General features: G+C 32.6%; 8 protein-coding genes and 1 long non-coding RNA gene across 9 annotated transcripts; 5 read left to right on the top strand and 4 right to left on the bottom strand.

The window, feature by feature from the left end:
- Positions 1-2,309: 2,309 nt before the first annotated feature.
- Positions 2,310-6,862, bottom strand: LOC112419276 (uncharacterized). Its single transcript, XM_039830657.1, has 6 exons — positions 5,269-6,862; positions 4,723-4,965; positions 3,880-4,602; positions 2,838-3,656; positions 2,665-2,737; positions 2,310-2,515 (listed from the first exon to the last, which is right to left on the bottom strand). Exons 1-5 carry the CDS (start codon positions 6,622-6,624, stop codon positions 2,720-2,722), a joined length of 3,159 nt encoding a protein of 1,052 aa, XP_039686591.1. The 5' UTR covers positions 6,625-6,862; the 3' UTR covers positions 2,310-2,515; positions 2,665-2,719.
- LOC120578392 (disease resistance protein At4g27190-like) lies at positions 6,702-8,031 on the bottom strand. Its single transcript, XM_039831081.1, has 2 exons — positions 6,778-8,031; positions 6,702-6,728 (listed from the first exon to the last, which is right to left on the bottom strand). Exons 1-2 carry the CDS (start codon positions 8,029-8,031, stop codon positions 6,702-6,704), a joined length of 1,281 nt encoding a protein of 426 aa, XP_039687015.1.
- A 4,687-nt stretch (positions 8,032-12,718) lies between these two features.
- Positions 12,719-14,352, top strand: LOC112419527 (uncharacterized). The gene is made up of 4 exons (XR_003009650.2): positions 12,719-13,025; positions 13,126-13,170; positions 13,282-13,332; positions 13,767-14,352. It is a non-coding gene; the product is annotated as an uncharacterized lncRNA (long non-coding RNA).
- A 1,300-nt stretch (positions 14,353-15,652) lies between these two features.
- On the bottom strand, positions 15,653-21,877 carry LOC25487091 (disease resistance protein At4g27190). Its single transcript, XM_039830656.1, has 2 exons — positions 21,741-21,877; positions 15,653-18,936 (listed from the first exon to the last, which is right to left on the bottom strand). The coding sequence occupies exon 2, from the start codon at positions 18,917-18,919 to the stop codon at positions 17,396-17,398; it is 1,524 nt and encodes a 507-aa protein (XP_039686590.1). The 5' UTR covers positions 18,920-18,936; positions 21,741-21,877; the 3' UTR covers positions 15,653-17,395.
- Positions 21,789-25,796, bottom strand: LOC11406819 (pentatricopeptide repeat-containing protein At1g53600, mitochondrial). The gene is made up of 3 exons (XM_024775854.2): positions 23,583-25,796; positions 22,883-23,083; positions 21,789-21,925 (listed from the first exon to the last, which is right to left on the bottom strand). Exon 1 carries the CDS (start codon positions 25,749-25,751, stop codon positions 23,637-23,639), a length of 2,115 nt encoding a protein of 704 aa, XP_024631622.1. The 5' UTR covers positions 25,752-25,796; the 3' UTR covers positions 21,789-21,925; positions 22,883-23,083; positions 23,583-23,636.
- Positions 25,797-29,162: 3,366 nt separating this feature from the next.
- Positions 29,163-29,697, top strand: LOC11408379 (uncharacterized). Its single transcript, XM_024777085.1, has 2 exons — positions 29,163-29,320; positions 29,514-29,697. Exons 1-2 carry the CDS (start codon positions 29,163-29,165, stop codon positions 29,695-29,697), a joined length of 342 nt encoding a protein of 113 aa, XP_024632853.1.
- A 4,835-nt stretch (positions 29,698-34,532) lies between these two features.
- On the top strand, positions 34,533-35,342 carry LOC11416422 (uncharacterized). The gene has a single exon (XM_003596177.4). The coding sequence runs from the start codon at positions 34,749-34,751 to the stop codon at positions 35,214-35,216; it is 468 nt and encodes a 155-aa protein (XP_003596225.2). The 5' UTR covers positions 34,533-34,748; the 3' UTR covers positions 35,217-35,342.
- A 9,035-nt stretch (positions 35,343-44,377) lies between these two features.
- LOC11416421 (uncharacterized) lies at positions 44,378-45,071 on the top strand. Its single transcript, XM_003596175.4, has one exon. It carries the CDS (start codon positions 44,487-44,489, stop codon positions 44,952-44,954), a length of 468 nt encoding a protein of 155 aa, XP_003596223.2. The 5' UTR covers positions 44,378-44,486; the 3' UTR covers positions 44,955-45,071.
- A 3,477-nt stretch (positions 45,072-48,548) lies between these two features.
- LOC11415404 (uncharacterized) lies at positions 48,549-49,387 on the top strand. Its single transcript, XM_003596174.4, has one exon. It carries the CDS (start codon positions 48,798-48,800, stop codon positions 49,263-49,265), a length of 468 nt encoding a protein of 155 aa, XP_003596222.1. The 5' UTR covers positions 48,549-48,797; the 3' UTR covers positions 49,266-49,387.
- The last annotated feature ends 1,662 nt before the right edge of the window (positions 49,388-51,049 follow it).

Here is a 51,049-nt window from a genome sequence, read left to right as displayed (position 1 = left end):
TGTGATAACAAGTTGTTTTCTAGAAAACAAAATATGTACTGTTTTATCCCTAACCACGTTATAGATTTTAGATAAGAACCTCAATCCATTAATAGATGATCAATGTGTAATGAAACCTATACATTTTAGCCACGGGATCACGTACCAGGCAGTGCAAAGGGAAGATTGTTCGACGCACTATAGCAGGTATGCATGACTAAAAATGAAGATAATGAGGGGAGTGGAGGAGGTCTGTTATGGTTGTCATCATCCGGCAGTGCATCTTCACCGGTGCCCCCAAGGACAACCTTTACCGTTTTCTAATTCAAATTTCAAATTAGCACATCGCATCAAAATTTTTAACTTTAGCATGAAAACTTTCTTTTATTTCATGAACAAATATTTCTTTTGTACTTACAAGATATTTCTAGGTGGTAAATTCTCTTAAGTGAGCCGAATCTAAATGAGAAAAATACATTTCTTCTATGTTTTCAGCTCTATGATTCATCTTTTGTAAGACACGTGACTTTAACAACATCATTTATAGTCTTTATATGTTTTATCTTGATCTGTTCCATAAGAATACAAATTGTATATTTCCTGTGTTGTCAAAACACATAACAGTTACACATAGAATATAAAATAGATGGTTAATTTCTAGTGAAGTGTATACGATTATCTAATCTGATCTTATAAGGAAGGAGTAAAGAGAAGTAAGGAACTTACCTTGACTGCAACTGGATCTTATACATCACATGGAATTCATTACAACTCTTGGGTAAACTGATCTAATTTTCGTATGGCACTGGCATCGGGGGCCTAAAACCTGAGGATTTATATATTATCTACTACTCAGCTTCTTTTAAATAAAGTCTGTTACGGTATGTTAGCAGTATCTTCATGGACCATCTTTACAGAGGGAACCTGCGTGTAATCATGACATGATACTATCTATCAGCCGCCAAAAATAGCAGCTACAAAAAGATCATAACATAAATGAAGCTTGATTTTAAAACAGTAGCAGTTTATGTAGGTTTGAGTAAAAGTTAAATGTGTGAAATTTCGATGCAATATGAATACTTTGGAAAATGAAATGAATATTATAGAAGTCAATTCTAGTTACCATATTTGTTCGGGAATTGCAAACCAGTGCTAATAGAGAGCAAAAAAACCATTTTCAATAAATAACAATAACAGCAATCATAATAAATAAATAAAAATTATGAAATAAACCATTTTCAATAAATAACAATATTTGTTCGGGAATTGCAAACCAGTGCTAATAGAGAGCAAAAAAACCATTTTCAATAAATAACAATAACAGCAATCATAATAAATAAATAAAAATTATGAAATAAACATTACTTTTTAGCAGGGGTTTAAACCGAAGTCATCATAGCAGCTGCATCAGGTCGTAATTGAGGTTCACGCCTATCCACTAGTATGATGATAACATTAACAGGTAACTAGAAAGTCCAAATAAATTACATTCGAATTAGAGAGATTCTTGGATAAAAAAGAATCTAATCTTAGTCCATTTTTTCAGTATCTGCCGTATCAGGTACTACGTAGAACTGTAGAAGAGACAGATTTTATGCCTGAAATCTCCTAGATAGTAATACTACTTACAAGGTTAGTACTAATAAATACAGTAGTTAAGAAAGAACACAAAGAGACTTCAATTCAGTGTTCACAATAATACAACCACTGCATCCCTTTATCTATAGTCAATATTATGGTTTTTATCTCTTCAATATTCATGTGTGATTGATCCGCTGCAAGAAACAGATGAACCTTCTCTTTGATAGTAATCCAACTACAACCAGGACTTTTTTTTATTCCTTTTAAATTCTTGGTCTTTCTTACTAGGTCACCCTCAATCTTTTGTCCAGAAGCAGAATACATGTTGGATAATACCACATAAGGAGTCGCATTTGCAGGCTCCAGCTCCATAATATGTTGAGCTGCAAGCTTGGAAAGGTCAGGACGTAGGTGAGCACTGCTTGCAGCAAGAAGAGCCCCCCAAACCCCAGAATGAGGCTTTCAACAATTAAATAAAATTTATTTTTGCGTCTGTGCGTGTCTAGATATATATAGTGTGCTCAAATGCTTGTAACAAAACAAGAATTCCTCTTGATCTTAAGTTTATTTTCTTTGCAACACTTTCTAATTGTTATATTACAATTTTCATATTGGATTCAATTTTTTAAGAGTAGAATTGGATGAAGAGTTTAGCCATCATTTTAATTTCTTTTTTCAGAAGTCTCTTACAAATCAATCCTGGTTCCCCTAAAAGAAACACTTGAATGCAGTGCAACGATCAAGATGCCTTTAAATGAAAACAAGGAATATTAATTGATTAACTGAGAGAGGAAAGTTTAGTAGAGATTAGTTTTGTAAACAACAGAGAACAAGCGACAGAAGTCGTTATCATAGAAAAGTCATTAAATTAACTGATACATCATGATGGTGGTAAATGCTTAGTGCCATTCGAGATTAGCCGACTAGCTTTGATTGGGAAACATGAAGATACAACCTAGGAAATGAAGATAAGAAACAATCATCAAAACAAGAAAGAAAAAGATTAATGTATGTCAATGAAACTAAAACAAAATTTTGAAGAACATGAAATATAATGAAAAAATAATAAGGGAAAAAGTTCACAATGTGGTGATTCTGAATTACCAGGTGATTGCAACGAATTATCTAGTTGACCCTCCATTAAACTTTGAGGACAAACCTAATCATCCATAGAGTTCTGTATATTCATAAAGAAAATAAAAAGGCAACATCAATGTGAGAATGGAAGCCATAAAAGATGAGACATAATTGGATATAATCAATTTTGTCTGCATTACCCTTTTCACTGCAATTTTTTTTATAGTAGTGTTAAGGTCACCATTCCAACGATCATCTTGCGGTGTTACACGTACTTCTAAGAGCCTTGGTGCGTTCAACATACCATTTGAGAAAGTTTCCATCATGGGACAGTTTATTACAAATAACGTCCTCAATAGTGGAAATTTGAAGTCATGTCTTCCTTTACAAAAACTTCTTAGCCTTGGTAAGTTATTCAATCGCAGATACCCCAATTTCATAAATGATAACTCAGAAGCATCATTCTCATCATCACTTGCAACGATTACTTCTATCTTTTCACAAAAATCTATGCATAATTTTCGAAGTTTTGGTAAATTGGTAATTGTTGATGATTTCATAATATATTCCAGTCCACCACATTTTACCACATCCAACTGCTCTAAATTCTCAAACAAAGCCGAGGATGGAACGATGTTCTTCAGCCTAGAACATCTAGTTACACTCAAAGTTTCAATATTTTGAATAACTGATTGCACCTCAGATTTCTCTTCACATATAAACTCGAGGTTATCTAACTGAACAAGTACTAAATTTCTCAACTTCATAGTTGTTTCAGAATGTCCAGCGCATTCGCTTCCACTCGAGAAAATGTATGTGAAAGAACTACATGTCACCTTAAGCTTTATGAGATTGATAAACTTTTGGAGGAAACCAGATGGAAATTTGTCAGCCTCTTCATGGAAACATCGCAGGCGAAGATCTGTTACTCTGTAGATAAGCTCATCATTAAGTTGACCATTGCATAACATGGTGACATCCTTTCTGTTCAGAATAAGCTCCCTTGTGTTGGGGACAAACTATGAAATACAAGTAATCAGATTCAAGTTAATAGCTATCTGAAGAGAATAATAATCATATAAACTTTAAGAAAACATGGAATAAAACTAACACTCTCATTTTGCTCCCTTTTTCAATGAGAAAATAACAAGTAGCACGCCACTTATCTATTAAAAATGAATTTTTTGGTGTGTATAAGTATTTCTGCCATTTATTGGCAGAGTATTGAGATGTAGAATGCACCTTTTCGATTGAGAGAAGGGGTACTGTATCAACTGGAACAATTTCTTGGTAATTTAGAGACTTTGGCTTGAATAGAACAAGCTTGTCACAATGAAGCACATCCACATGTCTTAAAACCGGACAATCCAAGGTATGTAATCCATGAGAGAAGCTTCGAAGTTGTGACAAATCTCGTAAACTCAAAGATGTTAATTCTGGGAAAATAAGTATTGGGAATGTGTCAGCCAATTCATCATGTGCTGCAATAAACTCTATGCCACATTCTTCAATATAAATTTCTTGGAGATGCTGAAGCTCTTTAGCCATAGAGAGGGGAAGGACATGATTAAGGGTTTTACATTCAATAACTTGCAATAGGCAGATGTTTTGAAACTTGAAGCTTTCATTAGGATTCCCACTCCATATGTGTTTCAACATCGGTAAATTCTTCAAAGTGAGAGTTTTCAATTGCATATCCAGCCTTATCTGTCTACCACCATCTGCTTTTAGACCTTGTGTTTCGAATACAACTTCTAGATTAGGACAATCTGTTACAGTCATTGTCTCCAGCTTCTGTAATTTATCAAGAACATTAGATGGAACTATATTTGATAATTTATTGCAGAATTGAATTTTCAGTTGCTTCAATTTGCAGAAGGAATTTGGGGCTAGTTGATTGTGCCATACTGACTTCAAGTGTTCCATGTGGGAGATTTCAAATGTCTCTAACACTGGAAGTAGATCCTACAATTAGAGTAACATGCTTAGATCTTTTAACAGTTAATTGCACAAGCAGCAGAACTAAAAGCAAATAAAACAATAGTTAATGGTTGCAGAGTTGGAGACAATGAAATTAATGCCTACCTCGTCATTAGAGTTGGAGACAAATATGTCCTCCAACATTTTGCAATTACTAATCTTAAGAGATTTCAGGTTTACAAGTTCTCTAGCAACTGAGGATGAGAATGCGTATCTCATGCTACCACATTTGTCTATTGTCAAACTCTTCAAGTTTTGCATGCGAGAATGACTCAGAAGTTTGTCATCCCACAATTTCTCACAGTTGATCTTAGACAGCTTCAATAGTTCAAGGTGGGGCATCACAACCTATTAACAAAAATATCCTCATGAAGATCTTATTTTTCCTATTAATTTATGTTGAGAAAAATACAAACAATCATTGAGATGAAAAGATAGTTCACTGTGAATATCTAATGAGGTACATAATGGAACTTGAAGGTATAAGAGAGAAAAAAAAATACCATATTGTTGATTGAACAATAATACATAGAATGATAAGAGTATCATATTTTTTTATTAGAGGGACTCCATCCCCCTCCCCGGGAAAATAAAGGTATTGGAAGAATCCTATGATTAATTAAAAAGTTTAAGCGCTAAACATGTTTTTACCTTTTGATCAATTAGTGGCACATGTATGCACTGCGTCAATGGCGCACATAAACTAACGAGACGAGGCAAACTTTCAAGTTCAAGAGAACACAACTCAGGGAATATAATCTTGTCAATTTCTTTATCCACCTCAGATATGATTTCTGTAATCATTTGGCAATCAGCAATTTTTATTTCACGAAGTTGAGGAAGGTCTCTAACAAGGGAATACCGCAACAGATTCTTCAATTTGTCACAACCTTTGACTTCAAAAGATTTTAGTTTGACAAAAGATTGAATTGGAATTGGCCCATGGCATATTTTTTCCAGATTAAACAGATTTTGAAGAGCCAAAGTCTCTAAGTTGAGTAAAGCAGGATAGGGATTAACCCACCCCGTTGAATTAATGATGTACTGAAGTTCAGTGCTGTCTTGAAGGCGCAAATGTTTTAATTGCGGAAAGCCTCCCCTATTCAGCTCATAAAGAACATTTCTAACACAATGTATTTTGGCAAGACACATGTCCTCGGCTGAATTCAACAAGGAGTTAAATCCACGATCCAAAAGAATGCTTGAACCCCTACTGTCGTTGAGCTTAAGTATCCTGGCAGGTTCAGATGCATTTCCCGACCAGTCCAAAGACCATTTCCACATATCACCAATAAATATGTTGTATCTTTCAAGCTTTTCAAAGACTAGCAAGTCCCTAGGCCAAACTGAAGCATCTTGAGTCATTATGTCCAAAGCGGTTAGATGAGACAAACTCCTTAGCTCTTCTAGACTTGCATTTTTGCTTTGATCGTTGCTTCCCTTGACATCCCACTCGATAAAACAATTCCCCAAGTACAACTCTTCCAAGCAAGTTAGACTTGAAATAAGATTTGCAGGAATGAATCTCAGTCTAGAGCAATTGGCTAAGTTCAGCATTCGAAGATTAGTTAGTTGTCTTATTTCATTAGGGAGTTCTGTAATATCTGATCTTTCAAGGCTGAGAATCTCTAAACTCTTCAGCTCTGCCACTATTGATATGTCTTCTAACACACATCCAGCCAAATTCAATGTTCGGATTTTTGTCAAGAGAAGGAGAGATGATGGTAGAGAAGGGGCAAACATCATTCCATATAAACTAACGACCTTTAGCTCTATCATCCCAGAGAAGAAGTCATCGGGGACTTCCAAATTATCACCTATATTTTCAAGTTGAAGTAGCTCCAACTTTGGACACACCAGCTTCTCAGGAAGCTTGTAAATATAAGACCAAGTAAGGATGATCTGATGGCATTTTCGAAGCTCATCCATCCCAGGCCATTCATTTACTTTAGTGTACCTTTTCACCCCATAGGTTGGTCGAGTCCTACATGCAATTGATTTAGCCATATCTCTTACATAATCATGAATTCTAACCCGATCAAATTCAGACTCAAGTAACAATGAAGATGCCTTAAGGTCATTTATTAATCTGTTGAATCTGATTCTTGCATCTGCCAATTTGTGAGAATGTCTAAATAAGCCCAACCCCCAATAACATACAAAAATTGGTCCAGTGTAGCGGTAATCCAGTCCAAAGGAACCAATTAATAAGAATAGCAACTTCAGTTCTTCACTCTCTAAACAATTAAAACTCAATTCCAGAGTAGAGTAAACTTTCTTATGCAACCCTTCTTGATCAAATCTCTGTAATTCATTTAAGGAATCCTTCCAATTAGAGACTTGTTTTTTCCTCAAAGCCTTTGCCGTAGTGACTATCAAAAGGGGCAAACCAGCACAACATTTGGCAACCTGGATCGCAATTGGTTTTATATTGAATTCGTGAACAACATCACCTGCCATCTTCTCAAACAATTTCCAGCTATCCTCCTCAAGTAAAACTTCAAGTCTAAATTCTTTTTGAGTGCGCATCTCACAAATCAACACATTAAGATCTCTGGATGTCACCACCAATTTGCATCCTTCATGATCATTACCAAAAGGAACCCCTAGTTCTGTCAAATCAAGTCTCCCCCAAATGTCATCCAAAATAACAAGAATACGCTTCTCCTTGGTTATCCTATCACGTAATTCTCTTGCCATTCCGTCTTCTGTCTTCTTAGTAAACTTGAAATCCAAGGCTTCAGCAATTTGGCATCGAATTGTTTGAAGATTTGGTAAACTTGTTATAGTAGCCATAACAATAGTACCAAATGACCCATCATTCTTCGCTTTCCAAGATAACTCTTTCATCAGTGTTGTCTTCCCCACACCACCCATTCCATACACCCCAACAATGAAGATGCTAGGATCCTTCAATGCCAGTATAATCTCATTCAACATTGATGTTCTGGATTCAAGGGCCTCATAACCTCTACCGAACGGCGTAACTGTGATTTGAGAAGCAGCGCGGTAAGAAATTTTATCAAAACTTCCTTCTGCTACGATTTCAGAAATCGTTTGCATCATCTTTATCATCTTCCTACTTAGCTGGTGCCTTGTGCACAAATTGGGAAAATGTCTCATAGAACATTGAGCTTTTGCATGGCCTTCACTGTCAATAAGTTCATTTGCCTCCGCAACAGTGTTGTCCACTGTGTTCAACCAATTCTGGACAATATTTTCAATCTCTTCTCCGTTCCTTCTGGCCTCATCAACATTGTGTTGCAAAATGTCTTTTATTCCCTCCAAATGTTGGACATCAGTTGTCATCTTGGTAAGGTTGCCCTTGTAATCAAATTGACGACCAATAGCTTTAACCGTAAATTCAGCAGTCTTAGTAGCAAAGTTAATAATAACTCCCATGACAACATCCATGGTCACCCCTTTGCTAGCTACCAATTTGAGTTTATAGAATTTTTTCTATTGAAATAGAGAGTTAGATTCTAATTTACGAGAAATATTTTACCACTTTATAACAGCACATGAATAAACAGAGAAAAATGAAAGCATAGAAATGAAGACAATATTAAATGATTGGTGGAAGAAGAAAAAGAGAAGAGAAACACCATCGTGTGGCATAAAAATGTGTCTGTGTTCAATTTAGAAAAACTCAAATAAACATTACCAATTTTCATACTTCAAAAAATCATTAAAAATTTAGAAAATTCAGCAGCTTTAGAAAAAAAAATTAAAATAAAAAATTCTATTGCCATCTCTTATTTGTTAGCTGTTAGTTGATTTAAAACAATGAATACAATTAGGTCAAATTTGCTAATGAGTGTTTTATATCACTGAAATGAAAACTAAAATAATATTCATATTTATGGATTAGTTTATTAAGTGTAAGTCTTCTATAATCACAACATAAATTAAACAATTTTTAGACATACTCACATTAAATTAGAAAAATTAAAACAAAGATAATTTGATCACATCAATCAACATCATTTAAGTTTTTTCTCAATATTGCAAGAGAAAGAATTTAGGTTCTTGTTCTAAGTCTGTAGTTGGGATTCTTCTCGTATAAAAAGAGCAACCACTCTTTCTCTAAGATGGTGCCTTAATTGGTTAATCTCCTCCAACCACCCTGGACTTGTTGTCATTGAAACAGACTCGAAATCTAATGTTAAATGCTTGCAAGCGAAGATGAAAGTTGCAGATTTGGACTTGATTATATCTGATTGTATTCATTTTCTTTACATACTTCCTAATGTTAGTGTTGCTTTTGTTGGTAGAACCAAGAACAAAGAGCTGCCCATGGCTTAGTTAAAGTTGTTGTTAGTTTGGGTTCTAAATCATGGGTGGGTTATAAACAATACTTTTTACGAAATTTTAGTTAAAAGTATAAATATAGATGTTTGTGACTTTTAAATTATAACCAAATTAACAAACCTTTTTGTCAAAAAAAAAAAGCCAACTTAACAAACCATATTTATATTTTTCAATGGCACTAACAATATAGCAAATATAACATAAATTTTTAATTTCTTAATGAAACCAATAATAAACATTAGTATAAAAAAATTTGTTTAAGGGTATGACTGGGATAATAAAAAAGCCAGTAAAAAAACTCTTATCCCCATTACATATATCTATAGCGTCAAGAACGGCACTATCGTGCCCCTCTTTCCGCTTTTATTGACAAAGAATGCTAAAATTGTAAAAATTATTAAATGAAGGGTAAAGTTGAAATAAAAATTGCTAGATCAAAACACAAATTTTTTTTTTGTTTATATAAGGTCAAAATAAGGTTTCTCATCGTGCTTCTCCTTTTGTAGATTATTAGTATTTTAATGGGATTTAAATAATTTTTTAATTAATAATTTAAATAAAAATGATAAAGAGTTTTTCTATTCACACCCCATCTATTTCTGGTTACACCAAACATTACTTAAAAGTTTATTATCATATCAAACTAAGTTTACTTGACTACTTAAACTAAGTTTACATGACCTAGTTAAACTGAGTTTAAGTATGTACACTAAAAAAACTCAGTTTACATGACTTACTTAAATTGTGTTTTGGAAGAGGAAAGAAGGAAGAGACGTAAGTTTTTTGGGTGAATGGGTAAATTTGAAAATTAAATTTTATTTAAGGGTAATTTTGTCATTGTAGGGTGTAACCAGGAATATTTGTGGTGTAATTAGCAAAATTCAATGATATAATGGTTTAAATGAAGGGATAAATATGGAAAGAAAAAATCAGCCGAAATGGCTTTTCCCATTCTTGTTTTAATGAGATTTAGTTTTTTTAATTAATAATTTAAATAATATTATATAACATAAATAAAATTGTTTAAATAAAGTATGAAAGGAAACAGACTGATAAAACACATGCATTCTCCTTATATATGGTATAGATTTACTAAAGTGTTTATTTTTTTAGGAAAACTTACCAAAGTGTTGAAATGAGAAAAAATTGCCTAACCCTAATTTGCTGATTTGTCTAGGGCTACAGGATTGAAGAAAACATCTATTGATTAACGAGAAAAATATCCTAATTTTTGTGGTTGTGGTATTAATGTATGAAGTGTGGGACCCTAAAAAATATCAGTCTTTAGTGAAGATATTAAGAGTGGGTGTGTGCCCTAAATTGTCATGACTTAAATAATTTTTGCAAAAATCGTTGTTATGCAAGCAACCTAGTTGCTTTAATTCAAAAAATTAAAAAAGAAATGTTAGATGTGTTTGTGATTTACGTGAAGTACAGAAAATAATGTAAACACAAAGGAAACTAAGGAAAAAATTTCTTAGAAACGTTGAAAAATTATAAGTGTCAAAGTTTTGGTTTTGAAGAAACATTTTGGTCAAGATTGAGGAAAAACCTAAATTTTTGTTTGTGTTGTTGATTTCTTTATGTTTGATAAAAATTAAGATGCGAGATAAAACAGGAGATTCGTTATTTTAGAACGTTGATTTTTATGGAATTTTTATGTGTAGTTGATTTATGATCAAAGTCACGTTATATTTTAGAACGTTGGAGGATATTCATATTAATTTAGTTAGCAAAGATTTACATGATGGATATTTGTCTTACATATGATTGGATAAATATGTTCTAATTATATAACTCAAAGAAACGCAACGAAATGAAGAAATTAAATTACCTTTAAATATGCTTGAGATTCAGATTTCAAATACTCAGTTCTTCGTTTTCTTCTTCGGTATCAGATGTAAATGCAGGTTGTATTTGTGTGTACTTAGGGGTTTAGGGATACATTATTTGTATCTTGCAAGAAATTTGCCTAATTAGCTTTGGTATCATTGTAATTAATAAACTTAAAAGTGTCTCTTTGGTATAACTTCTTCTTTTTAGGAATCATTGGTATAACTTGTCTCAACCAATTTTCCTAGTTTTATAATAGATAATACTTTTTTCAAGAGATGCATTATCTTTAACCGCATTTGGAATTGGATTGGCTGTTTAATTAGTATAATTTCCACCTTTTTATCATCAAAAGTAAAAAATTAAAATTAAAATTGGGCCGTTCTTTTTTAAACTTAAAGTGGTCTTAATTATTAAAAAAATAAAAAATATCACTAATTGCGCATGAAACTTTTTACTCAATTGGTCTTGGTATCATTGCATTGTAAACTTTTTTTTTAAATAAGGTATCATTGAAAACTTAAAGTACATGCATTTGAGCAAATTAACAACTTAACTAATCCGCTAATCATGCTCTCAATTGGTTTTGGTATCATTGTAAACTTAAAACTGTCGGTTTAGTATAACTTGTGTTCAATGGATTTTCCTAAATTTTGCAATTAATTTTGTTCTCAATTTGAAATGAAATATAAACAAAAAAATAGTAGTTTAAAAGTTGATGTTGACGTGAAAATAGGCTTACTAGATAAAACCAATAAACTCGAAAGATCAATTTAGGATTTAAGTTTGATCCTCATAGGGTTTCTAGTTGATAGATTTAAGGTCAAAAGTCTTAATGTCCTTGACGTAAAATAATTTTGACTTGCATACATCATTCAATTCAAACAACAAGTAAGATGTGTTAGGGATAGAGCTGTCAAAACGGGTCGGCCCGTTTAGTCTGAATAAATATAGGGCTTGGGCCTAAAATATTAAGCCCGAATTTTAATAGGGCTTTTTAGCCCAGCCCTTAAAAGCCCGGTACCCATTAGGGTTAGCCCGAATGGGCCGCGGGTAGCCCGCATAACAAAAAAAAAATCTATAAATTATATATATTTTTCAAATAATTATTTACTTAGTTGATTATCAAAGTAAAAAACAAAAGTGAAAATTCAATGAATTAACCCAAATATAAATGTAATATAAAATTATATTTATTCATTTCGTTATTTATAGTTTTAATGATCGAATATATAAATATCTATAACCATAACATATCTAATTTATTTAAAATCATTTTCCTCGTCGTTTTAGTTTATGACGTTTGTACGAAAATGATTACAATTTACTTTTGTGCTAGACATTATTTAAACATATTAAAAATATTATTTATAAAAAAATTATAGCAGTGTTTTATAGTACTTTTTTAAAATAAAAAATATATATAATTTTTAATACGAGCCGGCCCGTTTAGCCCGCGGCCCGTGTAGGGCCGGGCTCGGGTAGTATATTTCAAGCCCGTTTTGTCAACCGGGTTTTTTGGCCCGGCCCGCTAAAGCCCGAAGCCCGCGAGGGCCGGCCCATTTTGACAGCTCTAGTTAGGGACAATATATTTATCTAATATGCCTATTTTACCCAATAGGAATGAAGTGGTGTTGATACAATCCCCATTGTCATCCATTAATAATATCTTCAAACCATCTCTTGATGTAACACGTGATATTGCAACATATAGCTAACCATGCGAGAACACCGATTGTGGAAAATAGATGCCAACTTACTCAAGCGATTGCCCTTGACTTTTGTTTATAGACATTGCAAAACCACTGCCAAAAAAACGGCTATTGGCCACACTAAAATTGCCACGATTTTTCCTTAGGCGTGGATAACAACAAAAAAATGATAGAAGGGTCCACTTGCCACACTATAACTCTCACGGTATTGTTTTGACCGTGGATAACTTTGACATGCTGAAAAAAAGAAATAGAAGGCGCGTAATACACATTTCATTCCCACACTTTTTTTTCTCCAAAAATTTCACTCCACTTTCACAAGCCGTGCCAGAACACCCCACTCCTTCTTTCAATCTTTCATCCCATCAAAAAACCCCAAAATCAGTTTCATCTTTCTTCCCCAAAGTCATGGCTTTCTTCAGAAAACTTAATCGCATCTTTCTTCCCTAAACCCTAATCCCCAAATTAGTTTGTTACCATCCTCTGTTGTAAGCTTTCTCAATCAGTTCGAATTCGCCGCACCAATTTGATTCGCCATACACACAATCTATTGTAAGCTTTCTCTCTATAATAAGATGTTAATTTAATTTCCCTGCTTATCAGCTTGGTCTTCGCTCAATCTGGGAGTCACACGCTGTTGTATTTGTTATAGGTGCTTTTTGTCCCTCACGATTTGAAGATGTGAAGTCTACACTTGGTTAGTGAGACATGATTTTAGTATTTATAAATAACTATTTTTCTATAATTTTTTTAATAACCATGATTATTACTCTTACTTATGACTTAATCGGTTGGATTTTGATATTAGGGGTTCGATTAACAGCTTTCTCGCTTTTTCCTTTGTCGATTTTTGGTTTTGGTAAAGCTTTCTCCTTTCTCATGTAATTTGTTTTCTTTTGATTATTAGTTTTTTAGAGTACAAGGTTGGTGAATTTTGATATTTCATGCTATTTGTTTATTATAGTAAAATGATTTGTATCGTGGATTGAAATGTTGGAATATGTACTTGGCATGAATGAAGAGAAACTTGAGCCATTTTAGATTTACTTATTTAAGTTTTTTTATTGACATAAACTTTGTGAGATTGTAAGGGAGAACTTATGACATTTTTCATAAAAAAATTTCAAAAGTGGTCCAAGCTTAGCTCACATAAACAGCTTATAACATATACAAAAACAAGTTTATTTTTACACATACAAGCTTTTGTGCTATAAGCTGGAAATAAGTTGTTTATCGTATACCGGCATGCTTGTACTATGAGTGGCGGTGGAATCCAATTAGCTGTCTTTGTAGATGAGGAAAGAAGAGCCAGAGATGGGGAATTTGATTTTTCTAGTGGTTTTTGTTATCTCTATCGTGGACTGTGTTGTTTGTGCGGTTTGTCCTAGTAGCTGTGCGGTTTATCTCTGTCGTGAATTTGATTTTTCTTCACCTGTGGTGTCCCCTTCTTTCGCTGATACAAGGAGGGGCTGTTTCCTTGTGTGGCTTGCTAGCTTATCTCCTATAGCTGCTGTTTGTGGTATTTTTGCTGTTACAGCGTGCTGATTTGTTCTTTTTGTAACTAGTTCTTTTGTTTATTCTGATAGATAGCTGCATCTAGTGAGGACATAATTTGTTGCTTAAGATTCTCATCAGTAACTAAGGCATGTGAAAAGTTGTTTTGAGCTGTTTTTTCATGTTTTTGCTCTAAACTAGAAGCAAACTTTCCGTATTTCATAAGTACTGTTTCATTGCAGGTTTCAATGTTCTGATTTTTGAGAACACAACAATATTTTTCACAAATAACTTTTATTTCTACTTCTTACAAAGCTAATTGAAATCCCAATTTTACAATGTTATTGTTGCCTTTGAATTGAAGGCATGCCCGGTGACCGACATGTGTTAGACCTAGGGGTGTGAAAAGTTAAAACCAAAACTAAATATTGGTTTTGGTTTTGTTCCTGAAACCACTTCACTAAAAACTGGTTTTTAATTACAACCAGTTTGGATATGGTTCGGAACCGGTTTGAAAGAAAAACCAGGTTTTTTTATTCAAACCGGTTTTAAACCAGTTTTTTTATTCAAAATCCGGTTTTAATCCAGTTTCCAAAAAAAACTAGTTTTCCATTTTTTTTTTGCAAATTCTAAATTTCATTCAATAACATATATCTACTTCAAAAAGAATCAAACTGGTTTTAAAACTAGTTTTCCATAAGTTTTGTAAGTCACGGCAAAATCAATCTAATCATTGTACACCAATAATAGTAACAATCATCCAAAAAAACACAGCTAACTCAATCATTATACACCAATAATAGTTACAATCATCCAAAAAACTAAATAAATCTTGTGAATTGTGATGCAATCATCCACCAAGAAAGCTAACAACAAATAGAAATGCAATCATCCATCCTAAACCAAGATTCTTAACATCATTGGCAGTGTCAAATTCTGGAATTTGTTTTGCAATAGTTGGACTCATTCCATGTCACAAGCAAATCCTATAATTTATACAGGAGTAAAACAACATATATAGCAAGCAAAGACAAGGATAACCCAATTTCTGCTTCTTGTTCCTATCTTCCTATTGGTGTTTCAACCAATGACTTCTCATTGAACTCGTTCCACCGTTAAACTTTATCTCCTTAGAACAGTAAATACATTTTGCTCTCTTTTCCTCCTCTAAAACAACTATAAAATGATCCCATGCTTCTGAGCTTTTCTTGCGTGCCCGAGAGGGAGTGATCCCATGCTCTGATGTTTCAGAGGTTGGAAAGTCACGAATATCCATCACTGCAACATTTTACAAAATCAGTGAGTTCACCCTCAGGTCTTAGAATCAACATTCAGCAAATTTCACTACAATTGACATCACTGCCAAACGTAAATAGCAGACGGTAGACCATGGCAGAAAGATTGTATTTATATGCTAAATCACTTGATTCTGTAAATGTGTTTAGTGATTAATCTTGTGTATTTCTATGCTAAATCACTTGATTAAAAAGGACCTTCTTACATAACCAGTATTGAAGCAGATCGCTTAAATCTTTGTTACACTTGGATATTTCAAATTCAATAGTAGTTAAGACACAAATTTAGAACCGACCAGTTAGTTAAGTAGTATTGAAGCATCCTTCAACAAACAAAATAATAGTATTGAAACCGAGATTTAAATAAATAAACAAAGACGAAAGGAACAATAATTCAGAAACAATTATATATTGCCAAGAGTTAGAAAAGTGATACAATACTAAAAGATTCATGAAGTTATTACGACTAATTACTAATTCACTTTTCTTACTACTAATTAATTACTAATTTTACTACTAATTCACTTTTCTTACTACTAATTAACATGACAATACCCTAACCTAACACCCAAAACCATAAAGGGTCCTTCCTTGCCTCTTGAGCGCATAAACCACATCCATAGCAGTCACTGTCTTGCGACGAGCGTGTTCAGTGTAAGTAACAGCATCATAATGCCATTTTCTCAAATTATCATTGTTGTCAACATGTTTGTCAGTATCGTGTCCGGTTTCCGTGATTCATAGCTATTAGATTGAAACTTTATATTAAAAATTCACATTACTTCTATGACTTTCTTCTAGAATCATCTTTTTCATATTCTATCCCGAAACTGCAACACTCCTTGATCATCAACTTTAAAATCACCATCTTCAGTCTGATTATTCCCAAACATTAAATCTACCAACTTCACATCCACCTTCTGAGCCTCTTTGATACTATCCAAAAATTCGTTGTTGATCTTCAACATCCCCAATTTCACACTCTGTGGCGACACTTCACAAACCAAACTCAAGTCTCTGAACTGTTCAAGCAACTCCAACTCTCTAACCATCATAGCAGACATGTAATGTTTTCCTACTTAAAACATCTGCAACAACATTAGCCTTACTCGGATGGTAATTTAACCCGAAATCATAATCCTTTAGCAATTCAAGCCACCTTCGCTGCCTCATATTTAATTCTTTCTGGTCAAATAAATACTTCAAAATTTTATGATCGTTGAACACTTCAAATCTAGAACCATACAAATAATGTCTCCAAATTTTAAGTACAAAAACCACTGCAGCTAACTCAAGATCATGAGTAGGATAATCACGTTCATGAATCCTCAACTACCTCAATGCATAAGCTACTACCTTATTATTCTGCATAAGCACACCACCTAAACCCAACTTAGACGCATCACAATATACAACAAATGGTTCACCAGATTTTGGTAGTATTAAAATCGGAGCCGTCGTCAAACGTTGCTTTAGTTCATTAAAATTGTTTTCGCACTGAACATCCCATGCAAAAGTTCTACCTTTACAAGTCAACTGAGTTAACGGAAGTGCTAACTTGGAAAATCGTTCAATAAACCTTCCGTAATAACCTGCGAAACCCAAAAAGCTCCTAACTTTGGTAACCGACTTCGAAGTCTCCCATTGCGATACTGCATCAACCTTAGATGGATCCACAACAATATCACTACCAGAAATAATATGACCGAGAAAACTCACTTCGTTCAACCAGAATTCGCACATCGATAACTTGGCATATAACTTCTTCTCTTGCAGCACTTGCAAAACAATTCTCAAATGCTCGACATGTTCCTCCTCGGACTTGGAGTATATCAAAATATCATCTATAAACACGACAACAAAACGATCCAGATAAGTATGAAAAATACGATTCATATATTTCATAAACACTCCTGGCGCATTAGTAACACTGAAAGGCATCACAGAATATTCGTAATGTCCGTAACGTGTCCTAAAGGTCGTCTTCTGAATATCCTCATCTTTCACTTTAATCTGGTGATAGCCTAATCTTAAGTCCATTTTACTGAACACACGCGCACCCACTAACGGATCCATCAAATCGTCGATCCTCGGAAGTGGATACTTATTCTTTATTGTCACTTTATTTAACTGTTAGCAATCTATACATAACCTCATGCTACCATCTTTCTTCTTAACCAATAACACCGGTGCTCCCCAAGGCAATACACTCGGTCTTACAAATTTTTTATCAAGCAAATCTTCTAACTGTTTTTTCAACTCAGCTAATTCGGAAGCTGACATATGGTAAGGTGCCATAGAAATAGGCTTCGTACCCGGAATAAGATCAATAGAAAATTCTACTTCCCTCTCTGGCGGCACATCAAGAATTTCATCAGGGAAAACTTCTGGAAACTCGCATACCACTTGCAACTTATCAATCACCGCTTGATTCTCAATAGACAAGGACGCCATCAAAGAAAACTTTAGCTCATCACTTTCTAGGCAATTATAACTCAATTCCAAAGCAGAATATATTTTCTTATGCAGCCCTTCTTGATCAAATCTCTCTAACTCATTTAATGTGCTTTTCCAATCAAAGATTTTTTTCTTCCTAAAAGCCTTTGCCACAGTAACAATCAAAAGCGGAAATCCAGCACAACGTCTGGCCACTTTTACTACAATTGGTTTTATATTGAAATCTTGAACAACATCACCTGCCATTTTCTTAAACAATTGCCAACTATCCTCCTCATTTAAAACTTCAAGTCTAAATTCTCTCTGAGTACCAAACTCACAGCTCAACAAATTCATATCTCTAGATGTCACCACCACCTTACATCCTTTATGATCATTACCAAATGGAACCCCCAGTTCTGTCGATTCAAGTCTCCTCCAAATGTCATCCAGCACAACAAGAATACTCTTCTCCTTGGTTATCCTTTCACGCAATTCTCTTGCTCTTCCTTCTTTGGTCTCCTTGTTAAATTTCAGATCCAAGGCATCAGCAATTTGGCCTTGAATTTCTATCACATCTGGAGAACCAGTTATAGTAGCCATAACTACAGCACTAAATGACTCATCATTCTCAGCTTGCCAAGCTAATTCTTTCACTAATGTCGTTTTCCCCACTCCACCCATCCCATACACACCAATAATGAAGATGTTAGGATCCTTCAATGCAAGCATAATCTCATTCAGCATTGATGTTCTTGAGTGCAGGGCCTCATAACCTCTACCGAATGGTGTGATTGTTACTTGCAAAGAAGCACGGTAAGATATTCTGTCAAATTTTCCTTCTACTATGACTTCAGAAATCTTTTGTATCATCTTTTTAATCTTCTTGCTCAGCTGATGCCTTGTGCGCAGATTGGGAAAGTTTCGCATAGAACGTTGACCTATTGCAAGGTCTTCATTGTCAATTAGTTTATTTGCCTCCGCAAAAGTGTTGTCCACTTTGCTCATCCAATTTTGGACAACATTTTCAATCTCTTCTCCGTTCCTTCTAGCCTCATCAACAGTGTGTTGCACACTGTTTTTAATTCCCTCCAACTTCTGGACATCAGTTTTCATCTTTTTAAGGTAGTCCTTGTAGTAGAGTATGTAACGAAATTGACGTCCAATAGGTGCAACCATAATTTCAGCAATTTTAGCAGCAATTGAAATAATAACATCCATGGCCACCCCTTTGCTATCTGTCAGTTGAAATGAAACATGGGATTCAATCAATAAATAACAAACTTGAAAGATAGCTGTGAATTTCTCTCAACTATTTCTGGGGTTCACTCGACATTCCATCTTTTCTTATATAAATTGATGTTATTTGTAGTTATAATCTTTTGGAATAGAATAATGGGTGTCTTAATGCCGCTGAAATAAAAACTAACATGTGTTTATCAAGTAATGCAGTACTCAGTATTCAAGTCCAATTTAAATTATCTTTTAAGAATTCAGAAACTTCTCAATTGAAATAAAAATTCAGGCTTGTTGAATTTAATTTGTATTCATTGTAACTATAAACTATTTTTTACACATACATTCAATTGTATCTCACCATGTCGATATTTTTAAAAATATTATAATGAGCAAGCATACCAATGCCATAAAGGAATTCAATAAATAATCACAATGTCTCAATACTAGTCCCTCATTAGAAATTCACAGTCCTATAGAATATGTTTGGAGTGTATTGGAGAGCTAAGCAAAAGTTATAAGAACCAAAGTGAAAAATAAGTTAAAGGACTAAGTTAGAATGATACACTATTTGTTCCTTTTATTAGAGTATGTTGAGGTGTATTACCAGCAGGCTACCTTGGTGGCTCCACCCTTGTCTACCGTGGATTAGACGGTGGCTGTAGCTATTCAACTATGCAATGGAGCAACAATAAGCAAGGCCATGTCACAGAACAGGGATAAATAATCAAGGACGAGCTAGCTTTCCATAAAATTTTGCATGGAAAATTTATTGAAATGATCAGAAAATATGAAGGGAGAAAACAACAGAGGTTTTCGCATTAGATTTGATTAGAATACATGATCAAGCTTATATATTGATATCTAACCACAAAGAATCCCAAAGTTTGTGAGACTAAAAAACAGATTAAAATTAAAAGTGACAAATCAGTACAACTTTCTAACTGAAATACTAATAATATTTGACCTAATTAAAACTGTGACACGAAGAAACCCTAAAGCAGCAACAATAAGTATCAATCTATGCAAACAAACGAAACACAGAAATTAAGAGCTGAATCACCAATTATTAAGAGATGTCTCTGCAGTTGCATACTGAGATACTTGATCAACACTAATAAAATAGATGATGCTTAGTCAAATTTTTTATCCAAGCTATTGTAGATATTAATTAGACCATATAGTGTCTCATTTATAGTATGTCTTCACAAAAAAAAAAAAAGTGTCTCATTTAGTTTTTAGAATGATCATTTAAGTTCAGTTTGACACATTAACTTTTAAATTCATAAGGAAAATATTAGTTTTTACCAACAAAGAAAAATATTCATTATGTGCATGATACCGGTCCTTCCACTATTTAATACGACCCCTATTTAGTTGACGATCGCTTTGAGTTAAGACATTGTGTGTGTTTGGCACCACTTTTTTCTGCTCAAAACGTGGGTTACTTTAAATAAACGCCGTTCACTTTTTTCTGTAACCAAACATAAATCAATTCACATTCAACTCACTTTTAACCAAAATTAATTCTCTCAAACTCAATTCTATCAAAATCAATTCTCCCCACAGCCATACCATACACACATATTAACTTTTAAAAAATGACTACTAAAAAAGTAAGCTGTGCTCCCACTGAAGTTTTATTGCCTGTCGCTTTGAGTCTCTACCTGAGCTTGAAAATCTGTCATTTTGGCAAGGCTTTGGTTATTTTGCTTGGTTTCCATTTGAACCAATGCATTCATTTTCATTTGAACTTCATCTTCTTTTATATTTAATAATACTATTATGTTTTTAGTTTCAATAGGCTAACATTTTAGTTTTGGCCCGTGGTTGGATAAAAATTTGGAGTGTGAACCACTACATGAGGGATTGAGATTCTCTAACTTCGTATTCCCTACCTTTTGATGACTTTAGACATTTTTTATTGAGCAAAAATTGAAAAAGAGAGGAAAATAAAATGGGAGATAGTGTGTTATAGGAGAGAGATAGAAAGAAAGGTACAGGGCAGCTCCCTCCATAAATTCAAAGACTCAATCCCTGCAGTGGGAATTGGATTGAATGCAGTCGGAATAGGTGCAGTAAGGCTGCAATCATCCTCTAGGAACCATTGGATGAAGATCGTACAGTTGATATTTTAAGACAGTTTTTTATTTTTTAATAGAAAATTCTAAGGTTGAAATCTAGACCGTCCGATCTTGATCGGACGGCCTCGAGCATGCCAACTGCGCTGAAACCCCGGTCCTCGACACTAATATGGGATTCCCAAATTTGTATCCCCTAACTTTTGACAGGCTTATGCACAGGCCTCGGTGGTGTGCGAGTTTACCACAGGCGCGTATGAAATATTTAGCTTGTTTCCTCATCTCAAAAATCTTATTAAAGAAACAAGAGATTTGTTGAAGAGTCTCACGTCGAACAAAATATGGCATGAACATGTGTTTATAAGTGGGGATAATCATCACCACACAAGCCGGTTTTGTGAGGTTGTGTACGGCCCAACCACGATTTCTAAGAAGATCTAAAATTTTTAGCTTCAGGTAGTATGTCATTTACTAGCAACAGGAAGTAACAAATTTTATTTATTTATTTTTTGGTACAAAAGAGGGTCTAAGCCCAGTACCAGATAATATTTTCTCTAGTGGAATGCAATTCCAAGGTCTATAGTCTATACAATTACAGGAGAAGGGTGGTCACAAACAATTAGACTGCACAGACAAAAAATTTAAAAGAAAAAGATAAAGCATTGATAATTTGTAACAAAAGAAAAGAGAGAAAAAACAGACAACAAAACAAGGAAGAAAATTACCTCTAAATATGCTCCACGCTTTTTTGTATTCTCCAAAAAGAGTTATCTCTCAGATTCATATATTCTTGTAAACTCTCTTTAACTTAATATAAAGCACTCCTCTTCTTTCCACTTCTTTGTTTTATTAGGCAAGACCCACATGTGATGTAAGCCTCTGGTCAATGCTCTTGCTTCTTGGATGTTTCCTGTGTAACAATTAAAATAATACAAAGACTAGGACCCCATTAAACTAGTACTATTATAATCAACCTTAAAATGTTAACATTAGAGAACTCGTCATGCAAGATTACAAGTTACTATCAGACTTCGCAAAATCAATTTTAATCAGAAATTTGTAATGGATGATTTGATAAATGCAAGTGACACTGCACCAAATTTGCGATAACTTATTGCCTAAAATTAATGGTCTTAACCGTGATAACAAGTTGTTTTCTAGAAAACAAAATATGTACTGTTTTATCCCTAACCACGTTATGGGTTAGCAGCAGTAGGTTTTAGATAAGAACCTCAATCCATTAATAGATGATCAACGTGTAATGAAACCTATACATTTTAGCCACGGGATCACGTACCAGGCAGTGCAAAGGGAAGATTGTTCGACGTACTATAGCAGGTAAGCATGACTAAAGATGAAGATAAAGAGGGGAGTGGAGGAGGTCTGTTATGATTGTCATCATCCGGCAGTACGTCTTCACCGGTGCCCCCAAGGACAACCTTTACCGTTTTCTAATTCAAATTTCAAATTAGCACATTGCATCAAATTTTTTAACTTTAGCATGAAAACTTTCTTTTATTTCATGAACAAATATTTCTTTTGTACTTACAAGATATTTCTAGGTCGTAAATTCTCTTAAGTGAGCCGAATCTAAATGAGAAAAATACATTTCTTCTATGTTTTCAGCTCTACGATTCATCTTTTCTAAGACACGTGACTTTAACAACATCATTTATAGAGTGTCAAGGTCTTTATATGTTTTATCTTGATCTGTTCCATAAGAATACAAATTGTATATTTCCTGTGTTGTCAAGACACATAACAGTAACACATAGAGTATAAAATAGATGGTTAATTTCTAGTGAAGTATATATGATTATCTAATCTGATCTTATAAGGAAGGAGTAAAGAGAAGCAAGGAACTTACCTTGGCTGCAACTGGATCTTATACATCACGTGGGATTCATTACAACTCTTTTGGGTAAACTGATCTATTTTTCATATGGCAATGGCATCAGAGGCCCAACAGCTGAGGATCTATCTAGTATCTTCTCCTCAACTTCTATTAATTGAAGCCTATTACGGTATGTTAGCAGTATTTTCATGGACTATCTTTTACAAAGGGAACCTGCATATAATCATCACATCATCCATCTATTAGCCTCCAAAAATAACATTCACAAAACGACCATGACATAAATGAATCTTGATTTTAAAACAGTAGCAGTTTCTATAGGTTTGAGACAGTTAAATGTGTGAAATTTCGATGCAATTACCAATATATGCATACTTTTGCAAACATAATGAAAATTATAAAAGTCAATTCAAGTTATCATATATGTTCGGGAATGGAAAGTTAGTTTCCTCTTGTTATGAGTTTAGGGTGCCATATATTTGAATCTCACAAAAAATATTATCAAAACAGCAACCTTTGTCCATTTTAATCAAACCGGCGAGATTAACAGGTAACTAGATAAGCAAAATAAGTTACATTAGAATTAGAGAGATACTTGCATAATAATAAATTTGATCCTAGTCCATTTTTTTCAGCATGTGCCATAGCAGGTACTGGGTAGAAGAGAATAATTTTTAATGCCTGAAATTTACAAGATACTACTACTACTTACAGGGTTAGTACTAATAAATACTGTGGGTAAAAAAGAACACCATGAGACTTCAATTCAGTGTTCACAATAATACAACCACTGCATCCCTTTATCTATAGTCAATATTATGCCTTTTATCTCTTCAATATTCACGTGTGATTGATCCCCTGCGAGAAACAGATGAACCTTATCTTTAATAGTAATCCAACTACAACCTGGACTTTTTTTAATTCCTTTTAAATTTTTGGTCTTCCTTACTAAGTCGCCTTCAAACTTTTGTCCAGAAGCAGAATACGTGTTGGATAATACCACATAAGGAGTCGCATTTGCAGGCTCAAGCTCGGTAATATGTTGAGCTGCAAGCTTGGCAAGGTCAATTCGTTGGTGAGCACAGCTTGCAGCAAGAAGAGCTCCCCAAACACCAGAATGCGGCTCTAATGGCATTGAACGGACAAAATGAATAGCTTCATCAAGCAAACCAGCACGGCCGAGTAGATCAACCATGCATGCGTAATGATCAGCTTCTGGCTCAATTCCGTAACGAGATTTCATTGTATTAAATAAATTCCATCCCTCTTCAATCAGTCCTGCATGAGTACAGGCTGAAAGAACAGCAAGGAAAGTAACACGGTTGGGTTCAAGGCTTTCATTCTGCATTCTTTTATACATACTGAGAGCTTCTTCACCAAAGCCATTTTGTGCGAAACCATTGATGACTGAGTTATAAGAGACAACATTCGGTTCAACAACGTCTACGAAGATCTTGTAAGCATCGGTTACGTTTCCACATTTGGCATAGAATGATATAAGTGAATTTTGTATTGAAAGATCATATTCCAGGTTCATCTTCAGAACATGTGAATGAATCTGAAGCCCTTCATTCAGTGCCACCAGAGAAGCCGAAGCGGAAAGAACACTGCTAATAGTTAAAGGATTAGGCCTGCATTGTTCCCTGCTCATCCGAACAAACCAATGCAAAGCTTCCTCATACTCCTCATTACTCACAAAACCAGATATAAGAACTGTCCAAACAAAATCATCTTTCTCTTTCAACGTATCAAACAGTTCAACGGCTTTTCCAATTCTTCCATCCGTTGCAAACCCCCTGATCATGGCCGTCCAAGAAATCAAATCCTTCTCCGGCATCCTTTCAAAAACTTCATAAGCCGCATCCACTTCATTGTTATAAATATATCCAGAAATCAAAGAATTCCAAGTAACTAAATCTTTATTACCCATACCAGAAAACACTTTCTTTGCCATGTCAGTATACCCAAATAACGAATACATAGTAATAATGGTATTACTTAAAACACTACCAAACTCAAATCCCAACCTTGAAACCAATCCATGAATCTGAATTCCTTCTTTCACCCGACCACAATTTCCACACCCTTTAATCATAATAGTCATAGTAGTCGAATTAACCTCCACAACACCTTCCCTCCTCATATCTAAAAACAAACCAAACCCATTTTCAAATAAACCTTTCTCCATATACCCATCAATCATCGCACTCCAAGAAACCACATTTCTCTCCGGCATTCTATCAAACAGCATCCTAGCATTATCAATCCTGCCATCTCTACACAAACCACCAACCACAGCACTCCACGAAACCACATCCCTCTTACTCACACCCACATTCTCAAAAACCCTCAAAGCTTCATTCATTTCGCCTATTTTCAAATACCCATTTATCAAAGCATTTGAACAAACCGGGTCACGAAACTCATGTGGAGCTTCACGGTAAAGTTTCTCAGCCAAATCAAACTTCCTTGCCTTAACTAATCCCATGATCATAGCAGCATATGACACCTCATTTCGGTCATGAAATGAGGTAAAAAGCTCGTAAGCTTTAGTAACATTACAACCATTACGGATATAACCGGAGATCATGGCATTATAAGTAGCGGTTGTTCGTTCAGGCATTTCATCGAACAGTTTGCGGGCAGTTGTGATTTGACCATTTTGAGCATAGACAGTGAGCATGGCTGTCCAAGTGACAATATTCTTTTGGGACATTCTATTGAAGATTGTTTCTGCTGCATTAACGTTACCGTTTCGTCCATTTTCTGAAATCTTAACGTTGCATTCAGTGATAAATTTGCTACCTTTTGCAATGTTGGTTTGGTTTTGAGTAAGGTTGATGATTCGTTGCTGGATGTTTCTGGCGTAGTGGAATTTCATATTTTTAGGGGCTTAGAAAAAGAAAAAAAAATAGTATTCAATATAATTATCTATTTATTATAAAACCTTGACTAGAATTTCTATGAAAAAAACTTGACTAGAACAATTTTTTATGAGACTACTTATTTTATTTGATAAAATTTATATTTTTTGTCTACTTAACTTTAGCAATTTTGTTCTCAAACTTCGATTGTTAAAACTTATAAACTCTACCCGACAAAAACCTGATAGAATATTGTACGCACTTATAAATTTATGTTCATATCATATCTTATCTTATGTGAGACTCTTTAACATGTAGACTTTTAAAAACTTTAAAGTAATATTAATTTATACTACTTTGTCCCTAAATATAAGATGTCATGAATAAATCGCGATAATTTAAAAAATAAAATAAATGTATTAGATAAACTATTCTAAGCATAAGATGCGCCGAGAACAACAAGAAGCAACAATTATAATACAACGAATCCAATCCACTTGAGTTGGTCTAATGGTGTTGGTTTGAGACCTTAGGGTATGCACCTTCTTAAGGTCTCACGTTTGATTTTTCCGTACTAATTTGGAAGAGTTAGAGTGTGAAGATAACTGTTTCTAGGTTTTGCGGCGTATAATTAGGGAACGGTTAGAGGACACATGTAGAGTGATCTGCGTGCAGAGGCATGCCTGGAAGCGACGCGGTGCACGATGTTGGCGTGTTCCTTCGAGCATCGAGCCTTAAGGCAGTGTATGTATAGTCCACATGTCAATATGGGATTGGTCTTCTTGCCGATTCAGAACAATAGTTATTTTAAAATTTGGGATAACTTGGATTTTCGAGTGCCATCGAGAATGCTTATTTTTGAATTTCTCACTTGTCTTCGAAGATGTTTTCTTTTCTCTTTGAACTCTTAAACTTGTAGCACGGAAAGACTATTTTCCAATATCACTTTTTTTTATGTTATCATGTTACTGCTACGAAGTTGTCACCGTTATTTAATAGTGATTAATTTTCATAAAAAAATTGTTGAACACATTAGATAAATTATTCCATTTCAGCCAAAAATATCTCATACCCAGAAGTCAGGATCAAACCCCAATATCACTTATTTTCTGAAAGACTAAAAACGAGTGTTCAAAATTTGCATATCAACGTGCATAAATAATTTAGATTTGTATATTGTATTAGAATTTGTGCAAACAAACATGAAGTTGCGAGGAAAGGAATATATCCATGTGTGCCTACACCTCTTAAGTGAAGCTATCTAAATAGATTTCAAGTCCACACCAATTATTATTATTTTGCCAGCATCATTCTAAACAACTAAACATAATATTACAATGCAAGATTTCCAATCATACAATGTACCCATAGTATTGACACTAACAACTTCATTGTAATAAATTAAAGAGTTAAATAAGTTTATGTTCATGAAAATATAATGAATTTTGATTTTAGTTTTTAAAAAATAAAATGCGATATTTTCAAACTTTTAAAATATTTCGTTTTGTTTTTTAGTCTCTAATGAACATAATTTTTACACAACGTTTACATTATTTGAACATAAAAGTATTGATATATAATTAAGGATACGTAATAGATCGACATGAGTTGAACACGTATTGAACATAAATGAGTCATTTATTAAAATGGACATAAACCGGTCATCAAAGACCATAAACGAAATGAAAAATTTTAGGACAGTAATTTCTTTTATTTTTTAGAGACTATAAATGAAAAACTTATTTATCCCTAAATTAAATAATGTAATCATTAGATTGAATTACAAATGCAAAAATACATGTGTTAGATTCACATGCATGTTGCTCATTCAAAGCACTAAAGTGCCAAGAATAATACATTATACATATCCCCCCAAAATAAAATTCAGTGTTACAAATAAACATGTAAAACAAACACATTATCCCCCCAAAACATGAAACAATAATATACATCCTTTGTCAACAACCAAAGAAATTGAAACACTCTTCAAGTAACATAGTTGAGTGGGGGATTGGATCCTTTATTCCCATTTTCTCAATTCAACAATTAGAATTAGAATATAATATAATAGAGAGGTCTCTCTTAGGTACATAATGCCCACTAAAGAAAGCAACGATAATTTGGTTCCTGAGGAACTATTAACATGTCATCAACTCATTTCAGATTCTTATATATTATCTATGACCACACTGTCACAATGAGGTTTCCAATACCTTATCAAGCTATTATAGAAATAATTTTATTCATATTATCTGTTGTTGTAAAGATTTTTTCGTAGTTAATCAATTACATTATGGTTATATTGGTGTTTATAACCAGAAACTAATTTTTAAGATAATTGAAACATCATATAGTCTATTAATTTTTTTTAGTTATCATGATATGATATGGGTATGAAGTTTCTACTTCCATATAGTATTGACTAATCTCTGTTGAGAAATCTGTGGGGCATACAAGGTCGGATCTCTTCTCCAAATCAGATTTTTCTCATACGAATGAGCTAAGAATTAAACCATTGACCACATGTTTAAAGAGTGATGATGAAACTGTCGGATTCCGATTAGTTCAAAAAATTCGTCAATTGCTAGAATTGGATTGGGAAGTTAAGGTGTGTAACATGTACCGTGAAGTTAACTTTTGTGTGGATACCTTAACAGTGATGAGTTGTAGAAGTGGTTTCAAAATAATTATTTATGAACAACCTGATTTGTTTGGATGTTACATTATCGTAGCGTTGCTTTTTATTTGTTTCTTTTAGGTTTGGACCCTCTTTGTTTCCAAAACAAAAGAGTCAAACTCTCTTACCATTTAGATCAATCCATTGTTCCTTATCCTACTAATTTTTAATCCACTTAATTTGATGCTTAATTATTGATCCTTATGTGGGCATATTGTCTGCTGGTTTGAGATGCCCCACTAGGGGGCATTATAGCTAACTAGTCGGTCTATTTCCATATTTTGTGCTCACATGGAACCATGCATTTTTGTTGCTTAACAAATTGACATTAATGGGTCAAAGCATTAATAATTTTTCCCATCACAATTATACGATTCGAATCTTTCCGCAAATTATATGAATCTTTTTTCCATTTACATAATTTATTAATGTGGAAAGGCTAACGGGTGTCTCTGGAACACCGAACACTGGTTAAGAATGCTAAAAAAGAAAATTATATAATAGTTCTTGCATTGAAAATTGTGTAATTAATACTAAAAAAGTCAAAAATATTTCCTTTTATACTAATAATTTTCTCTTTTAGCATCATTAACTCGTGCACCGAAGGCACCGGTTAGCATGACCCTTTATTAATTATTGATTGGTATAGTTGTTGCAAGTTATAGCAACTGCTCCTTGCTTTCTCACCAAATATATAATTGTAAACTTAAGAAAAAAAAGTGTAAAAATTTCTTCATTGTAATAATTAAGAATGTCTTCTTCTGTTGAAAGAGAAATTGGTCAATTATCAGAGTCCAATAATGTAATCCTCATGTTCTTGATGGAAGAAACATATGAATTTGAAGATGAATACTATGATGATGATAAACTTATAATAAAGGTCCAATCGGCAATCACACTACTAAAAAAGTAAAAATTAGTGAGGGAATTTTAGAGAAGGAAAACGTGAAATCCTTCTCTAATTCCGTCACTAAATTTTGCGTTCAATAAATTTTTCAGAGATTTTATTTTTTTCTTAATTTTGCTTTTTCTAATAGTGACTTGAAGTACCGATAAATGCCACTCAAAATTATGATATTGAATATATGGATGGTCAAGACAGTTCCACTCAAAATTATGCATGGAATATCCCTTGTGAAAAGGAGATGGAGCATGTCGAAAAGGAATATGAAGATCGAAATTTCATTGATGATTTTGAGATGTATTATGGAGTTTTCATAGAGCAAAAACATAGAGAAAAATATAATTTGTCCCAATCCCAAGGACCAAATGATGCAGTATTCTGAAATTAATTAATAGTGATATTATTTATTATTTATACAAGGAAAAAGTAGCATGTACTAAACAAGTTATATTTCATAAATTGTCACTTAATGAATGTCAAAATATCATATGTTAAATATTTCATCTGGTCTCATTAATGTGCCTCGGTCAGGGATAGGGGTGGATCGGTCTTATGGCATGGTATAAAAATTGGTCGCTAAAAGGTTTAGCGTCTGAATTATTGACCGAAAGTTCCGTCGCTAAGGTATTAATTATTTAAAACCGGTCACATCACTAGTGCAGAAAACACTTTTTAAAGCGGGTGAAAATGACTTTTTAAATCAGTTCATGATCCGACTTATAGGTGGCCGATTTAAAAAACTGTCTCGTGTAAATTTCGTTGTATATGTTTAGCGACTGAAATAGTGACCGAAACATCAGTCGCTAAAGCATAAAATTTTACACTATTTCGGCACTTGTTTAGCCACACAGAAAATATAATTCTAGATCCGTCTCAGGTAAGGAAATATCGGTCACTAAAGCATAACGTTTTTTTAATCGATCACTATTTTGGTTGCTATTTGTTTTGCCACACGAAAAATATAATCCTAGATACATCTCTAAAAAGGGAGCATCATATCATATATTACCAGAAGGAAGACATTTAAACTTATATTTGACCAAATAGTTGCATATTGAATTCCTCAAAGAATTGAGGGTCTTAAGTTATTTTTTAGAAGATCGGAGTACATTCTGTTTGATCTCGGGTGGGTTTTCTTGTTCCTCAAAAGCTCAAGTATATATTGTAAGTCATTTTTAGACTGCTAGTGGTATAGTCATTTGAAATAAATATACCCTTTTAGACTTTATAATCAGTTTGTTTTTAGTGAAGAAATTTTTCAGTGAGAAAGGACTAGATGTAGCTACTATAGGTTTTTTTTTTTTTTTTTTAAACAACAAATTTTATTAAACAATCTGGTCTCTGGTAAAGACGAACAGAGACCGATGAAATTGAAAATAAAAACAAAAGGCACCGTATATAAGCGGAACATCCGAAAATAAACATCCTAAAATCATCCCTGAGGACCACTCCTACTAAAATATACGTCACCATCTAAAACAGATTCCTTCATAAAACCAACCACCGTAAAACTATAGGTTGGATATAGTGAACTAATATATTAATCCTTATGTGATTTTCTCTCCTTGTTATCTTTACATTTTTACGAGCTTTGTTTTGTTTTAAAATTTATTTATCAAAGAAAAAGAAAAGTTTTTAAAACTGTTTTGAAAAATATTTTAAATCGAACAAAATTAAAATCTTCCATTTCTTATGTTTTCTTCACCTTTAAAACCTTGAAGAATCCTCATGTAAATTTCGTTGTATTTCTCTAAGTGTGCATATGGTCTTTCTGAAAATTGAGAAATATGATTATTTTACATTATATTGGGTTGCAATATTTCACAAGTAGTTTAAACTTTAAAGTGTTGGAGTGATACTCAAATCAGTAGTGTCTTGATTCACTTGGGTTTTGATTCATTGGTGTTTTGTGTGTGTATTAAGCATGTTTTTGTCCCTTCTCTTTTGTAATTCATTAGTTTTTATTCTTAATACATTGTTCCCCCTTCATAAAAAATGTCTCCCTCCAATGTACCACATCAGAGCCAGTACATTGCACTTTTCCCATGTTGTTGTCCATACACATCTAGGGCACCACATGGTAGCCATCCTATTTCTCTGAGGTCATAGTCGTCCTCGTGCACCTCCCTGGTATATCTAAGTCAAGGTTAATAGTGTATAAGTCTATTCGAGGTAACCCACTTAGATTGGCCTAGTGGTATTAGCTTGGAACATGTGAATGTACTCCGCCTTAAGGTCTCAGGTTCGATTCTCTCGGATGCTAATTTGGAGAGGTTAGTTTCGCTTCTTAAAAAAAAAAGTCTATTTGAAGTAAAAAAAATACTTCAACATCGGTTTCTAAGCACAACCAAAAGTATATTTTACATTTGAAATTATCTATTTGATCATCACTTTTTAGATCGGTTCTAATTGACATAATTTTTTTTATTATTATATTAGTTCTTCATTTGATTCAAAAAGTCATTTTTTTTAACCGGTATAAAATGTCATTTAATTTGTTTAACCGGTGTAAAAAGTCAAATCAATGATAGTGAACAAGATGCATAGAAGTGTAAAGCTATTTAAGCTACTTATGATGCTCGGTATATGCTACATGCGAGATTTGCATATTCCTCACCATTAACGATGATCTTCTATTAGTCGATATTCTCACTAAACTCCTCTATGACCTTACTAAAAAATATTTGAAATTTAATAATCAATTTAGAGACCAGATTGTTTTAAATCAATCGTTACAAGTTAGGCGCTAAATGTTGGCAATTTTTGCATATCAAAGTTAGGTCATTATTTTTTATTTTCATGCTATGGAGGAGCACTAAACAAAAAATAAATGTACAAAAGCATCAAAACTGCTGGAAGACTAACGAGCAATGAGTGGCATAGTTATAATTGAAATATCCATCATGTTTATCTATTTTATTCATTTTGAAATAAAATCATCATGTTTCTTGTTAGCATGACTAGCTTTTCACTAATATATTCCAGTGCATTGAGAGTCACCATTTTTGCTCCCAAAACGTTTAAATGAGATGACACGAATCTCTTCTAACTTAAGCATGGTCCTGAGTTTGAATCCAACATTGAGAATGCAGCTGTGTTAAAATTTTAGGGAGAGTTTATCGTTCATTTGGGTGGTTCGAGGGATTAGTCTCCGCAGTTACACCTAACTTAAGCAAAGTCCTGAGTTCGAATCCAGCATTGAAAATGCAACAACGTTAAAATTTTAAGGAGAGTTTGTCATTCATTTAGGTGGTTCAAGAGATTAGTATATGCAATTACGCGCAGAGGATACCCGATTTATCATCAAAAGAGTCACCTTTTTGCTATAAAGTAATGGTAAAAGATACGTTTTCTTCGGACCTGCCATTTCATAGGATTAGCATTTGGTTGTCAAACTTCAATTCAATAGAATAAAATATATGCTTGTTTATCTCTTCTATGATGTTGTTTATGCAAAGGGGGTTGGATTTAGCATATCACATGGGAATAGGTTCATTTGTCATCCATTAATTTAAAGTGATACATTTATTTAAGACATCTAATCTAATTCAAAATCTTAATTAAACCCACATAAAATTTCATAGTGGCAACATGCATGTGCATCAAATAGTGAGTTGGGTGGTCACAAACATGGGGTGGGGTATCAAGCTCTTTGTTAATTAGTTTAAATGGACCAACTTTTTTTTTTTTTCATGACTTAGCTATTTCATTCGAAGCATATCTTTTGACTACCCTACATAAGCATTGTAAAAAGTTGGCCAATATCTTAGTCAGCCCCACAAACCAGATTTCTTGGTACTTCAATAACAAAACAAGATGATAAGGAGATAGATTTTTCTATTCCCACTTTCAATAGAATTAACATTAAGAATTAATAATAAGCACCAATTTATTTTCTGAATTGGATATTTATCTGAAACTAGATGTTCTTTTATGGCAAAGATTAGTAAGAACAAATTAGTCATTCTAACTATGTTGGCATTACTAGCTTGAACTAACAAACCACAATTAAATATTATTAATTACTAAAACTTGGAGACATGTTAACCTGACCTAGAAAAGTTAAACAAAAAATAAAGCTCAAATACTTCTCGTAATCTTTTAAGTTCATTTGCTAGTCACCATATTTTTGAGTTTTCTTCTTTATGTATTGAACCTTTCCTTATTAATGATATGAGTTAATTTTGCTTTTGTCAAAAGAAAAAAAAAGTTTAGATGTTTATAATAAGTTAGTTTTAAAGTTTATTTTGTTACACATTGGTTTTTTAAGTTTTTTTTGTTATAAAATGATCCCAAGTCATAGAATAACTGTTACCTATTCTTTAGCCAACTTTGCTAAAATGTATTGTTTACGGATCCTTTCATGTTGAGGTGGTAGGTCAAATAGTTCTTATGACATTAAACATAATTTTTTACTCATCTTTTTCTTGTTTTTGAATTCAAGCATAATTTTAGAAATAAATGTTATAAATCAAGTACTTGATCACTTTTGTTTCAACTTAAAGACCAAATAATACATCTGAAAACCTTAATTTTGAAAACAGTAATTTTGAATGTATCAACTTAATATTAAACATCCACGTAAACACTTTTTAACCAAATTCGATGAAAATAGAATAGCAATCAATATATTTTCTGATTTTGAATTCCCTATAAAGTATAAACCCTTGGATCATTTTTTCAAAAATGAATAAGAATCGAAGTTAAAGATGGTTTATACCATTAAAAACTCTTTATTCTTTAACTCATTAAGAATTAAGATACCTTTTAACCACTCACTCCGTCCCAAAATTAGAAGAACTTGCACAAAATTAAGAACAAAAAATACCATCAGAAAAGCGGTGCAATAGAATCAATCAATTAGTATTATAATATAGAGTATTATTCCTTGTTTTATTATTGTAGCTTGACTTTTCAGTCACTAAAAAAAGTTTGCATTTCGTATCAAAAGAAAAAATATATATAATTGTCCTTTGATGTTTCCTTGTCCCACCCAACCTCAATTGATGTTTTGGGGTCAGATTCTACGATTTCCACAATATCTTGTTCACTTCAAGTGGTCCTTATTGCCACTACACGTACATTATGCTCCCATATTTCTTTATCTATCTATTGTATATCTTTAATTTATTATTTATGCCATATTGCTAAGCTGATATGCAACATGATCACCCATATCCATCCATATTATTATTATTATTTTTGGGTGCAAATGACTGTTTAGGTCATGATGGGTGTAATGTTCCCTTCTTGAAGTGATGTGCCACCTCATGAGTGCCTATATAAAACCCTAACTTCCCTTGGTCATACTATCAATTCATCTTAAGCCTTTTGCTTCTTTTATATTCTCTATTCTCTCTATTATTGCTCATCTTTTTTCTCATTTGATCTTCTTCAAATTCATAAGCAAATTAAACCAATTTAATTAGCAAAATGGCTTCTCAAGTTTGTGAAACTTTTCCTTGTGATGTGGAAATCAAGGGTGATCTTCTCATGTCACTAATGGAAGAGTTACCATGTGATGAGAGTAATGATGAAAGGTTAGATAGTTTGATAAGATCTTTTGAGGCTGAAATAAGTGAAAGCAAGATTGGTGGCCATGCTAATTCAACATGTTTAGGATCACAATTGAAGAGCAATTTTGAAGAATATTATGATGAATCATGGAACATAGGACAAGTGATGGAGGAGGGACAAGACTTTGGGGTTGAGTGGGTGGATATGGATTTGATGACATCCTTCCAATTTGATGATGGAAGTTGGGAAGCAATTGAATCTTGTGGACATGAGAAAGATGTGATGGTTGACCATTTAATGGTTTGTGATGATGGGTTTGATATGGAAGAACATGCTTACAATTCCTTTTGGCAAGATAGCTATGAGATGGGGTTGGTGCATTAGTTTGCTATATAGGTCATGTATAGACTACAGTCATGTTTTGTAATTAATTCTCAATCTTTTCTTTTTTCTATTTGTAGTTGGGATGAGATTATATGCAAAAAGAGTTTATGAATTTGGATATCAAAATACGAGCCTCCTAATTACATGTCAAAATTGTATGGAACAAGAAAGCAAAGGAGTTTAAAAAAAACATAAAACAACACATGGAACATGAATGCAACCAAGTTTAATTTATTTTATAAAATTAAGTTTAATTTTTTATCTCTAACTCTCATAATTTAGTTAGAATGATACAATCCTCGGGGTTGTTGATAGTTGTAATATATGAAGTTCACATAGTTGATAAGATATGGATACGATATGACATCGATACAAGGATACATAGATTTTTTTCAAAAATCAAGATACGATACAGCCGAGATAGTTTAATAAAAAATCAATTTAAAATTATATATCAAAATGCACAATATATAATTAAAAGTTATTTTGATGATAAAAAATGTGATAATTAGTCAATTTCATATATCCGAAAAAATATATCATTACTTAGTAAAAATTTATTTTTTGAAAGAAGAGATCTTATATCTTTCACTAGTCAAAATATGTTCAATACAATCAAGTGGCTCAACTAGGAGCTGGAAACTAGCTGACAATAGGGCCACCTTTGCTAACTTATGGGCAACCTCATTTGCTTGTCTCCGTACAAACTCAACACAAGAGTTTTCATAATACTGACTAAATACGGATTTACATTCATTGATAATAGCACCATATTCCGTATGATCTTGCTTGCTAGAGGCAAAGCTGTCGACAACCTTCTTTGAGTCAAGTTCAAAGTCTATTGGTTCTAACCTCAAGTCATGAACCCATTGAAGAGCTGATAACAAACCCAACGCTTCTCCAATATGCACCTCATCCTTGTGCTCAAAACAAAGGCCTGCGCATCTGTAACGTTATTTCACACCTTGTTGTTGCGTTGCTTCAAAATACTCCAAAGAATACAAGCAAACAGTGATGCATCTATACTTGACAAGTCCTGCAAAATTCGAAAAATACAAGCCTTGCAGTCTATCTCTTCACTTGTAACAGCACTGACAGCAGTGGATACAATAGACAAATTCCATACATTACTGCTATTTGGACAAGAAAAAAATAGATGAAAGTTATTCTCTACACCAGAATCACAAAGCACACAACTGTCCGGACAATTCACTCTCTTATCTCTGAGCCGCATTCTTGTTGGTAACACATTTCTGACAATTCTCCACATGAAGTTTTTAACTTTGGGAGGCACTTTTAACTTCCAAATCTTTGTCCAATTTCCTGGAATTTTAAAAGCAGAAACGTCGAGCAGTTCTTGCATACAAAGACGATAGGCAATACGAACTGAATAAAGATAACATCATTACCTACCGTAAATATTATAATGTTTTTCAATTTTTCTTATTTTTTTTAAAGAAAAATAAATAAATAAATAATGTTTCTTGATTTTCTCTTTTATTAAGAAAAAAATAAAAAAATTAGTATCTCATGTGTGTCGGTTATAATCATCGTATTCCTCACGTATCTCCAACGTATCCGAAACGTATCAGACAATTTTTTAAAAAATAAAATTTAATCACTTGATACTCTTCCAGTACTTACTGAGGCGTATCAAACACGTACCAATGTAGGATACGTATCAGATACCGGTACTTCATCAATTTTGATGTATCTCAGCTTCACATGTTGTAATTGTTTTATGTTTTCTTTATAAGGCTTATTAGGAAAGGGAATGAGAGAAAGAGAGTAAAAAACAAAGAGCGAGAAAAAGGAAGAGAGTAGAAGATAATATGAATATAAGAGAGTGTTGTCTAAAAGTTGTCAAAATATGATTGTATAAATATTATTTCTCGAAGAATAATGAGCGATGAAATGGTTGGTATCTTCCCAAATGGGTGTATACACCTTTGGGTAAAAACAAATGAAATGGTGTAATAGATTCATGCTGTAATAACTAATAAAAATAGAGATATTGAGATCAATAAGATGTCGATTGACTGTTGAAAAATATGTGATTATATATATCATTGTAAAGGAAATGCTAAGTGTTTTTGAGACATTTTTTAAGAACTAAAGTGTACTTCGTCTGCACTCATTAGTATAACTCTTCTCTTGTTGTAATTAAAATTGCAATATCCATCGTCATGCTTCTTTTTATTTTTTATTAAAATAATAATCAATGCTTTTTATTTTTTTAGGGAAAATCGATGTTTCTTTTTGGAATGACTAGCTTTTGACTAATATATATTCCAGTGCATGAAGAGTCATCCTTTGCACCAAAGTAACGATAGAAGATACACACTGGCTTTGGACCTACAATTTCATAGATTAGCATTTGGTTGTCAAACTGTAGGGTTCTGATCATCTCCATTTTTTTCTCCATTCATTCTCTTTAATACTAAAGTTTTTAAATATTTTGTAATGTATAAAGAAAAACACTTTTATATTTATATTTATATTTCTAAAAACTATAGTAATGGAGGACATTAAGAGACTAAAAAATTGGAAAGGTCCTAACCTCAAACATCAATAGATCAAGATATTCTCTATTTCTAAAAGAAAAAAAAATGATTATATATGAAGTGATATAGATTTAAAGAGAATATTGGGGGATCCCATTTAATATGGGTCTCATTATACAGTGTGAATATCATTTCCATTTAATACCTTTCAAAAAAAAAATCCATTTAATAAAAACTTTCATTTGAAGATAAATAGATTTATAGAATCAAATAATATTTTGATACGCTCTTTCTAATACTCTCTCTTTTATTGAGTGAAATGCACTTGATTCTCACTTTTTTATGTGGTATTAATTTTTGAAGTAGTGTGACTTACATGTATATGTCATTCAATAAAAGAACGTTTCAATTTTCAATTGTGACTTACATGTATGTCACTCAATAAGAGATTCTCGGGCTAAAATTTGAGGGCTGTTAGGAGAGATTTTAGGGTATGGAAACAATTGTAAACATCTTTGGTGAGTGAAATTATTGAGTCTCTTGATCATGAGAAGATATTCAGGAAAATTGAAGAAATTAGCCATGTTATTGAAACGTTGTTCTTTGAAACCTTAGTGAAATGGAGAGATTTCTCACCTCCAGACATATAGGTCATTATTTGATTGAATTGAGTGACCAAATCTTGGCATGTTTGTTTCTCTTCTTTCTTTATTTTTTGTTTGTGTTTGTGTTTTATATTTGATTAGATTTGATTTAGGTATGTTGTTGTTGTTGTTTGATGCTAATTTGATATTTGTTATTAATTCCTTTTTGATCCACACATCTAAGTTTATTAGTGTGAGATTTGAGTCCGAATTCACAACATTTTAAATCTCTAAAAAAAAATATTTAGTATTAATCATCCAATTATCAGGAAAAGGATCTCAATAATTCAAAATTCGACTAAGAGATAAATAAAATAAAATAAATTGTTTTAAAATCGGGAGAATACCAACACTAACAAAACGAAGAGAATCCCAACACTAACAAAACAGGGAGGATCCCAACTCGAATAAAATACATATGCTTACTTATCTCCTCGATTGATGATGTTGTTCATGTCAAAACCGGTCGGATTTGACCTATGACATGGCATTGTCATCCATTAATTAAGTGATATTTTTTTATTAATTAATTAAGTGATATATTTATTTTCGCTAAAAAGAAAAAAGTGATATTTATTTTATCAAAAAAAAAAAGTGATATTTATTTAAGGCATCTAATATACTCCCTCCAGTCCTATTTAGAAGAAACATTTGACTTTTTTGATTCATTGCATAAATGATGTATTTGATCTATATTCTAGACAAAATATATTAATTACACAATGAATATAAAAAATCAATTTTTTTTTATAAATAAGATCGAAATGAATATTTTGATGATAAAAAATGTGATAATTAGTCAAATGTCATAGTGGACAGTGGCAACATATGCATCAAAATGTGTACGGTGGTCACAAACATGGGTATCAATCTCTGAATATTACTGTTCTCCCTTTTTCAAATTACTCAAAAACATACTCCAATAGCAGCCAATTGTGGCTCATCTTTCCAAAACGGCTTAATTATTTTTTAAATCGGTTTAATTGATTTTAAAAGTGTCAAACATCTATTAATTGTTGTAAAAAATATGAATGATAGTTAAATATCGTTGGACCAACGATAGTTAAAAAAAAAAGAACAATTTAAAAAGTGAGAAGATATTTTTCTCGATCTCTGAGTTAGTTTAAATGGGCCCATTTTCTTTTCATGACCTAACTAATTTCATTCGTTGCATATCCTTTTTCTTTCTTAAGGAATTCGATGCATATCTTTTGAATGCCCTACATATGTTGGCCAAAATCTAAATAAGACCCACAAACCAGATTTTCAGTACTTCAACAACAAAATAAGATGATATGCGAGATAGTTTTTTGTATGGGTAATGTTAATCTAAGATGATATGCTAGAAAATGAGACATCACTCAAAATCTAAGATAAAGTATTAGAAACTACTAATTTCCCCTTTTTGATGATATCAAGCAAGGAGCCATCAACCTCCCTCTGAATTTGTGCCATCTTTTGCGCATAAAACTCTTTGAGTTATTTTACCTCTTTGACATTAGCAAAAACACACAAAGGACGTCTCGAAGATAAAAAAAATATATAGCACAAGCTTATACAAAGAGGCATAATTCATAAACATATATCAAGATAAGTTCACAATCACATTGAAAGACATAAACAAGGTGTAACAAAATATATATATATATATGCCACAAGATAAAAGCCTACAATGAGGAAAATCTAGTCTTAGACATTCTTGCCTCAACCTATAAGACTTCTTAATCTCAAACTATAGATTTTCAACATCTTGTTTACAAAAATATAGTGCTTACACAAACTATAGGAATGGTAAACAAATATGAAGCACAATACACTTAGAGTGCATCTCTTAAGATTTTTTTTTATTGTTTATAAACAAGGTATAGACAATAAAGAAGTATGTATATAATTACAATAGTATATGAACATGTTAGACTTGTTTGTATGTATGTGAATTTGCTCAAGTGTCGTAACCTTCTTCGAACAATCTTGGTCCTTTAAATAAAGTTTGAGCTAGATGACCATTGTTGAAGAAATCCTTGCCTTTGAATACCTGATTAAATGTTGAGATATCTTTGATGACATGTGATCAGCGCATCAGTCACTCAATTTCATCAATGATGCTTTTAACTCTCTTGCTTAAGTCAGAATAAACTTTCTTTTCTAAGGCTTTCACTCTAGAGAATTTGTAGTCCATCGTTGACTTCTACAAAGTTGACCTTAATCTTGATGCAAAGTCTTGTCTTTATCTATGACACTGAGCTCATCATGGTCTACAACTTTAATGTTTCTTGTCCAAAGTTGACTTTCAAGTATAGAGCCTTGGCGTTTTGTCTAGAGCTTTGACATGCCCTAGAGGCAGAACTTCTTTTATACTTATATTTTCCTGCACACTTAAACACCCATTAGAGAATCTTAATTGTTCTAAAAAAATTCTTTAGGTATGCTTTGTTATCGTCAAAACGTATGGGATTTGTTCTTTTAACCAATTTTGGTCTAACATTAATATTAGTAAAACTAGTCGTTATTCAAACTCAATATTAATCAAACTAGCCGTTATTCAAAATCAATTTTAGTCAAGCTAGCCATTATTCAAACTCAATATTAGTGAAACTGGTCGTTATTCATAGCACTATAAATATTATAACATGCATAACAAACTTTAAAATCATTCCCAACTTAAACCCCTAAATAAAAATTCCCAACTTCTCTCTCTATTCATTGAATATCAAATTTCTCTTCACATGGTTTTTTCCAATTTTTTGCATATTTAAATTTTTTTCATGCATTACATGAATGACGACATGGATGAAGAAATTGTGAGACTTTACTTTGAAATCCAAGCACAAGAGAGTATGCGAGCTTAAGTAGGCTTAGACGCCAAAGAAGAAATATAGAGAGGAATCGTGAAGAAGGACATAAGCGGTTGTTCAATAATTACTTTTCAGAAACTCTAGGGTACATGGATTAGCAGTTTTGTCGAAGGTATCGAATGCATAAACATGCCTTCCTTTGTATCGTCGAAGCTCTTGGTAAACATGATGATTATTTTCTGCCGAGGATTGATGCAACTAGTATATAATGTATTTGACCACTACAATATTGCACTAATGTTTGTTTTAAGTAATACAGTTGATGACTAAATTTGTCAAGTAATAAAGTAGTAATTAAACTCGTCTCGATAAGGATTGTCATTTCAACTAGGCAACTAGCTCAACTTATTAAAACAGTAAATTAAAAGCAAATAAAACATGGAAGTTTGAAAGTTTGATTTGATTATGTAAATCAGTTAGTTTATTCCTAAAACTTAAAAGGGGTTTTGATTGCATGTTCTAATGGTGGTTATGATTATTCGAATCCCCTTTATTTCTTTGTTGGATTAACACCAACAATTATCAATTATGAGACAAAGTTATATTTAAGTGGTGAGTTTGTTGGTTTTTAATGTCCCTCTAGATGTCAAGTTGCTCATGTCGATCACCCTAAAGTTATACACACGATATGGGGTATAGGGTCTCGTATGCTTTCGCGAGGTTATTAAGTGTGGACTTACTCTCTTGTGGGTAAGTGAAACACAAACAAAGTTGGTATTCCTAAATTGTCATCTAAAGGACCCACCTAGGCCTATGAATCTTAGAAGTTTATGACATATCCTGAATTGTCCTTAGTAGAATAAATGGATAGGTCCAACCCTATCTTACTAAGGGAAAAAATAAAGTTTATAATGCAACGTTCGAAAACTCCTCTCATCTTACAGACTCTAGGTATGTCACCCTCTCTAGAATACGTAAAAGCATTAAGATATTTGCTTATAAAAATTAAATAGATCTCAAAATATAACTGAATAAAAGACTTGAATTAAATTGACCCAATAAACAAATAAAAGGTCATCTTAAACCCCAAATCAATTAGGATTTAGCTGGTCATGGTAACTAAAAATCAATTACAAAAGAAATAAAACATACTCTAAGAATAATGTTTGAAGAGAGACTCCTCATTTGATGTTCATGGCACTTGCATTCCTCTTGAACCGTCACATTATGAATGAGAATTTGTGAATGATAACTCTTGTATTAATAAGAAAGTTTCCAGTTGGATTTGGGTTGAAAAACTAGGTTTTTCAGCACTGTTTTTCACACTCGTGGTGTGTGGCTTCCGCTTCAAGTATGTTTTATAGTGCTTTCTTCCTTCAGACTTGTCTTGGAACTTGGGATAGAATTTTTCCAACTTGTAATGTCTTCAGAGACCTCTTGAATCTTCATTCTATGTCTACCCAATTCTTCATGAGGTGTCTTGCTTTGCCGAATTACTCGATAGAAAAACATTAGTAAATGTCCCTTAAATCATAAGCAACTAATCTAAAACTCTTATTGTTTGGGTCAAATCACTACTAAATTAACTGAAAAAATATGTTGAAAATAACGTAATATTACCTGTTATCAGGCCAGGTTTCAACATTTATGAATTTTTTTAATGTATTTTCGTATAACTTATTTGTGTCATGTAGTGTGTTATTTCATATATTTTTAATCTGCTTTTATTTATTTTTTGGATATTTTAATATATTGTAAATATATGTTGTTTTCTTTTTAATGCATTTTGATATAAATGAATTAACAGGTTTCAATGAAACAATTTATATATTAACATAAATATAAATTGGGAAAGATTAGTGGGACATATTTTAGAGTTATGGATGAGTGATATGGATATACAAAAAATTTAGTTGAGTTGTTTAAATAATTAAGAAGTATAAAATAATATAATAAATTAAATGATATTCATTATACGATGTAATTAGGTGGCATGAATATGAGTGCTTTAAATTATAAAAAAAATGTTATTCAAATAACATACTCTTATGTTAACATCTCCTAACTTTCGTACCAAAAAATCATGATTATAAAAAAAATTATATTACTCCATCCGTCTAAAAATAATTGACATTTTTGCATAAGAAATATGTCCTAAAATACTTGAATTTTTTAATTTCCAATACAACATTATTTTTTTTCAACTCTACCCTGTAATAAATATACTTTCATTGCTTCATGTTTGGATTTTTCAACTTTGCATTGGTGGTAATGATAAATAGATCAATGCATGATAAGAGTATTTGTATAGAAATAATACCATTTTTCTCTTTCGTTCATACATTTTTTTTAAAATGTATGAAATGATCAAATGGATCAATTATTTTAAAATAGAGTGAATATAAGTTGTGTGGTGAAGCTTCCTTTATGAATTTGAATAATAGACTGTTGTAGGCTAATCGGTGAAGCTTCCTTTATGAATTTGAATAATCAATACATAAACTTTTTTTTTTTTTAGGTAATTAACACTTAAAGACTGTTTTTTAGGGGGACATTTGTAGACTTCTTAACAACTCATTCATCATCATTGTTTCTTATTATTTAATAATGTTGGATGGTGAGATGAGTCTAATCGATCATCTACATTAAACTATGAACAACTGCATAAATGAATTGCACATTATATCTTTATTTAAAAATTTTACTCAAAACTTTAAGATATAGATTTTACTGATCATCTCACTTATATAGTGCTCAACTCATTTAAACAATATATGAAACTTATAAGTCACCTCATACTTCTCAATAATTTAACTATTCCCTATTCTTCTATTGCAATTGCAACTTGACGTTTTAGTTGGCAAAAGCTTTGTCGTTTGATGCTTCCTTGTCCCACCCAACCTTAATTGAGGTTTTGGGGTCAGATTCTATGATTTCCACAATATCTTGCTTACTTCGAGCTGTCCCTGTTGCCAGAGCACACGTACATTATTTAGGTCTTCATATTTCTTAATCTAATTTATGGTACAACTTTAATTTGTTATTTATGCCATATTGCTATTTAATATGCAACATGATCACCCATATCCATATAATTATTATTTTTATGTGTTCATGTGCACATGACTCTTTGGGCCATGGTGGATGTAACGTACCCTTCTTGAAGTGACGTGGCACTTCATTAATGCCTATATAAAACCCAAATTTCCCTCATACAATCCATTCATCTTAAGCCTTTTTCCCTATTCACTCTATTATTGTTCATCCTTTTTCTCCTATTCTTCAAAGTCATAAACAACTAATACCATTTTTATTATTTGTACTAAAATGGCTTCTCAAGTTTTTGAAACTTTGGCTTATGATGTAGAAATCAAGGGTGATCTTCTCATGTCACTAATGGAAGAGTTACCATGTGATGAGAGTAATGATGAAAGGTTAGATAGTTTAATAAGATCTTTTGAGGCTGAAATAAGTGAAAGCAAGATGTGTGACCATGATAATTCAACATGCATAGGATCACAATTGAAGAGCAATTTTGAAGAATACTATGATGAATCATGGAACATAGGACAAGTGGTGGAGGAGGGATATGACTTTGGAGTTGAATGGGTGGATATGGATTTGATACCATCCTTCCAATTTGATGATGGAAGTTGGGAGGCTATAGAGTCTTTTGGAGATGAGAAAGAAGTGATGGTTGATCATTTAATGGTTTGTGATGATGGGTATGATATGGGAGAACATGCTTACAATTCCTTTTGGCAAGATAATTATGAGATTGGGTTGGTGCATTGATTTGTTATTGCTTATGTATAGATTGTAGTCATGTTTTGTAATTAATTGTCAAACTTTTTTTTGTTATATGTAATTGGGCTGAGATTATATTCAAAAACTATTGAGGATTGCTTTTTAGGCCCCCCCAATATCTCTTTAGGCCCCCTAAAAATACAAAAATAACCTTTATAATATATCCGGTAGTTACATACCGGTAGTGCATTTTAAATTTTCACATTTTAAACCTTCGGTATGTACATACCGGAGGCACATTTTCAACTACATGTATGAAATTATCAGATGGTTTACCGGGGTCCAAATCTTCTATAAGTTTCCATATAGTGGAAAACGTGACAAGATCCTTAACTCCGTTCAATATGGATGGTCATTGGTCAATCTTTTATTGATACTAGGAATGAGAGCCATGAAACTGATGCTTCAGTAGTTGCAGATTCTTTCACTTCCGAGTCTCTTATCTTGACAGAAACCATCGACGTATATCCGACAAACGCACCTTATAAGAGGAAAGTAAGCCTTGCAAATGCTGAGGAATTCAACCATTCTAGCACCTCTAGGAAAAATTTAGTTATCATGATCTTTCTCATAGGTCATAATTTTTATTCTTTACATGTTTGCTAGTTTTACCAAATATTGCATTGCTCTATATAGGAAGAAAACAAGTACTGATGATGCCAATGGACCTAAGACACAAAAGAGGTTGCAATTGCAAAAGGTCTAAGTGTACAAAAAATACTGTGAATGTTTTCAATTTGGTAATTCCAACAGTTTGAAAATGTGCCTTCGGTATGTACATACCGGAGGTGCAAAATGAGAAAAGTTAAAATGAACTACCGGTATTTATCTACCGGAAGTCTTATAAAGGTTATTTTTGTATTTTTAGGGGGCCTAAAGAGATATTGAGAGGGCCTAAAAAGCAATCCTCAAAACTATTTATGAATTTGGACATCAAAATATGAGTCTCCTAATCACATGTCAATTTTTAGTTGACAAAAACAAAGCATATTAGTTTTTTTTTTTTTTTTTTTATCAAAAAAGCATATTAGTAGATCATTCTAATTAAATAGTATATGATTAGATCATTTTAATTAGGAAAGGTTATTTTCGTCATCCCTTAATTTGATTTCATATAATGATTTCTTTATTTAACATTTTTTCACCTAAATTGTGTCATTTTAATTCATTTGTTTATGGATTTTCAAGTATTAAATTAAAAATACATATGAAAATACGAGTGAAAGATCATAGATTTAAATACTAAGAGCTTGAATCAAAATAAAACCATAGATTTAAATCTTGAAAATCCATATGCAGATTGATCGAAAAGACAAAAGTGACGTAAAAAAAAGTTGAAGAACAAAACCGTTATCTAAAACTGAATTAAGGGGGGACGAAATTAATTATACTTTTTAATTAGGAAGACTCGAAATTGTCCTTGAGATTTTGAGTGTCTTATACGAATTATGAATCTAATGCCTTATTTTGTGTGTATGCACTTGTTGTTTGTTCGTTTGTATCTTGATTTAAAATTTGATCTGTCAGACTTTGATCATTCGACTAAGATGCATATGACTACATACAGTTACTTAGGAAGTTAACACTCGAACATTAAAAGCAAATTTGCAGACGACCAATCACCCTTCAACTTCCAAATAGATGATTTTTACTTAGGGTTTGTCTAACATATGCAATATTGCACATGTTAAAACAAGCCAAAAGCAAAAATGTTTTACCGAAAAACAACAATTATTTATTAAAAATATACATATTTAATATTAAATACACAAGTTTCACTACTAGAAACTCTCGATTTTCCTGCAGAATTACCTGCGGATATTGGTGAAAATTCCTTAACAAACCTGTTTCCTGCGAATTTTTCAAGGATTTAGGATTTTGGGATCCGCAGGAAATGTACATCTTAAGGAAAAGTGAAAAATCGGCAGGAAATATTCTGTCAATATTTGAGGAGTTTTTCTGCCCGATAGCATATTTCCTGCGATATAGGCACTTCCGCAGCAAACAACACAAGAAAATCCGCAGGAAATTGTAATATTTATTTAAAAAAATTGCACTTCAATGCATTCGAGATAAAAAAAAATTATAGAAGGTGCAAATTTTAAACATTTCAGCTATAAGAACAAAATGAATGTGTAGAACAGAATAATGTTTATCAATTGCACTCATCCTAAGAAATAATAAAATAAAAAAAATTGCATGTTCTATAGTTGAACCTCCAATATCCAATTGCTTATGTCTCATACTCCTTATCATTACCGAACATTTCCCCCCACTCCCCTTATCAAGAGGTAAATTTCTAACTAATGATATTGTTATAAAACTTGGACATTACTGTAATGGTTTCATACATATATATTATATATAAAGAAAATAACCTTACTTAATTAATGATATGCTATAAATATAAAAACGACATGTGGCATAAAAAATCTTACTTTATATATACTATGATTTATTGATTATGTTATTTTCATCAATCAATTGCTCTTCTTTAAAAAAATTAAAAAAAATCAATCAATTGGTCCATTTGGATTCCTAAGCTTGTGACTAGTAAAATGACAAGATATATGATACAAATGGATTCCTAAATAGTGGACTAATTATTCATCAATTATTAAGCAATGAAACTGTTTGGAGTGGTCCAAAAAAAAAAAAAAAACTTCTTGGATCCAATGACTAAACAAGGATCAATTCATCGCTTTGTATCCAATGACTAAAAAAATGGTTAATGAATTTAAAGTGTCCATTTATAAAATAGAATCATAGTATTATGATAACATCTAACTTTGGTACCAAAAAACTCATGATTATAAACAAAATCATTTTTTTTAAGAAATTATAAACAAAAGCATATTACCTGTTGTCTGTGGTTATTATCAACTTGGAAAAATAATACACTATTGTCGTGTAATTGGTGAGAAGCTTCATGTATGTGTTTGAATCTAAATTATTAACATCTATAGACTTACTCATTCATCATTATCATAATCATCATTAGCACTTTCCGTTTTACTATTACTATTATTTATATAAGTAGTATACTAGTATTTAGATTCTATGATTTGGTCCTCGTGGGCTTAACTCAGTTAATAAGAACAATGCATAATATATGCAAGGTATGGGGTTTGAACATCAGACCAAAAAAATAAAATCCATGATTTACAATTGCAATCGCAACTTGACTTTCTTTTTATAATCAGATATTCTCTGCGTACAACTGCATAATATTTCAAACAAAGATCATTAATTAAGTTAGAAGAGATATTTTACCGTTTCATTTAAGTTTCCTTATGTGCAAACTTGATGTTTGGTTCATTATAAAGGGATTGTATTTCGTATCAAAAAAAAAAAATGTTTTGTCTATTCATGTTTACTTGTTCCACCCAACCCTCAATTGTTGTTTTGAGGTCAGATTCTATTATTTCCGCAATATCTTCCTTACTTTGAGCCGTCCCTCTTGCCAGAGCACACGTACATTATGCCACCATATTTCTTTATCTAACTTATTGTACAGCTTTAATAAATTATTTATGCCATATTGCTAATTTGATATGCAACATGATCACCCATATCATATACTTATTGTTTTTGTGTGTTCATGTGCACATGACTGTTTAGGCCATGATGGGTGTATTGTCCCCTTCTTGAAGTGACATGGCACCTCATAAGGGCCTATATAAAATCCTAACTTCCCTTGCTCATACAATCAATTCATCTTAAGCCTTTTTCTCTAGCTATTCTCTATTCCTCTCTATTATTTGTTCATCCTTTTTCTCCTCTTCTTCAAAGTCATAAACAAAGTATACCACTTTAAATATTTGTACCAAAATGGCTTCCCAAGTTTGTGAAACTTTGGCTTATGATGTAGAAATCAAGGGTGATCTTCTCATGTCACTAATGGAAGAGTTACCATGTGATGAGAGTAATGATGAAAGATTGGATAGTTTAATAAGATCATTTGAGGCTGAAATAAGTGAAAGCAAGATGGGTGGTCATGATAATTCAACATGCATAGGATCACAATTGAAGATCAATTTTGAAGAATATTATGATGAATCATGGCACCTAGGACATGTGGTGGAGGAGGGATATGACTTTGGGGTGGAATGGGTGGATATGGATTTGATGCCATCCTTCCAATTTGATGATGGAAATTGGGAGGCTATAGACTCTTTTGAAGATGAGAAAGATGTGATGCTTGATCATTTAATGGTTTGTGATGATGGGTTTGAGATAGAAGAACATGCTTACAATTCCTTTTGGCAAGATAATTATGAGATTGGGTTGGTGCATTAATTTGTAAAATCCTATGTATAGACTATAGTCATGTTTTGTAATTAATTGTCAAACTTTTGTTTTTGCTATATCTAATTGGGCTGAGATTATATTCTAAAAAAGTTTATAAATTTGGAAATCAAGATACGAGTCTTAACCACAACAATTTTGTAGTGACAAAAACAAAGCATATGACTTTGCTTATTTTAATTAAGCAAACCAAATTTCGTCCTCCCTTGACTTAATTTTAATAATGAGTTTGTTTTAATAATGAATCTCTTAATCTGGATTTTCAAGCATCAAATTTAAAATTCATGAAAACATGAGTGAAAGACCATAGAATTAAATACTAGAAGCCCATGATGAAATAAAACCATATATTTGAATCTTGAAAATCAATATGTAGATTGATTAAAAGGACAAAAATGTTGTGTAAAAATAAGAAAAAGGACAAAGTCCTTATATGGAATTAAGTTAAGGGACGAGAGAGTAATTTTGTATTTCAATTAGAAAGACTTGGAGTCGTTCTTTAGATTTTGAGTGTCTTGTACGAATTATGAATTTATGTCCTATTTTGTGTTGGTTGGACGTGTCTGGTTTGTGCATTTCGGCATCCACTAGTATGGACACCCGTGCCAAACACGGGCTAGAATTTCGTGATACTTAAAATACTGCAAGAAAATGTAGTATTATTCTCATTTGGATAGTTGGTCTATGTTCAATAGGCTAACCCACCCCATAAAGTTCAACAATGGTATCACAACCCGGTTTGATCTCAGATGCATAAAGTAGGCATGGCAAAGGGGTGCAATTGAGAAGGATTTTATGTTTCTCGTCCGATCCACGACTCTAATATACGTACATGTTTTCCTACTTATATTCGAGAAATTGAATCGCATCTTTTTCCCCATAGGGTTTGGGTATCCTTGCCTCATCCTCATCCCCATAGTGAATCATTTTTTTTAATACAAAATAAGTATTTTCATTCAGTGCAGGCAATGTTATACTACATTATTCAACAATATACTAACATTAACATTTTCATGATCGAGTAATTTGGTTACTCCTTTCAATTTCAATGGCAATTATTATAACATGGAAAAGCTTAGTAGGTAATAAGGTAATTTTCTACATTTGAAATGAGTTTGAGTATGTGTTCAGGGTGAGTGCTTATATCCATGTTACCCATCTTGTACCTGTGTTGAGAAATCAGAGATAACCTAAACTCATATCCAAACTCAATGAAAGCGAAGAACCCCCATCAAATCGGGGTGCGTTCGGGCGGGTAACCGCGGATATGAGTTTTGTTGTCATGCATAGTAGAAAGTCTCATAATTGAGGGAGTGATGTTAATGTGTCAAGTGTAAGTTAAAGTTCCACATTGAATGCAAGAGTGGATGTTGATAAACATATAAGTGATATGACTCATATACCTAATGTCTTAAGGTCTATGATGAAGATTTGGTGTAAAACTCACTTGTGTGGATTCTCCAAGTTTGATGTGATAATCAAATTCAATGCAGGATCCCCTCAAAGTCACGATGTTATGATGACTTTTGGATGCCATTCACTGAATATGTTCATTCAACCTCTATTATTTTAAATTCATTCATTTTTTATTTTTGGTGGCAAGTGATAATGGAAATTTGTATATATGTTACACTAATTTGACAAAATACATGTTTATTACATATTTAAAATTATGTGGCGTTTTTTTAATTGAATCTATTTTTTGGTAAAATAATTACACAAAAATTTCAAACTCTTTCAACAAACTCGTAAAATTACTGACAACTCACACTATT

This window comes from Medicago truncatula, chromosome 2 (genome assembly GCF_003473485.1).
Source record: "Medicago truncatula cultivar Jemalong A17 chromosome 2, MtrunA17r5.0-ANR, whole genome shotgun sequence".
Lineage (NCBI taxonomy): Eukaryota > Viridiplantae > Streptophyta > Magnoliopsida > Fabales > Fabaceae > Medicago > Medicago truncatula.
Note: the sequence above shows the minus strand (reverse complement) of the source record. Positions and strands in the feature narration are given on the sequence as shown.

Coding starts and splice junctions, on each gene's coding strand:
- LOC112419276 (XM_039830657.1), bottom strand. CDS start 6,624: ATGGCTAAATCAATTGCATGTAGGACTCGACCAACCTATGGGGTGAAA. Junction 4,603..4,722: donor TCTCCAACTCTAATGACGAG/GTAGGCATTAAT, acceptor CTCTAATTGTAG/GATCTACTTCCAGTGTTAGA. Junction 3,657..3,879: donor CCCTTCTCTCAATCGAAAAG/GTGCATTCTACA, acceptor TGTATTTCATAG/TTTGTCCCCAACACAAGGGA.
- LOC120578392 (XM_039831081.1), bottom strand. CDS start 8,031: ATGGATGTTGTCATGGGAGTTATTATTAACTTTGCTACTAAGACTGCT. Junction 6,729..6,777: donor GCTACACTGGACCAATTTTT/GTATGTTATTGG, acceptor ACAAATTGGCAG/ATGCAAGAATCAGATTCAAC.
- LOC25487091 (XM_039830656.1), bottom strand. CDS start 18,919: ATGGATGTTATTATTTCAATTGCTGCTAAAATTGCTGAAATTATGGTT.
- LOC11406819 (XM_024775854.2), bottom strand. CDS start 25,751: ATGAAATTCCACTACGCCAGAAACATCCAGCAACGAATCATCAACCTT.
- LOC11408379 (XM_024777085.1), top strand. CDS start 29,163: ATGTCTTCTTCTGTTGAAAGAGAAATTGGTCAATTATCAGAGTCCAAT. Junction 29,321..29,513: donor GCAATCACACTACTAAAAAA/GTAAAAATTAGT, acceptor TGGTCAAGACAG/TTCCACTCAAAATTATGCAT.
- LOC11416422 (XM_003596177.4), top strand. CDS start 34,749: ATGGCTTCTCAAGTTTGTGAAACTTTTCCTTGTGATGTGGAAATCAAG.
- LOC11416421 (XM_003596175.4), top strand. CDS start 44,487: ATGGCTTCTCAAGTTTTTGAAACTTTGGCTTATGATGTAGAAATCAAG.
- LOC11415404 (XM_003596174.4), top strand. CDS start 48,798: ATGGCTTCCCAAGTTTGTGAAACTTTGGCTTATGATGTAGAAATCAAG.